The sequence below is a fragment of the Andrographis paniculata genome, unplaced genomic scaffold (assembly GCF_009805555.1).
Source record: "Andrographis paniculata isolate CXL003 unplaced genomic scaffold, ASM980555v1 Contig56END, whole genome shotgun sequence".
In the NCBI taxonomy this organism is placed as follows: Eukaryota; Viridiplantae; Streptophyta; class Magnoliopsida; order Lamiales; family Acanthaceae; genus Andrographis; species Andrographis paniculata.
This window is the reverse complement of record NW_026137591.1, coordinates 719,660-777,519: the sequence shown is the minus strand read 5'-3', so window position 1 is coordinate 777,519 and position 57,860 is coordinate 719,660. Positions and strand designations below refer to the sequence as shown.

Sequence of the window (57,860 nt, the reverse complement as noted above, 5' to 3'; positions counted from 1 at the left end):
ATAAGGATCGTCGAGGGGGTTAGATGCAGTGTTTATGAAATCACGAGGGAGTTTGACGCATTTTTAAAAATATTGGGAATTTGGCGTAATTTCGTGAAACCACATGTGAATTTTGTGTAATTTAGCCTACTTAAGCTCGCAAGTATGAATTAGTGGTGTAAGAATGGATTCATGATCGCGAAGTTATTGATTCAAATTTTCGACCCTTATGGATCTATCACGACCTATTTCACACCCTAACCACCCCTAATAAAAATAAATAGATATATACAAAATGAGATTATTATTATTACAAACATTTCCTCAAAAGTTGCTTTCACAATCAGTATCGATGAGCACATGCTATGCTCTTGAAAGCACAACTAAACAAATTTCTGTACTCAAAGCTTTCCGCAGCCAAACAAAATAAGCTTCAGATTTAATTAATGTATGTCACCCCCACCACCATCATTCCCACAAACCCTCATCCAAAAGTTTATTTTAAATAAAATAATAAAAATTGTTGCCTATTTAATTTGAGGAGTATTATTTCTGGCATTATAAATCCATGGCTACCCATTTCTTCTTTATTCGATGATCTGTTTGCTTCTTACAGACTTACTCCATTCAGGTATGCATCTTCATCCATGGCTTTTTTATTTTTATTTTTCATTTTTCTCGAAGAAATTAAGGTTGACTTCTTCTTTCTTACATTTCAATCATGGGACATAATCGAAAATTAAACAGATGAAGTTAATGTAAGAGTTATCCATATGGGCAAGAAAAGGAGGTGGCTTAGTTATGTGAAAAGGCTGTTCTTCATTCCCAAGTCGAAGACGAATTCTGATGAGGTAGATTTAATCGAAAAATTATCGTCAATTGTGTTGCCTTTAAAATATTATATAGGTTTGGTTGGATACCAATATTAAAAATTAATGATATTTTAATATTAAAATGAAATAGGTAAAAAGTAACTGTATGGATTGAATGATATTTTATTTCAGCACTTACCCTTGATTAGTTAAAAATTTAATTATCTTAATTATATTAATAATATAATTAAATGAGATAAACCTAATGGATAGCCAAAAAGTACAAAAGAGATATTATTGGAAATTTATTAAATAATTATAAAATAGTGGGATAAATAAAAAATATAGTGATAAATTGATTATTATTTGTTAGAAATAAAAATAGTGAAATCGTGGACAGATAAAATTGCATGGAATTAAGTACTAAGTTTAGAGGACGATAAAAAAAAATTTAATTACATAATTTTGGCTAATGATCAAAATAAATAGTTACATAATTTTTGCTAACGATAGAGAGAGAGTAATTTTGTTATTTATGATTTAAATAGTAATTCAGATGTGATATATGTTTTTGCGAATAAATAATTTTTTTATAAAACTCATAGTAGTTGCATAGTAAAAAAATTGAAATCAAACTCTAAATGAACGCAGCCGATTCATATTTCATTTCGGGTACATTTATAAGGATTTATGTAAGCTTTTTGCATCCTAGGAATCCAAAAAATGGACATGGTTTTTCGAAAGATTCAAATTCGGAGAGTACCGGGTGATCGAGCCGCCTCAAAAGGCCATAGACGAAGCGACAGATGAGCAGAGGAAGCGCTCGTTGGCTGTCGCCATTGCAACAGCAGCTGCTGCAGAAGCTGCCGTGGCGGCTGCCAATGCAGCGGCCGAGGTTGTCCGTCTGACGAATGCGCCATATGAACTCGACAGGAAAAATCATCGCGCTGCTGTCAAAATTCAATCTTCTTACCGAAGACATCTTGTGAGTCTCTCTTAAGCATCGTAAAGTTGCGCCCAAATGTCTGAGTTTTGAATAATAAAAAAATTTTAGTTGGAATATTTTTTATATGATATACATAAATGTCATGTGATATTTCAAATAACAAATTAATTTTTAATAAAATTTAAAAATATTAAAAATAATTCTAACAGAACACGTAAGAGAAATAAATAATTTTCAATGATTTTTTTAAGTGATTTTGTTTTTTAAATAAAAATTACTTATGAATTTCAAACAATACAAAAATGAATATTGCAATATTTAGTTGATGCTAATGTAGTTTGTTATTTTGTATTTCAAAAATTTTAAAAATCAGCCTCCCATTTCATCATATCCTAGTTCCGCCATTGTGTGCAAGAATTGTCTATTTTGATCGAAATTTTGTATGCTAAAATTGAAGGAAAGAAAAAATTATATGCGATAAATGATGATAATTGCGAATTTTCGTACAAATGTGAGGACTTGTTTTGTCAATATTATTGCGCAATAGTACCTCTTGTTATTTTAGGACAAAAAAATGCGTCCGAATGTAGTTTAAACTTCGGGTTGGAAATTTGTAGGCGAAGAAAGCGTTGAATGCGTTGAAGGGAGTGGTGAAGCTTCAAGCGGTGGTTAGAGGGGAGCTAGTGAGGCGTAGGGTTGTCGACTCGTCGCCATTAAAGTCATTATTTTTTTTGACGGCTCAACACGAAAGAAGAGTTCCTACATTGCTCGATTACCTTAGCCACGGCAAGAAAATTCGAAGTCTCGGCCAAAAGGGAGGGAGCAAATCCGGAGAATTACACGTGAGTAATGAGAATGCATTTTGTTCATCCTCGCCGTGTTTCGGATGGTCTTAACATTTTTCTATTTTTTTTTGGTGACGATTGGATTTGTTATTTTACATTTTTATTTGTAGAGAATTTGGGATCCGAGCTTGGTTTCGAAAGAAGAAATGGAGGCTTTGTATCTTCAAAAACAAGAAGCAATCGCTAAACGCGAGCGTATGAAGCAATATTCGTTCTCCCATCGGGTAAATTAACAAATTAAAATTTCTAGTCGAAAGTAGAACTATTAATCGAGTCGAGTATCTCATTTTCGAACTCGACTATGAGTTTTTATCGAGTTGAGGTTGTTAAGAATCTTATATGGATTGAGTGCAATTTCGAACTCAAGTATATTTACTCTATCTGTCTCACCTGTATCGTCTCAATTTTTTTTTAGTACATTAAAAAAAAATAGTATAATGGTAACTGAGTTTGTGTAAGATGAAAATATTTAAAAATACCTTTGAATTTAACAAGTTTAAGGTGTAATGATATTTTGGTAAATAGAAGTAAGAATGCAATGGTAATTGAGTGGTGACCATCCATCCTCATTCAAAGTACCTTTTTGTTTTCTTTAATAAATTAAAAAATAATAGTATTTTATTAATCAATGAAACTTTGAAAGATAGTTTTAACTTTTTTGTCATTGTAATTACAAATGAAATGAATACTTTTTGTAAAATTTAAAAGTATTTTTGATATTTATATATGAATTACTTTTATTATAATAGAAAAAAATGATACTTTTGAGTGTAATAGACGAAAGTGATAAAAAAATACTTTGAATTGGACAGAGGAAGTAATGTCCTAATCAAAGGGCCTATTTGATGTTGCTTAGTAAATTTGAAGATAATAGTATTTTATTAGTTAATGAAAGTGTATAAGAGTTTTTGATATTTTTGCTGTTTGACTTTACGTATAAAGTAATTGTAGGTGTAATGATATATTTGTAATTTAAGTAAAAGTTATTAGCATTTTGGTACTAGTATATGATTAATTTTTCTAAAATAGAAAATTGATACTTTGAAATGGGACAACCGACAATGATAAAAATGATACTTTAAATTGAGATAGACGGAGTATAAATTTATTATCTTATCGAGATTATTCAACTCGATAATTTTCCGACCTCAAGCCAAGCTCGATCTTTAAAGAGCCAAATTCTTCAGTAGTTCAGCTCGTTTAACAACTCTAGTCGAGAGCAAACTTTATTTATGCTGTATCCTATGTTCGCTAGGAAATAAGAAGGCAACACGAGCTCGACGCAAATCCGAAGGACGATGGCGACGAGAAGTCGAGGCCGCTATCTCATCGGCTATCGGAGCTAAGGTTGCGGACTAACCGCGGGCGCGACCTAACGGAGGAAGTGAAGTCGCCGTACTCGCAGCCGAGAAGATCGTTATGTCACGTGAAGCATAAGTCGATCGGCGACGAGGAAATATCTTCACCTAATTCTCCGGTTCTCCCGACTTACATGGCTGCGACGAAATCTGCGGCGGCGAAATGTCGATCGCTGAGCACGCCAAGACAAAGGCTGAGGCTATGCGACACGTACTCGGGCGAGCATTCTTTGCGTGACTTTCGGCTCTCGTCGTCGTGGAGTTTAATCGACGGCGGTGAGATGAGTTTCGGGGGCCGGAACAGTGTTTCAAGGCTTTCGACTTTCGGGTCGACGCTACGCTGAGGTCGATACGGCTCGGATCAGCCCCATTTTTTAATTTTCTTTTTTCCGGGATGCGCCGTCGCCGTCGCCGTCGCCGTCAAAATTCCGGGGTTATTTTTGGCTGTTGCAAGAAGGTTTTCTACTTTGTCTGTTCGAGTTTGTTTGTAGGATGATGTATTTGTGCAGATGATCTTTATCTGTCTTTGTTTTGTGAAATTGTTGGAATTTTTTTTTTTTTTGTGAGGTATAGAAAATATAAAAATATTACTTTTTTTTTAAAAAAACATGTGGAAAAAATACATAGAAAGAACAAAATCACATTTTGCTGAGATTTCCATAAGGGTTTTTATCCATTGTTCTTCTGAAAATTGATTTTGATATATCATTTGTATGTACTGAGGTTGTCCATATTTAATAGCGCCGACAACAGCGGTGTTTTAGTGAACTCGTAAATGTGAGGACATAGATTTAAACGTTGAAATTTAATATTTTTAAAAAGAAAAACTAATTGATTAATAAAAAAATCTTAAAAATTCTAATACAATATAGGTAAATATACGTGATCTCTATTTAAGTAAAAAATAAAATTATATATATTCATATGTTAGTGTTAAAAATATTCTTTAATTTTATTATAAATTATAGATTTATTATTGTTTCGTACATAAATTAACAACAAATTTGTCAATTATTATTTGTTTTACACATTTTATTTTATTTTTGAATATGTGCAATTTTGGGTAATTTTGACAGCACACCAAACATATACAAACAATGCATAGAATATCAATTAATATTCTCTCTGTCCTCTACAATGTCCCAGTACAAAAATTCAAGAAGGTATAATTAATAAATATTTAATAATATATTAGTAAAAATAATTATCGTATAATAAAAATAATTTTAAATTAAAATTAAAATAACTCATTAATCTAATTAAAATTTAAAAATGAGATTAAAGTGTATAATAGTATATATTTTCTCCGTCCACCTCTAATGGTTAGATTTAACTTTTGAATCATTGTACTTCATATTAAAAATATCCTTATATTTGTATAATTATTTTATACAAATATTATTATATTAGTATTACAAGATATTAATAGAAATATTTTTGCGATTTTTTTTTGATTTGTACTGTACTTTTTATAATAATTAATATTAAAAAATCAAAACAGCAAAAATAATTGTAGCCCTTATACATAACCGAGAAAATATTTTATTTACTAAACAAAAAAACATTTAATACAAATATATATATATATATATTATTTTATATTAATAATATAATTTTTCATACCTAAATATAAAAAAAAGCACATACATTTAAAAACACAAAGGGAACATAAATTTTAGTCAATCTTTCTACAATACAAGCATTCATAAAGTATTTTAAATACACATTTTGGATAATAGTTCTAGACATTATAAAAACGTCAAATTTTGCGTTATTTTTTGGTGTTGCTACAGTGCAACGTCAATTTTAGTGTTGCACTGTAACAATGCCAAAAAATGACGTTGCTTTATTATTATTATTTTTTAAATTTTTTAAAATTTTAAAATTATAAATTTGACTTTTAAATTTAATTTTAATTTTTTAAAATTTTTATTTTAAATCATAAAAATAAAAAGTTGTTTAAAATAATAAGAAAAATTAAATATTTGAAGGATACACATTTTACAAAATATAACTGCTAGCATATAATTTCAGATTAAAATAAATTAATATTTTATTGATATATAATGTAATAAAATAATATAATGTTTATTTTTTTTTTGAAAAAATAATTTAAAAAAGTAAAAAATAATGGTATTTTGATATTTAGTTGATTTTTTTTTTCTTTTAAAAAATAAGAATTTTGTATTTGAACAAACTAAATAATAAATAAAAAGTTTACTAGTTGAGAGAGTGAATATATAGTATTAATTACTCGTTCAGTCTCTTGTAAAATATTAAGTTAAAATTTGTAAAATTTATAGTTAATTCGTTGTTTAATTGAAATAAAAAAATTTAAATTATAAAATTTAAAATATAATTAAATTTATACTTATGTTTTTATATCTAAAACAGATCAAAATAAAAATATTGATACTTGTCTTTATGTAGGATTGGAGGAGCAATATTGTCTTATTAAATTTAATTTAAAATAAATTAATACGCACTGCTATAAAACAAATATATATATATATATATAACTTGCATATTGAGTAAAATAATTAGCAGCGTAATAAAAACCATCAAATCAAAAAATTGAATTTTATTGTCTGGGGAAACAAACACGCCGCTAGTCAGCAACGTTCAAATCAATCTTCGTTTTTTTGAAAAGGAATAGTTCAAGAACCCACCAAAACCTAAAATCCCAATCGTCGATAATTTGGTGGAAAGGTTGTCTTAAGCGAATCAACGACCAATCTCGGACCACATTCCTCTGTCTCCTCCTTCGATTTCGCACATCGTAATTGCTTTGCTGAGAGGACGACGACTGATATCATATAAATCGTTGCCTAGCTAAGAACCCTAATTTCTTCGATTGATCATCCTTCGCAAATGGCACCCTCGATGTCCAGTTCGCATCCCGCGTCTGAAACCCCTAAATTCGATTTTCCCTCCAATTTAAAATCTTCCGAGAGCTTCAGATTTTCTCCGGGCTCAATTAACGGCGCTGGATTTCACTGGTCGAAAGCAGGTCCGGAGAAGTCAAATCCGCCGAGCCGATCCAAGCCGAGGCTGACGAAGATCAGGAGGAAGCAAGCGGCGGCTCGTGAAGTCGGGGAGTCGGTTGCAACTGATTTGGGGTTGAGCGTCTCACGCGACGAAGTTAAGCTCGATTGTAACTTTGGGGATTCGGCTGCGGGTGAAAGTAAGAGTGCAGGATTCAATTGGAGTGCAAACAATGGGGCTTGGGATGGATTAGGGTTCGTGCTTGGTAAGCGTTTGGATTTGAATTTGGAAAGTGAGCCTTGTTCAGATTCTGGTGTTGATAAGAATGAATCACTTTTGAATTTAAATTTTAGTCGGCAAGAGATTAAAGCTGAAAAATCTAGCGATATCAAATTTACATTAGAGCAAGAAGTTTTGAATAATGATGGGGGGTTTCGATTTCGATTTCCTTTTGATCAGTGTAGGGAAGATAGTAGCAATAGTTTTATATTTGGTTCTACTAAGAATGAATCTACAGGAAGTAGCTCGGGTTCAAAGATTGAAAAGAATGCTTCTGTTAAAGATGGTGGAAATGCTGATACTGATACTAACTGTGTAGAAAATAATCAGAAATTTATGTTTGGTTCTGGTAAAAGTGATGTAAAATCGGGTGTGGATTCTGAGGATAATCCAACCAGTACATATAAGGACATGTTTAATTTCGCAAGCGGTGGTAAAGAAGATGATAAGTTTCCAAATGCTCGTCGAGATGGTGTTTTTGTTTTTGGAGGATTGAATGAGAAAGGGGGATTCAATTCTTGTGGTGATAATGGTTTTGGGCAGCATATAAACAATTCTGTTTCGGATAGTAGCTTTAAATTTCAGAGCAGTGGCACTTCTGGTCGAGTATTTGAGGAAAACAGTTCGTTTTGTATATCAAATGAGATGAACAAGTTGAATATTGATGAAACTAGCAGGCGAGGAAGTTTTTTTCCGGTGAAGGGTGGCGTGTTTGTGTTTGGAAGCAACCTAAGTAATCCTGAATCAAGTGGAAATTCATCGTCTTTCTCCACAGATGGTGGATTCGGAATCCTAAAAAATGGTAGCTCCATGAATAAAGATGATACTGATGGAAAATTTTCTGGAGCCGATCAATCAGATATGAAATTTGCATTTCCAAGCTTCAGTTTTACTCTCGGCAGGGATAATGAAAATGCAGAACCACAGGTGAAGAAAAGATCGAAGAAGAAGAATGGAAAGACAAGACCAAAAACCATAGTTGAACAGTTGTTAGGTGGAAATAAGGTTCAGCAAAATCAAAATTCTTGTGATGTTGGTTCGCCGATGGATTTTTCGCCTTATCAAGATGCTAATGACGGCACTAAAGTAACGGGAGAATATGTTGCAGGCGAAACAGATGCTGTGGAGACCAATTCAAATTTGTCTCCTTCGGTACCATCACAAGATGGTCTGTCGTCTGTGAGAAATGTTTATAAAAAGAAGTATAAGTTAAAAGTCGGCTCGAATCGCAAGGTCCAATGTAATGATTCCGACAAAGAAAATGCAGAACAGGAACCTAGAGGGACTACACCTCATGAAGTGTGTGAGCATTGGCGAATAAGGTACATTTGTATCACTTATTCTTTTTACGAACAAAATTCTATTGCAACCATTTACTTAACAAAATTCTACAAACATTCGATTTGATTTAGGGGAAATGAGGCTTACCACGCCGGAAAACTTTCTAAAGCCGAGGAGTTCTACACGATGGGAATTAATTCGGTGGCGCATGTTAGTACCTTAGGGTATTCCATGAAGCCGCTTTTACTCTGCTATAGCAACCGTGCTGCCACACGAATGTCACTTGGGAGGATGGTGGAGGCCATTGGAGATTGTACAAAAGCAGCGGCGCTAGAGCCGAATTTTCTGAAAGTTATATTAAGAGCTGGAAAGTGAGTATTTTTCATCCATATTTCAAAAACAGTTATGTTTATGGTTCTTTTATGTTGACTTTGATCGCTTGGATTAATATAATTGGCAGTTGTTACCTGGTGTTGGGAGAAATTGAAGAGGCAATTCAGTGTTTCGGTAAGTGCTTGAATTCAGGGTCCGACTTTTGCTTGGACAGGAGATTTACGATTGAAGCTGCAGAGGGACTGCAAAAGGCAAAGGTGAGATAGGAGACTTATCATGAATTTTTTGTGCTTAATAATCGCTTGTAGAGCTGTTAAACGAGCCTAGCGAGCTCGAGTATTTGTTGTTCGAGCTTGAATCGAATTTGTTAATAGTACAGGTTTGGCTTGGTTTGTTAAGAATTCGAGCTAAAATAGTGGCTTGAGCTCGGCTCATTAAGAATTTGAGCCAAAATAGTGGCTCTAACTTGCCTCGTTTGGCTCAAATTTAGGCTCAAGCTCGGCTTGAATTTTATACATATCTTATAGATTTTTTAATATATAAATTAAATATTTTTGTTAATAGTATAGGTTTGGCTTGGTTTATTAAGAATTCGAGCCAAAATAGTGGCTCTAGCTCGGCTCATTAAGAATTTAAGCCAAAATAGTGGCTCGAATTTGGCTCATTTGGCTCAAATTTAGGCTCAAGCTCGGCTTGAATTTTATACATATCTTATAGATTTAATTTTATACATATCTTATAGATTTATTAATATATAAATTAAATATATTTAATTTTATTCATAATTTATTATAATAAAATATTGAAATCTTATTAATAAATACATTTTGTATATATTATATTATATAATATATAAATGATATAAACGTATTATCATTAACGAGTTCAATTGAGCTAACCGTGAGCTGAGAAAAATTTTCGAACTCAAGCCCGAGTCGAGCTGTTAATGAACCAGGTTGGGCTTGGCTCGCGAGCTACTCGATTTGTTTAAGAACTTTAATTGCTCGTATATTATTTGATATTTTGTAGATCGTTGTCTGATTAATTCTAGTGACAAAAGATTGTTGTTGTTCCTTCGTGTATTTTCATGTGATGAATATTTTTTGATTGACAGAAAGTTGCCGAGCACATGCGCGAATCCACGAAGCTCTTGCAAGAAGGAACTCCCGATGCCGCAAGCAGTGCTCTTGAAAATATTGACGCAGCTTTGTCGATAAGCCGTTACTCGGAGAGGTTATTTGAGTTGAAAGCAGAGGCTTTATGCAATGTATGTGCAAAATCTCATTCATACATTCTATTCGTTGAGATCTTTTATATAGTTGACTTTTATAGTTATGTGAGTTAAGTACTTTAACGATGTTGTTGATTCAGATGCGGATGTATATTGAAGCAATTAACTTCTGTGAGCAAACTCTTGATGTTACCAAAAAGAATTATGATCCGGATCATTCAGATAATCCCAACTACAAGAATCCTCGTGTTAAATCATGGAGGCGGAACCTGCAGATTAAGTCATATTATCATCTTGGGAAGCTTGAATTGGCGCTTGAATTGATTGAAAAGCAAGAAAAGTTGGGTGTCAGCGATTCCAAGTAAACTTCTTTAACTCTAGTCTGAATTTCATTGTATTTACATGTATTTGTGATGTTAATTTCATTTTTTTTGATGCATAGTTCGGAAAGCTCGATTCAGGATTTGCCAATTTCTTTTGCTGCTACTGTACGGGATCTTTTATGTTTAAAGGTATGTTGAGTGCTAATACATAAAGCTTTGTACATAAATTCATAAATTTTTCGTGTAAAAGCAATACGTTTAAATTTCCATTTTATACTTGCTGCAGAAATCAGGAAACGAAGCCTTTACTGCTGGACGGTATGCAGAAGCAATAGAGTTTTATACCTCTGCAATATCGAAAAGTTTTGAGTCGCGCCCTTTTATGGCCGTATGCTTTTGTAATCGTGCTGCTGCGTACCAATCACTCAACCAAATCGTAGATGCCATTGCAGATTGCAGTATAGCAATTGCCCTTGATGAAAATTACCAAAAGGTTAGTTACTATATAGTAAACATAAATGTTGTTAACTTGCCCCAGTCCACTATTGCCGATCATCTGCTTACCAAGAGCATCCCTATTCTTTTCTGCCTATAACGCATATTGATTAGGACATCGATAACAAATTTCACCCAGTTGTTTTAGAAGACAAAAATTCATTTTTCTAGTGAAAAGAATTAGTGGTAGTTTATTTCATTCGAGAGAGAGTTAACATTAGGGATTGGGAGTGAAAATGAAAATGAGAAGAACATGAATTTGAAGAGCGACATCGATATAGTATGGGGGTTGTTTGCTCGGCTTTATTGTCAATTGTGCTTGTTGAATTATATGTTTATATATATTTATATGTAGGCAATATCCCGGAGAGCTACCTTGTATGAGATGATAAGAGATTATAAGCAAGCAGCAATTGATCTTCAGAGTCTGGTCGAACTTCTTGCGAGGAAATCTCAAGCCAAGAATCAACAAAATGATTCTCAAAGTAGATCGAGTGGAGGAGGCAGTGTGAGGGATTTAAGAAAAGCTCGTCGTCGTCTTTCCTCAGTTGAAGAGAAGGCTAAAGAGGAGATTTCCCTCGATCATTACCTCATTTTGTAAGTCCAATCACTATACATACAAACATACATACATACATATATATATACATACATAATTTTAACTCAAGCATATTTTAAATCGTGATTTTGATTTTGATTTTAAATATTGCTTGGTAGAGGAATCAAATCATCAGACACAGAATCTGAGATCAAGAAGGCATATCGAAAGGCGGCTCTCAAGCATCATCCGGACAAGGTATTGTGGCCTTATTCTTACATGGTTTTCAATTATCCGAAAATCTTGTCTTGACACACTTGTTTATCCTCTGCAGGCCAGCCAGGCCTTGGCGAGAAGTGACCATGGGGATGGTGGTACTCTCTGGAAGGAAGTTGGTGAGAAAATCCACGAGGATGCTGACAAGCTATTCAAAATAATCGGGGCAGCATATGCTGAACTTTCAGATCCATCCAAGGTACAATCAAAGCCCTTATATATAATCATGAGAAAGAAGCTAACTATCAGAATAACTAGGGGTGAAAACGGTTCGGGTATTTTGCAAATATACAGATATATGATATTCGAATCGAACCGAATAAATACTTGAAACTGCGAACTGTATCCGAACCGAACCGAACTGAATTTTCAGTTAACCGAAAATATTTGCAAATAATTTGAACCAAATTGAACCGAATGTTTGGTTAACCGAAAATATTTGCAATATTTGCAAATAATTCGAACCAAACCGAATTTTTAATTAACTGAAAATATTTGCAATATTTGCAAATAATTCGAACTGAACCGAAATTAAAAAAATACATTAAAAATAATTAAAATTTTAATTAAATAAAAATATTTGTAAATATTCCGACCGCCGAACTGAATATAATTATTAATATATATTTTAAGATATAATAGTATAAATATATTCGGTTCGGATAAATATAAAAAATCAAAATCGAATAGAATCAAACAAATATTAAATATACAGTATTTGTATTCGAACGGGATTTGCTCGGTTAATAAAAAAATTCGGTTCGATTCAACGGTTTAGCGATTCGGTTCGATTTTTTCGCCCACCCCTAAGATTAACGATTATATTACACTTTGTACATCTCATTTCTGTTCCAATATTGTGCGTCGATTGTTTTGCAGCGATCCAAATACAATATACAAGAGGAGTTTAGGAATTCTTACAAGGACAGCAACAGAAATAGCAATTCAGGTCAACCATCGACATCTTATAGTTCTCCATACGAACGGGAAAGTAATGTGTATGGAAGACATTCCGGATTCGGCACTTCATTTCACAGAAACAACAGCCGGCGACATGGTTTTGACTCAAGAACTTACGGATCTTCCTATTCCCGATGGTAGATCAAGCAAATTCACTTGGAAATACACAGAAAGTTCTTATAATCGAATAGGATTGCAGATTACGGGCTCTTCCCGGAAGGTAATTCAAGATATCCATCCTTGAATGATTTTCTATATATCTTCGACATTTTTTGGACGTGCGGTTGATTATCCCGTTGCATTGATTTTTGAGCTATGTTGAAGATGCTGGAAGATGTTTCGAATATTTGAAGGGGAAACATCTCTTGCAGCTTGAGAAATATACATGTCTTTGTTTATTAATTTGTTCGAATGTTATATGAAGAAACTTCGATTGTTGAATTGGTTGTCGTGGTGGGATCGTCCATTGTGAAGTGTAATAATTCTTGAGAGTTGGGGCAATTTGTCGAGATTAATGTTGTACTATTTGGTAGATTTTGATGTTTTTCTGAGATCACATGAAATTTGTTCGAACCAAATACTTATGGCTTGTGAATTTGCGATGAAATTACCTCATTTTTCCGACAAGAATGAATTTGTTGTAGATTTCTTGCGATTTGTTTGTGGGTTTGGGTTTAGATTTTTAAATAGTAAAAAGTTGAATTTGAATAATTGTTTGATGTGATATAAATAGACAATAATGTGATATTTTGAATATAAAATAAATTTGTAGTATAATAAAAAAAATAAAGTAATTATTTGATTTGATATTTTTGGAAAAAAGAATCTGAATAGTAAAAATTGTCTAAAAAATTCACAAAAGGACACAACTTAAAGGTTTTGTTTAGATATCTTTTGGGAGATGTTTAGAGTTTTGGAACTTACAGGGAACAATATAAAAATTATACGCTAAATTGTACAAAATTATCTGTAATTTTATGAAATTATGTCAAATCTTATATATTTGTAAATCTGTGTTAAACTCTTTCGTAATTTCATAAACTCTGCGTTTAAGCTCTACGGCAGTATTTATTTAACGGTAGTTGACCTAAGTGCGCCTAAATTGCGAATAAATTTTAGAATTTTAATTTGTAAACCCCTATCCATTGTGAAAATATATTCAGGGTGTATTTGGTTTGCACTTAAATTTTAATTTTATGTTTGTATTTTAATTGTTTAACCGGTTGTTAAGTCTATTTTGTTAGCTTTATATTTACTAGCAGAATATATATAATATATGTCACGGTTGACATTTCTTCCCCAGGTTCTCAGCTTATATTCCAGGCGTATTGGGCACAGAAGAGAAGACGACTGGTCTAAGCCTCAGTCCAAGTGTGACTTAGGCGTCGGGCGTGTCAGCTTCCGGGCATATATATATATATATACTTTATATTCTCACAAGGATAACGATACCATACAAAATATTATTTTTTTATATTATTAAAATTATTTCTTATACATAATATAAAAAATATGAAAATACACAATGAACACACTAAAGTTTGTGAATATGATCTCCACATACTAATAGAACACTCTTATTTTTACTTAAAATTTCGATCGTACCATTCCTCATCAGTTATACTATCGGAGACATTTTCGTCACTACACTCTTATACACTATTCACTATACATAAAATAAAACTTTTTTTTTCCTTTTAATTACATTCGATATATATATATATATATTACGAAAAAAAACAATGTATTCTTATAAAAAATCATAAAAAGAAATTGAAAAGAACTCTAAAATACAATGATTATAAATAATGACCACTTGTCTACAAATGGTACATCAACATATAGAGGCCCTTCGTCTACCTCTGTTAGGAAAATTCATCATTAATGGCCTCCTCTTCTGCCGTCACCGCCGCCACCATAGAAGTGGAGGTGTCCGGCGAACGGCGCAAACATGTCCAAGAAATGTCCGAAGACGGCGACGAGGTTCCCCAAGGATATGTGTGGAAAGACAAAAGTAGACATGGACCCATAGAACTTGTTGTCCCTTTGGCTGAGGATTTCCCCGTCATTGATCTCAGTCGCCTCTTGTCACCGTCGACTGCCATTGATGCCGCCGCGGAGCTCGCCAGCCTCCGCTCCGCTCTTCGCTCGTGGGGCTGTTTCAAGGTTTTTTTCTTTTTTTTTTTATTTTTAAATTTGTCTTTCCCGTCTTCTAAGGAAAAATAAAGACTCTGTTTACTTGAAATTTCGTTTTAATTTTGGTACGATTCAATTTACAGTAGATATAAGATGAAATGCATATTTTTATTTGAAGAATTTACGACCCAAAACATAACACAATTACATCTACAATAGTATCTATATTGACGTTCTAAAAGTATCAATTTTATATTCAAATCATCGGATCATATTAGATCAAATCACATACAAGAATTTTATAATGCAAAACAAAACACATACAAATCATAATTTGAGTTCGAATTAGAGTTTCTTTACTTTGTGGTTTGAAATTGCTTTGAAATGAGGTGCCGATTTGAATTTTTGTTTCAATAGTATTTTGATATGATGTTTTACGAGAAAAAATATTGTATTTTTATACATAGCAAATATTTTTCATTTCAATTTAAAATTACAAAAGATAAAAAGCTTAAGTGTGTCGAAATATTCTTCTTTCTTTGTACATATGAGAATGTTACTAAATTTGAGGGAGTTTTTGTTTTTGTTTTTCTGTTTTAAGAAAGAACTAAAACTATAATTGCTGTGATAATTTTTATATATATATATATATATATATATTTTTTTTTTAATTTTTTTTTCTTTAACAAGAAAAAAATATCACAGGTATCGAATTTTTTTTTTTTCAATTGACTTTGTGAATATTTTGGTTGTTTTTGATTAATCTGGATGTGAAATTTTTTGATGAATATACTATACATTTTTAATGCGATACATTAAATTAAAAATTATTTTGAATATTTTATTTCAAATAGAAAAAAAAATATAAATGATTTCAAAAAAAATATTTTATTACAATTTGCATGCCAATCATGGAAGATCGTGCTTATCCTTCGATTAATTTATTCATATTACAAGTCAACATTTTCAGCTATCCATTTATCATTATTATGTTTAAATATTGGTATATATAAAATAAGAAGTATATAATTTATTTTACATTTTATCTTCACGTTACTCAAGGGAGATGTTGGCGTGTTAATATGATGCATTGTTAGGACATATTTTTTGTATCGAAATAAATGATTTTATATACTCCGTGGACAATTATTATATTGTATTTGTATTATATTTATATAAATTATGTGATGGCTGTTATTATTTTGGTAACGATCTGTTATTTATTGATGTACTTATTAGCACCGTGCTGAATTAAAAAATTCAGTAAAGTAATTGTCGACTTATTTAAACTATGCAGTTCATATATATATATATATATAATCTTGAAAAGATAGGAATTATGAAGACTTTTATATTTTTCAATGTTTATTATTTTTCGAAAATTAATTATCACTACAAAAAAAGAAATATATATGTAACAGAATTCCGTCCCTAAAGTTCACGTAGCTAACGTAATTTTATTCCTAATTCCGTCTCTAATGTCATTAGTAACAGAAAAAGTAAATTTAGAGAAAAATATTTTGTTACAAAAATGATTTTTTCTTATAGTGTATGAAAAAATATTTATATTAATATTTCATATATACATTGTAAAATAAATTAGCGGGTATATGTTTATATTCAAAATCTTAATATAGAATAGCGATTTAAAGTATTCGTCGCATTACTAATGATCATGGATGGACTTTTATGCCTTAATGTGTATATTATTGTAGGCAATCAACCATGGGATCGACATTTCTTTACTAGAAAATCTACGCCAATTTAGTCGAGAATTTTTTCACCTACCAATGGCCGAGAAGCAAAAATATGCCCGAGGAGCTGCTGGCAATGATGGATATGGCACCGATCCGATGCTATTTAAAAACCAACCTCTCGATTGGACAGATAGACTATTCCTCACCGTTACCCCGCGATCCCATCAAAATCTCCAATATTGGCCCGAAAACCTCAGGTAAATCAAATCGGAAAATAACACCCCGGGAATAATATATGATATATATATGTATGTCTTTTTTAATATAAAAACGTGAGGGATAATTTTTTTTTTCTTTTTAGTCTCGCATATGACATACTTTATATATAAATTTGATCTTTTGTTCTTGCATAAAAATAGTTTAATATTTCTTTCATCGTTGAAAATATACTTTTTGATTTAATTTTGTATATGTATTTAAAAACTTAAGTCCATATTAACATTTTATATTAGAAATTGCCACATCGTTAGTCTATATTATTTCCGATGGTACCATGTCAACATACATGACATTATTCCAGTATTAGTAGACTTTTTCAACTATTACAAATTAGATACAAGTCTTTCTACACAGATTTTTCTTAAAGATCAAAATGATCGATACTTTATACAAAATTTATTGCACAATTTATTTTTGTATTAAAAAAGACGTAGGTAGAATTTCTATTCTCACGATTTTTTTTCATACAAATATAGGATTTCTACGTACAACTATAATTTATTTTTAATTTTAAGTGAATATAATTGATCGTTTGAGCTTTGTTCTTTTTATGTTTTCTTTCCGTACATTTTTCCAAAAAAAATTAATACACTAAACACATTTATTATTTTATATTCCCTACACAATTTGCTATACTTCACATAATTTTTTTTTCTTTTCAACAAATCTCTCAAAACAAACACACCCTTGTCGTAGGGACATATTGAATGAATATGCGGATAAGGTGGGCAAGATCCAAGTCGAGCTTCTTAAAGCCATGGCAAGGTCATCAAACTTACCTGAGGATCGATTTCTAAAGCAATATGGCGAACAACCATATATGGTTGCAAGATTCAATTTCTACCCTCCTTGCAAAAGGCCGGATTTAGTTCTTGGGCTTAAGCCACATTCGGATGGGTCAGCATTGACGTTTCTGCTGCAAGACGACGAGGTTAAAGGCCTACAGTTGCTCAAGGACGATAACTGGTTCGAAATTCCTACAATGCCCCATGCGTTGCTTGTCAATGTCGGAGATCAGCTCGAGGTAAGCTACATAAAATACCCTTTAGGTAAAATCACACGAGCGAAATAAAATAGGGAGTGTTAAGCGTGCGCACATACACATATATATCTGGTCGTGAACTCAATAATAATATATAGAAAACTAAAAGTAGAATCAGAAGCAATAGTTGAAATTCTTTTGAGTATTGAATTATCTGATAGCAAATTATTTTGCTTATACAGAATCAATAAAAAACTAATTAAATATGCGGCTAATTTCGTGTAGATAATGAGCAACGGAGTATAGTTTTTTGGTTGTAAAGTCACTAATAATAATAATAAATTAAAAGTAGAATTAGTTAAAAACAATAGTTGAAATTCTTCTGAGTATTGAATTATTTGATAGCAAATTATTTTGTTTACACAAAATCAATATAAAACCTAAATGTGAGACTAATTTTGTATAGAGAATGAGCAATGGAATATATATATATATTTGTTCGTAAACTCTAGAATTAGAAGTAACAATTGAAATTCTTTTGAGTATTGAATTGTTTGATACAAAATTATTATTTTGCTTCACAAAATCAGTGAAAGGCTAAATATATGACTAATTTTGAATAGATAATGAGCAATGGAGTAATATATATATATATATATATATATTCATAAACTCAATAATAATAAAAAACTAAAATAAGAATTAGAAGCAATAGTCGAAATTCTTCGAAGTATTGAACTATTTGATAGAAAATTATTTTGTCTACACACAATCAATAAAATGCTAACTATGCGACTAATTTCTCGTAGATAATGAGCAATGGAGAGTTTAAAAGCCCCGTGCACAAAGTGATTATAAACTCGGAAAGGGAAAGAAACACATTGGCTTTGTTTTGCTCTCCGGATGTTTCAATGGAGATTGGGCCGGTGGAGGAGTTAGTCGATGGCGCGCGGCCTAGGTTGTTCAAGAATATACAAAATTATATTCCAACCTATTTCCACTACTTTCAGCAGGGGGAAATGCCTATTGACGCGATGAGAATTTAATTCTATGTTGTCATTATAGGTGTTGTAAGAGCTTCACGGCGACCAAAAGCGAATCGAGTGATATTGTTTATATTCTTGGGGTTTCTACGGTTTGAATAAGATTTTGGAACGTCGATTTAATTATACGAGGCTTCTACATTGAAATATGACAATGACTTGAAAAACATCGAAATTGTTTTTAAGAGCTTAGGGTACTATGTTGTCACAAGGTACAAATGTTTATTTGAACAAATTAAAGAACGCTCGCACACATTCAACTTTTTTGCAAATTAAGATGCAAAAAGTTAATAATTTAAAATAAAATATTATTTTTTTTTATATTATTAACATAATTGTTTTAAAAAAGTAAATTTATCCAAAAACATAATATGAACAAACCAAATATTGATTCGTTTATATAGTTGAATTAATCTTTAATTTAAACATCAATATTCAATTGATGATATATATATAAAATTATATATTATACACTAATTTTTTTATTTTTTTTATTATTATTATAATGTACTCTCAATCATTGGAATCTCTTCTTATTCTCTTTGTAAAATACAAAAACAAAAAAAAAAAAAACATATGGAACATATTTCAATGATGAAAGTAGTATACAAATACCACTTCAATATATTTAGTCATCAATATATATTAACATTCTTCTAACATACATTGATAAAATAATTCGATCATACTTTATCAACAATATATATATATATTCCACTGGTATGTGGTAGACTCGTGATCGTAAGATAATAATTTCAAACCCCTGAAGCCTCAAGTCTTATTATAAAAAAAAATTTATGTATATACACACGACTAGAATCGGACGAGAGAGTATAAATTTACTAAATTAATTCAATTTCCCATCAATAATTTGGGCCATGTATGTTTATGGCCGTACAGGCCCGTCTAGGCCCATTTTGTTTCCCAAATAATATATAAATAAATATATATATATATATTAAAAGTTAAAAAATATATCAACATATTGTAATATCTATTATGTAATATTAAAGAGTATTTAGAATTATAGAAGATTAGGATTGAATAATAATAATAAAAAAAATAACATATAATATATGTGAATATTATTTTATTTATTAATATTGAATCATTGATAAATGAAAAGGTAATTTTCAATTAAAAGAGTCTCAAATGATTTTATAACATAATTTTAAATAACCAATTGAAATTTTTTAACTTATTAAAGTTATAAATTTATATACGAATTTTTCACTTATTTATCATATTTTAGTAACATATATGAGTAATATATGAATTTTAATATTATAAGAATATTTAAGTATTATCTATAATTTATTTTATTTTAAAATTATTTATATTAATAATATTTAAATATTTAATATTATTTTTTGTTTACTTTATTAAATTATTTACTTTTTGTGAGTGGATAAAATATATATTATATAAATATGTGTATATTGTATTTTTTTTAATATATAATATTTATATAAAATTGTTCCATCTAAAAACATTGTAAACATGAAAATTTATATTTTATAATATAAATATAATGTTAATTATATTTTTTTAAATAAAAAATTTAAAATACTATAATAACTGAATTTAATTTCTTTTTATTAAATATACTACATTAAATTTTATTTTCACGATAATTAATCAATTATTTTATAGCCATTTCAATCATAAAATTCATCTAAGCAGCATCTCAACTATCTTAATCTAATCATAAATTTCTCACTTTTTGTATGAGTATTTGATTTTGTTTTGTTTTTTCTATTTTTATTTTTTAACTTTTTAATTTTTAATTTTTTTTGGTATTGTTTATTACTTCATCCGTCGCAACTAATTTGTTTTCTTTAGTTTAAACACGAACTTTTAGGTATTGTGAAATTAATAAATAATTAAGAAATGTATTAGTGAGAAATAAATATAATTTAATAAATATAATTATAGATTAAAATTAACCTGACTAAATAGTTTAATGAAAATAAAAAAAATTATGAATTATAAATTTTAAAATGTGATTAAAGTGTAAATTATATTTCTAGAAAAGAAAAAAAGATATTTTATGTGAAACAAACGAAAATAGAAAAAGTTAATAAATTAAATGCGACAGAGGAATTGTTATTTTTGAGAAATTGCAACTGTGAAATAGCGTTGGAAGAATATAAGGTATTTTTATTAAAACTTGATGTAGATAAATGATATTGATTTGAATTTGAGATGATAAAAATAAATTGTTTTTTAAAATTATAATATGTTAATATAATTGTAACATTATTTTTTTGCTCTTCTCAATATGGATGGAATAATGAAAGTGGAATAGAAAAAAATACGAGGACCTGAAGTTGCTGTCCATGTTTTACGCTACACACTTTTACTCATTTAATACTATTTATTTTATAAAAAAAATCGCATCAACTATAATTTTTTTCTCACAAAATATCACATAAAATACTAACTTTTTATTTTTTCTAAACTTTCAAAATTCAAAAAACTTTCCAAAAACTCCTATCTAAACAAAGCCGAAATTTTTGTTTATATAAATATAGCTTTTATAGCTTGATGAATGAGGTCAATGTTCCCTCCATTCAATTCCAGTCAATTCGCTCCGTCTCTCGGCCTTTTTTTTTTTGTTTTTTCAGACACTTTTACTCATATTTTAATTATCACCGTTACATCATACATCCATTTACATAAATATATATAAATATAAGTAGGGATGTCAAATCTGCGGGTTCGAGTCTAAAAAATTTGGTTTGAGACAAATTATAGATTTTGAGTTTTAGATTCGGCTGGGTTCGGGGTGGGTTACGGATTTTACTATAAACCCGCCCCACTCTAGACTTGGACCCGAATCCGGATATTTTAATAATTATTATAATTTATTTATACTTTTATACCATATAAATTATATTATTTATTTATTTAAAAAAAATTAAATATACCATAGAACATTAATTTTGCATTAAATTTATCTTCGCATTTGTTTCTCTTACAAATTCTCTTTATAGTCGCGATTACTGCTGACCGTCATCACTATGGATTATCGTCAATATTTGATTGTTCTTATTTTTAAAACTATAATTTTTTGGTACTTTGACGCATGTTTCTTTTTGTATTAGATTATTTTTTAAAATTTTTATTTTATTCTTTTTTTGAAAAAAAAAAACGAGTTTATTAGGTTGGCCCTGAATCCGGAGGGTTCGGGACGGGACAAGTCCTGGGGACGGGTTAAAGTGGGGCGGGGCGGGTTGGGTCTTGGATCCCAATATTTTTTAATGGGACGGATCCCATATCTCTCCTAAAAGTTGGTTAGCTACCAGACCTGTAAAATCCGTCCCAAACCCGCTCCGTTGACATACCTAAATATAAGACTCACACCACACATAACATACATATGACGTATATACACATCAAATATATATTATATTATATTATATATATAAAATAGTGATTAACTATAATTAATTTACGGCACTCTAAAGAATACATTTTGAATTTTTAATTTGGGAAATACTTACTCAAATAAGTGGGTCACAACTAATACTATACTCCAGAGTCCACGAAATTTATGCTAATTTAAATTAGATACGAATTTTCATAAATATAATACTTAATTGTGGTATAAATTAATGATATTTTTATAAATATATGAATTAATAGAAAGTTTTTGATAAATTGAGAATATTATATTTGTTAATAAATATAGTATTAAATTATATAAATCATATATAGTGTGCAATGTTTGGTATATAAAAAAGCATATATATATATATTTTGAACAGAAAAGAAAAAATAAATAAACTTGAACAGAAAAGAAAAATAAATAAACTTAGGGTGTGTTTGTTTGGGGGTTTGGATTTTGAGTTCGGATTTGGATAGTAAAAATTTTGAATTTGAATAGTTGTATGATGTGATATAAACAGGTGTTGACGTGATGTTTTGAATGTAAAATTGATTTTTAGTATAATATAAAAAATAAAAAATAAGTGTTTGATTTGATTCTTTTGGAGGAAAAAAATTGGATGAATAATGTAAATCCAATCCAATCCCCAAACAAACACACCCTTAGTGGACGGAGTAAGTATTTAATAGCCCATTCGACTGTCAAAATTATATCATTATTTTTTTTAATGTCCGCTAAAGCACATTGTATTTATAATAAAATATTTCTGCCAATTTTTTTTTTTTTTTTTTAATTATACGACTAATTAAATACATTATCTAATTATGGTTCTAAAACGAGACTCACATATAAAACTAAATAAATAAAACTAAATAAATAGGTTTCCCTGTATATGATTACATTTGCATTAATATATTTATAAAATCAAATTTAATTTATTTTTCTATCAAATTTATTAAATCAGTATTTTATATCTATGTTATCAATTATATGATTGATTATATAAACATTACAATAAAACTTACACAATTTTTTTTTTTTAATCTAAACACATCTTAAACTCTAATACCATATTTTAAATTATTATTATTATTATTATTATTATTATTATTATTATTATTATTATTATTATTTTCAAATTCAAAACTTTACAAACCAAATTAACTTCCAAAACTTTTGTCTGAATGCAACTATTATTTTTTCTTCCCTTCATCTTTATTTGATACTCTCAGGGTTGGCTAGTGCTAGGTCAACTCAGGGATGAATCAGTGCTAAGTTATTCAATATTGAATATAGTTTAAATGGATTGAATAAATCACTTATATCATTTTTCTTTTTCGAGAGTTCTACTAAACGAACTCTAGAGTTAACGTGGCCTAAAGTAATTTGAGATGGGTCACAGGATGCGCGTGAGTGATGACAAAACACGATGACAGAACTTATGTTGACTTATGAGGCCAATTTACGATCTCAACACACCCGATTTTGCGTAGCTTGTGGGCCGGGATGTTCCATTTGAGTTTTGATTTAATTAGACGAATGAATGTAACATTTTATTATATAAAATAATATATGTATATATATATCATTTAAAATCGTATGAACTATATGACAAACAATTGAAAAAAAAATCTTCGTAGGGTTGGTATCCTATGCTGAAACCTAATATTTAGTATTATGTTGATCCATTAATAGCCTTTGGATTATAAAAGTTAATCTAAAGGCTTATATTAATCTAGGGATATAAAAATAATTTACTTACAAATAATTTATGTAATTGTCTTTTATTTTCTAATTCTTTCCTCTGTTGCTATTTCTTTTTCCCCTTTTGTAATTTCAACACCGCACAAAAAAAGAGCATAATCTTTCAACAAAATTTTGAATAAAATCGATAAAGACGAGCAAAATCTATTTGCCATTATTCCAACCTCAATAAATTCCTCAAAAAGCAACAGAGATATCAAATAACTAAAAATTTCAAATATTTCATCTCCTTCGCTCAACAACGTGATTATTACATAATTTTTCAAAATTTGTAGAACAACCAAATATTAAAATCTCGTTTGCATGATTGCAGCTATTAAAAATTTGAATAATATATATTAGCGATTGTTATTATATCAAAATATATAGATTACTGCTAATTAAAATAAATTAGCATCTTGAATTTAACATTTACGTATGCATAGGAAGCATTCCATACTATATTATATAACTCGATACAAAACTCGGCATTCTTTAAAATGTGTGACAACATTTTAATACTCAATAGAGAGTATATTGTTTGACATTTTTCAGCATCTGATATAAACATGATCAATTGATTGACATATAGCGAAATTAACAAAATTTTATAATTTTTATTATGAGTATTCACATAATAGGAGTTTGTAGTATGGATTAAAATCCAAAAAAAAATTCAGCGTTCATTATTATATAAAAATACTTATATTATTGTTAATTAAAAAAATTTAGCATCTCGTTCAATTGAGTTTAGCATTTGCGTGTGCATGAGAGAACATTTCATATTATGTTATATACTACTTCATACAACAATGAACATTTTCTAAAATGTGTGACAACATTTTATTATTCAATAGACAACATATTGTTTGATATTTTTCAGCATCTAATATAAATAGGGTTCATTGATTGACATACAATGAAATTAACAAAACCAGATGTTGCTTACAATTTATAGTGTATGTATGCATATAATAGAGGTTTGTAGTTAAGTTTAAGATGCATAAAAAAATTCAACATTTATTTTTGCATAAAAATACTCAGATTATTGTTAATTAAAGTAAATCAGCATTTTGTTTAATTGATTTAAGCAATTATGTGTACAGGAAATAGCGTTTTATACCATACTATTCAGCACGACATCAATTGTTGACACATACTTTTTCAATATTCTTATCACTATCCTTCTTCCACCATCGCCACCACCATCCGCTCAATCCTCCCATACTACTTGAACGCATTTTACCACTCACTATCGCATCGCTCAACACTAACGATCCATCATCTACCACCGATGACTTTCCACCTATCAACTAAGCCCACACACACTCCCGGAGAATAGAGATCACCGTCAGGACAACGGCGATGGCAGCGGCAATGACAACGTAGACGATACCAGCGGCAGTGGCGTCGGCATAGACGATAACAGTAGCAACAGAAAATAATCATAAATAATTACCCTAAAAAATCAATTTTATCCTTATTTAATCTACACTATTAATTTTATATCAAATTTGATTAATTGATGAAATTAAATCAGCACTATGCTGATGACACTCCCATCAGCAGGGGATCCACATCCATCTTCATAGGGTGTGTTTGATTTGTATTTTTGTTTGAAGGAAGTTTTGTAACGTGAAGTACAGAGAATTTTGTAGATAATACCATTTTTTAGGAAATGTGTAAGAAAATTTTTAAAAAAGAAACAAACCATTACTATTTAATTACATAAAAGTTTTTAGAATTTTACAAATTGAAAATTTTAAAATAATAATAATAAAAAAAAACGTGAAGTTTGTGCGAAAAAAAAATTTAAAATAATATACTCTCTCCGGCTCATAAGTAAGTATTCATTTGTTTTTTGCACGTAGTTTTAGAAATATTAACATTATATTGAGATATAATAAGAATAAAGTAGAAATGACTAAAATAAATTTATTAGTATGTGTGATATAAAGGTAATGACATTTGTGTAATATATCGTAAGTTGTAAGTGTATTTGTAATGTTAGGTAGATAGTACAATTACTTAAAAAAGAAAATGGATACTTTGTCATGAGACGGACTAAAATATAAAAAATGGATACTTTGTTATGGGACAGAGGGAGGGAGTATAGTTTTTGAAAAATTCATTATTGATAAATAGGGTCAAAATTTTAAAAAAATATTTACGTAAACCTAATAAGAAGTCCCAAACCACTGAACTGCTTGGAAGACCTGACTTCTATTTCTTCGTATATATATCTCATTAAATACCAAAATAATGCTAACACGGTATTGTCGTACGCCATTTTTGAATAAGATTATTAAAAAAATTAGTGCTTTCAATCAATATTTTAAGCCACACATATATAGGTTTGAAAATTGCAAATCCAATAAATAAATAAATAAGGCAACGTGGAATTATAGAAATCACATGAAACTACAAATAAATAATTTCGAAATTTGTTTGAGTAGCATCTGTTTACTTTAGAGCCGTCAAAAACTAACTCGACACAAGAATTCGATACGAGATAATTGAATTTAATTGAGTAGCATCTGTTTATTTTAGAGCCATAAAAAACTAACTTAGACACGAGAATTCGATGCGAGATAATTGAATTTGGATTAATTAAGAATTTTGATCCAATTAAATATGTATACGAATCAATACGAACCAACATGATAATAAACATGTTAGATTATGATTTATGCCCTCAACTTGAATCCGACACAACAATCCGATTATAATATATTAGTATTAATTAATTAATTAAATACACTATTATATATGTCAAAATAATTCTAATATGACGGTTACCCATATATTAATTTAAATTTAATTCAACCTTAAATAATTCATCTTAATTCACTAAACACAGTACGTTAATATGACACGACAATTCAATACAAAATAATTGGAATTAAGTTAAGGATTACGACCCAATTATGTATATGAATCAATACGAACTAGACACGATAATAAATAAGTCGAACTAAAATTGAGTTATTTTACCAATTTAGAATATTCAACCCGATACGAATCGATGCATTATCAGATCTTGTTTATTTGGAGTGGGATTTAATCAAGTACTATTCATCAATTTTTTTTTCTCTTTAAAATTATTAAATTACATATTTATTTATTTAAAATATAATAAAAATAATAATTATTTTATATTAAATCAAAGATTCACTACAAGAAAAAATTATTTTTGTAACAAAACTTTTTTGTCGCTAAATCAACTTTTTCTGTTACTAATGACATTATAGACGGAATTAGGAATGAAATTATGTTAGCTACGTGAATTTTAGAGACGGAATTCCGTTACAAATATATTATTTTTTTCTTAGCGAATATTTCAATTTAAAATATAATTTTTTTTTTTTGACCTAATAGTCTTTAAGGATGAAGCACGTGCATATTCAAGGTTGAACTCGATTACTATTTGAGTATTTAGTCGTTTTTTCATCATTGACTTTGATTATAATAATCTTTTCTATCTTTTTATAAAAATGGACAAATTATATTTGAGTTTTTAGTCATTTCTCATCATTGACTTTGATTATAATACTCTCTCCCTTTCGTCCCATTTTTCTTTTTAATTTATCAATGAACCTCTTTCTATTTTTATTTTTATTATTTTTTATATTTTATAATTTTAAACATATTTAATAAATATAAATTAATTTAATTAAATTTCAAAAATATATTCTTCCACAATTTTTATTATCGACACTATATCTAATATATATACAATATATTATATTTTATCATCTCACAAAAAATAATATTCAATATAAAATATTATTTTTTATATTACCTACACAATTCTCTATATTTTACCTATATAAAAAAAAACATCAAACCAAAACAACTAAATAAACAGCCACAAACCTCTTACATATCTTTATTTCAATATTTCTTCCTAATAAATAAATATTTTTTTCATCTATATTTAAAACTCAATATTTTTTATAGAGTTAGTTTATGTTCACTATAGATAAATAAATATATATATATATGTTTATTCATTTGTGTATAAAATTTTATTCTCTTGCGGAATGATATGATATGTATATTATTGAGATGCAACGTTTAGAATGTTTAAAGACTTATTTTAATTATATATATTAATTTTTATTTTAAAAACAATAACAACACCTTTATATAAAAAAAATAATATTATAACTACTATAATTAATTTGTTAAATTAGATTGCTTAAAATATTATGTTTCTAACCAAATATGTCATCTTTCCTATGACAAAGTGAAAACATTTTTTTCTATCTTCTATAGAAGTTAATTTCTCTATTTTTATTAGACCCGAACCCAAATAAATATATCAGATCCGAGTCGGGTCTTGGGTCTACCCGAACCATTGTCATCCCTACTTGACAATATCCGTGAATATATTTATATCTACAATTAATAAATAAATCAATATACTCACAAATAAATATATCTACAAAATATGAGATGAATTAACTATAGATATAATGTAAATGAATGCCAGTCTTAGCTTGTTATATTATACTATTTTGGTGTGTTTATTTTGTACGATTAGGGTGTATAATATTTCATATAATTTAATCATGAGTTTACTATGCATTATTATAATCCGAGAAGGTAAAACCTGACATAATAATATTATAATCAAATATGATTAATTCTTTTCTTATAGGTGATATTAAATAATATTAAGGTAAAAAAAACTATTTTATCTTTCATTGATACCTAACTAACTATTAATTAAGGATATTTTAGACATAACTAATAATCTTATACAATAATCAATTCTAGTAAATATTAGATTAATTTATCATATTATATCATATAATTCATTGGAATAATACATGTATTATAGTCATGTGCTTTCTTTTCTTTTTTGGATGACGTCGGAACCTCCAGCCAAACCATGTGTGACAGATGAACGGTCACAAGTCCAACCCCCTACACCACCAAGTCATCCTTTACGGGACAAAATCACGTGCTTTCTGTTTATACTTGAAGTCGACATAAGTATATTATGCCCTAGAATCACTAGTAGCATATGTTTTCCTAGACTGTATCATGTAATATTAATTCATGTGATATATTTATATTATATAAATATAAATAATGTATTATCGAAAATTATATTATGTGACCTCTGTTAGTATACTATGTCTTGTTAGTCTTGTTCTGAGTTAACAACCACCCTTACTATAATTAATTAATCTTTTGCATAGAATATTTATATTGAGGTCTGGCAAACATGATTTGGTCTGAGAGTTTACTTATTGATTAGGGTATATATATATATATATATTTATTTTCTTTGTTATACTAAAAACTATTTTTATATTTAAAATATTATATTAAAATATATGTACATCACATCATACAATTATTTTAATTCAAAATTTTTATTATTTATATTTCAAATTCAAAATCTAAGGCGTTCTCCATAGCAAGGCCAATTATGGCGTTACAGCTCCATATTTGGAGATATGCTTCTCCAACGCAACTCCATTCTCATCCCCATTTTTGGTGTTCCACTTTAGCAACGCTAATTATGGTGCTTTTTTTTTTTTTTTTTTTTTTAATTTTACAAATTGTAAATTGGTCCCTGGACCAATCTGTAATTTTTTATATTTTAATTGTGTATATTTGAATTTTTTAATATAAAAAATTGTTTAAAATAATATATAAAATAGAATATTTAGAGAATATTTTTTTTGAGTTGAAAATAGAATTGTCTGGTTGGAGATGCCTAAATCTCCAAACAAATGTATGCAACTTACTCTAAAAGTAACAGCTACGATTTTTTATTTTATATAGGAAAAAAGAAGATAAACTGCAATTTATTGAACGACTCTTAGTGTAGTAGTGGGGCTGATTTAATTTCCACGCTAATACTAATTTAAATTAGTTTTGGATCAACTTTTGACTATATTACATGTTCACGTAATCACATATTACGTAACAATATACTGAAATAAAATCTTTCTAAACGCACACATCTCTCTCTCTCTCTCTCTCTCTCTCTATATATATATATATATATTTGGATAAGTTTTTTTTTTAGGTCCACCAAGTTAGCTTTATCACTTTAGTTATAGGATTAATCTCACAATTTGAAAATTATAATAGAATTAGTTTTTCGGTGTCGGAATTGCATGGATTACAGACACTACCATAAAAATATCAATTTATCTAAAAATTTTGTCTAGTTAAAAAATAATAATAATTATTATTTTTTACCTAAAATGGTCATTTGGTGCCGAATTCGTCGCGTTGGCCCGCCGTTACTAACGTGGCGCTGACGCGGCTGACAGATCATCGCCGTTATAATCCAGAGGAAGTTCACTAATCGAGTTTGTGACAACATAAGCCTGTTCTTAATCAACACTGATTAGTGAATTTCTCCTGAATTGGTATCCCCGAATATAGGATTGTTTATATTCAAACCGGGTAAACAAACCCTTGTCTCATTTACTGCTTTGTATTTCTGTATGCATTCAGTTGGCAGTAGGGTGTTGTAACTGTGATATAACTACGCTTAGAGAGTTACCATTGAATAGGTGTTCGAAGGAGTTTTTGGTGCAACACCTATTCTCCCAACATTTTTTTTTTCTTTAGAAAATGTCTTTGGTAAACAATTTTCTTAGTCCCATATATATGATCCATTTTTATCATTTTTAAAACTTTAAATAGATTATGTCTGAAAATAGTCATACAAGTAAATTTTTTTTTTGCTAAAATGGTCTTCCAATGTGGCATCTACGTGACAATGACATATTTGCTGCGTCAACGCCATGTCAGCAACGGTGGGCCAGTGTGGCGAATCCGATACCGGATGACCATTCACGCAAAAAATTTTTACTTACGAGACTAAAACAATAGTTTACCCTATATTTTAGAGGAGAAAATTTTATACAGTTACGTTAAAATATATGTACATTAGATATATTTTACCTCTATTGTGTGAAAATTCTTGTACTTATAAAATGTTAATAAAAAGGCTAAAAATGCGCGTAGAAAATGAGCGATAGAGAATTCAAACGATTTATGAATGAAGTGACGAAAGGAAAAGGAACACGATTGGCGTGTTTTGCTCTCCGGTTGCTACGATGGAGTTCAGGCAAGCGGAGGAGGTAGTCGATGCACACGGCCTAGGTTGTTCAAGAATACATCTAATTATATGCTGGCTTATTATTTCGCTACTTTCAAAAGGCGAATTATTGAACTAAGAATAAAATTTTATGATGCCATTATCGGTACCATAGGGGTTTAATAAAATATTTTAGCGCGGATTAAGGCGCTAATACAAATTTGCTTTTTTAGTTGTTGGGTTCCGAATTCCGCTGCTATAACAATTGTCCCCACCAAATGGCAGCGGATTAAAGCCGCGACAATCATCGCGCCATTTTTTAAAATTGTCACAGTTCTGGTACGATTTTTTCCATGCCAATCTCATTTTCTTTTTTTTTTTCCTAGTAGCGTTCGTTAAATTTTTATTTTTTTTTTAAAAAAGTATCAAATTGAATATTTATATATATATATATATAATTATTTTTATATTATATTAAAAATTAATTTTAAATTCAAAATATTATATTAAATAACTATTTGAATTAAAAAAAATTACCTATTCCCAGTTCTAAATCCAATTCTCTGATTGGACAACAAACAGTTGAAGGTTACAAAATAATCTAAACTGAGTTGTTAACTGTGTGTTTAGTCAAGGGTTTGTTTGGTTGTAATGGTTTTAGGTTTTCACTATTAAAAAAACATTTCATTAAGAAAATATCAAATTAAATATATATATATTTATATAATTATAATACATTTTAATTTTATTTTATACTCAAAATATTATACTAATACATATTTATATTCTATTAAACAATTCTTTTATTTTTAAAAAATACTCCATCCGTCCCATAACTACGTATCCGTTTACTTTTTGCACGGAGTTTTAGAAATATTAGTTTTATATTGGAATGTAGCAAGAATAAGTTAGAAATGACTAAAATAACCTTATTAGTATTTTGTAGTATAAAGGTAATGACATTTGTGTAATATATTGTAAGTTGTAAAGGTATTTGTAATGTTAGGTAGATAGTACAGTTACTAAAAAAAATGAATATTTGTTATGATACGTACTAAAATAAAAAAAAAAGAATATTTTATTATGAGACAGAGGGAGTATTACTATTTAAAACTCAAATCCAGATTCCAACAAACAAATTAACCCACCATGGTGACTTTTTTAGGTAAATTATATAATACCTTTTATGTTTTAATAACAATATACAAAATACCTTATATGTTATTTATTGCGTAAAACCAGTGTAAAATTAAAATATGTACAAAACAATCACTTTGTCCAAAATTGATGTTTTGTGTAAACGCCCATATAATTATGCAAGTTTTATACAAATAAAAATTTTTAAATAATATTTTATTGAATAAAATAAATAACTAAATAATATATCAACATTCATTTATTAGTTTTTTTAGACGAACTGCTATATATAATTTTACGATAACTATAAAATAAAAAATTGATCAATTATTTATTTATTTGTATTATTCAAATAAGACTTCTATTTTAACACTTTTATTTGTATAAAACTTACGTAATTAAATCCGTATTTACAATCAAACATCAGCTTTGGACGAAAATGATATTTTTTATACTTTAGTTCAATATAAAAGAGTTTCATATTATAAATAAAATACAAATTGTTTTATGTATTTTTATTAAACACACGGATTATTATAAATTTACTATTTTTTTTTTTTGAATTTTAAAATTTTGTTTTTGAATATAAAATTTTATAAGAAAAAATAATACTTCCTCCGTCTTATGTTAATGTATATATCATTTTATTTTTATTTTTTGTCTTGCATTAACATATACATTTTATTTTTAATAACTATAAACTCCATTTTTTTAACAGATATTTTTACTTTACCATCATATCATTACTTTTATATTAAAAAGTAAAGACAAAATAGTCTTATACTACTTTTAACTATTAACTGTAATTAAAATGTTATTATTTTTTAAATTCTGTACCAGAATAAATATATATCTTAAACCGAGACGGAAATTTTATATCTTTATATGGATTAATCCTAAAGGCTGAATCATTAAAAATAAAATAAAAATAATTTTAAAGTGAAGAAATGGACATGAAATTTATCCTTGACAATATATGATGACTATGTCTATGACTATGACAATGGTGAAAAGTAATGGACATTTGGTTATTATATATAGGTATTTTAAATTTCTAATTTGTTTGATTCTATAGTCCTAAGAAAAATGTTTCATTAATAAAATAATCATCTAAATATTAAAATGTGTATCCTCTCATAAGACTCGATTATATGTGTTTGTTCGGGAGTTTGTTGAATTTGAATTTTAAATAGTAAAATATTAAATTTGAATGTAATATATAAATAAGTACTGATACGATATTTTCAATGTAAAATTAGATTTATATTATACTTATAAAAGAATAAAAATATGTATTTAATTTAATATTATTAAAGAAAAAAATTCATTAATAATAAAAAATTTGTAAAAAAACCCCAACAAACACAACCTATATATAGGTGTGTTTCCATATGAATATTATTTAAACAAATACAACATATATAAATATAATTATATACAATATATAATATATTTCTATTTACAAAAAATAGTCGACATAAAAAATTTATTCATCCAAAAATATAAAATAAACACACCCAGCTTGTTTACTGGGTTTCAATTTTTTGTTTGGACTTTAAATGATAAATTTTAAATTAAAATAGTTATTTGATATAATATAAATATACTTATATTAATGTGAAAGATGTCAATTTTATACAATTTTGTAGACTATACTTCACAAAATTAATTATTTATCATAGACTTAATTATTCATAATCCATGTGCTATTATTGATATTTTAAATTCACACTATATACTATTTTTGAAATTTATCCTTTGATATATTTTTTAATTTTTTTTTTCAAATTGAAACCAACTTAGACTTGTATATTTCTATTTATTTTCTAAATAAGTAAATAATGAATATTCTATAAAATTAATTTATATTAATCATATTAATATATATTTCATGTATATGCATTATATAAAAACTTATTAGGACATGTTTTAAATTTATTTTAATTAAAAATATTATATTATATAAAAAAATTCATTAAAACACAATTTTATTTTAAAAAGTAAAAAAAAAAAAAAAAAAAACACTTCCAAAGTTCAAAAATAAAATTCATAACCAATCGAAAACAAACCTTTCATTACTAAAACTGGATATTCTTATTTATTATATTAACACTTTTTTTTATTTGAACAAGTCATGTATTCAACGAGTTTGAAATAGAAAATTATTATTATTATTATTATTATTATTATTATTATTACTATTATTATTATTATTATTATTATTATTATTACTTTCCAATAATTCAATTTCAAAGTAAACAATGTCAATATAAAGAAATTAATTTAACAGAATGCTTAGGGTTGTGTTTGTTTGCATCTTTTTAAAATTTTCTATTACTCATTAAAAATTTTCCTAAAAAATATCTTATCAAATACATATTTTTCTATAATTTATATTTTACTAAGAATTAATTTTAGATTTAAAACATCGTATCAATACTTATTTATAATAACTTTAATTCAAAATTTTACTATTTAAAATCTAAACCCCGAAACAAACACACCCCCAAGTTTTGGCTGTTTCTTTGTGATATTATTTTGGTCTAAAAATTTGAATTTTAATTTAAACAGTATTTGATTTATTATTTCACAAGAGAACCCGAATACTAAATAGTAAATAAAACTAAACCTAAAAGAAAACAATCTTACTCTTTTTTCCTCTTTATAAGATAATAATGTATCACAATTTTACTTTATATTTAATATATTACATTTCAAAATATTTTATTTTTTCAGTCAAAATACTTTATTAAATATATTTTATACGGCATCAAATAATTATTTTAATTTAAAATTTTTCCAGTCCTCAAAATATGACCAAAACAACCAAACACAAAGTTGTGATAACTATAAATAAGGGCAATTATCTTCTTATGATGCATTAACATAAACACTAAGACTTCAACCTCTAGTACCAAAAGATAATATTCGAAGCATATATGGCCGCCGTCGCCGCCACCACCGCCGCTGCAAAAGAGGCGCGGCAGAAGCATGCCCAAGAAATGGCTGAAAATGGCGACGAGGTTCCCCAAGGATACGTGTGGAAAGACAAAATTAGATATGGACCTATCGAACTTTCTCCCCCCTTGGCTGAGGAGCTCCCTATCATTGATCTTAGTCGCCTCTTTTCGGCATCATCCGCCATTGATGCTGCCGAGGAGCTCGCCAATCTCCGCTCGGCTCTCCGTATATGGGGTTGTTTTCAGGTTTTTTTTTTGGTCTTTCGAGTAAAAATAAAAAAGATTTTATTATAGCATGTAAGTTCTGATTACATAATATTTTAGAACTTTTGACACAATTTATCAATAGTATTTTGTTTTTTAAAAAATTAATTCCATCAAATACAAGTCTCACTACAAAAGAATAAGTATATTTGTAATATAATTCTGTCCCTAAAATTTAGGTAGCTAACGTAATTTCATCCATAATTCCGTTTGTAATATCATTAGTAACGAAAAAAAGCAGATTTAAGAACAAAAAAACTTAGTTACAAAAATGATATTTTCTTACAGTGTCACGAAATCATTTTTTTTAAAACTTTAGAACTTCAAAAGTTATTGCCTAAGTATTTTCAATTTTTGTATTATATTCAATCTACATTTTTTTTTTTTTTTGTTAGGTGATCAACCACGGTATCGACATTTCCTTACTAGAAAATATGCGCCAACTTAGCCGAGAATTTTTTCATCTCCCTATGGATGAGAAGCTAAAATATGCTCGAGGAGCTGATGGCATTGATGGTTATGGAACTGATCCGAAGCTCCATGTGAACCAACCTCTCGACTGGACAGATAGACTATATCTCACCATCAAACCGGATGATCTTCGAAACCTCCAATATTGGCCCGAAAACCCCATTTCTTTCAGGTAATAATATATGGAAAATCTCTAGTGAAACATGCATGTATAATAAGTATTCTATCCGTCCCGATTTATTTGATATTATTTCTATTTTAAAATATCCTAAAATGTTTGGAACTTTCTTCACTATATACTCAATTTTTATTATTTTTTTCTTTTACCCTTATCAAATATAGTTTTCAGAAAAATCACAAACAAAAAAGAAAAAAATTAGTAAAACACACACAAAAAAAATCTTTTAGAAATTATACTCCCTCATTCCCTAACTCAATGTATTTTTTACTATTTTCATTCGTACTTAAAAGTATCGATTTATATCTATATTTTTTTTTTTGTGCTTACAAAGACAAAAATCTCTATTTCTTAAAAACTTTGTACATATTCAAGGATTATATGCATCATTTGGTTGATACGAGAGTAAACTACATGGTAATATTTCATACATTCATATTAAAATATAAGTATTTTAAATATATTTTATCGTTAATTTAAATTGTGTCGTAGGGACGTATTGAACAAGTACACAGATCTGGTGGTCAAGATCCACGACGAGCTTCTTAAAGCCATGGCGAGGTCATTGAACTTGCCGGAGAATCGGTTTCTAAAGCAATATGGGGAAAACTCAAGTGTGATCGCCAGATTCAATTACTATCCTACTTGCACAAGGCCGGATTTAGTTCTCGGGCTGAAGCCACATTCAGATGGCTCGGCATTGACGTTTCTGCTGCAAGATAATGAGGTTAAAGGCCTACAATTGCTCAAGGATGATAAAAACTGGTTTGATGTTCCTATAATACCCAATGCTTTGGTTGTTAATGCTGGAGATCAACTTGAGGTATATACACGATATAAAATACCCTTTAATTATATATAGCATGGACACGGTTATATTAGTTAACAATCCAATAGAGAAATATGATTAAAAAAATTTAAGTTAATCCGAGATTATATTGAAATAGGGAGGATTAGCAAAGTTTTCATAAATTGAGTGTATTCTTTGGAAGTTTGATTTATGATTTGAATAGTAATTTACATTTGATGTTTTATGAGAGAACACTATCAGAATATTGAGCTAAAATTGTGGTAAAAAAATTTACGATTTTAATCAAATTGGTGACTGTTTATTAAAAAATTAAGAAATTTTTTTCAAAATTTTGTGAAGTTTCGTTAATGACTTTTTCTAAATTGATGACATTTATGTGATAATAAGTTAAAAAATAATATCATGAGACGTTCGTGACTTCATACAACAACAATAAAGAATCTGAAACAAAACTTCAAAAGTACATATTGAATTCATTATAAGAAACTATAAGTAGAATTATAAGGAAAAAAATGGAATACTTATTGTTTTCTTGTATGATAGCGAATTATTTTACTTACGAAAAATCAATAAAAGGCTAACTATGCGACTAATTTGGTGTAGATAATGAGCAATGGAGAATTCAAAAGCATTGTGCACAAAGTGACTACAAACTCGGAAAAGGAGAGGAACACATTAGGTATTTTTTTCTCTCCAGATGCCGCAATGGAGATTGGGCCGGTGGAGGAACTAGTCGATGCCACACGGCCTAAGTTGTTCAAGACTATAACTAATTATGCGCCGACTTATTTTCACTACTTTCAGTTGGGACAACGACCTCTTGATATGTTACGACTTTAATTCTATGTTGATATTATAGGTGTCGTAAGAGTTTCGTGGTTATATTAACAATTACTTATAATGTCGAGCATTGTTATTGATTCAATAAGAACTCGTAATGTCGAGCTTTGTAATGTTCTACTTTGTAATTGTAATAAAGGTCTTGAATAACTTCGATGTTACTTTCAAGATCCTAATTTAGGTTACCATGGGCGTATTTACTTGTATTTTATAAAATATATTTTACTATTCAATCTATCGTTTCAATATTTATTTTTTTTATTCATAAAAAAAAGTTATATTCAAGAACCAATTACACAAACTCTATGGTGTCATTAAGTGTAGTAATGTTTTTTTAACACACAAAAAAAAAATAAAAAAATTATTCAATAGTTACAATTTCTTATAAAAAAAATTTAATATTTTCTATGTCAAAACAACACACCAAATCACTGCTCAAACCAAAAGCTAAAATCAAAATTAAAAAAAAAAAAAAAAATCACCACCTTAAAATACAATGTGTTTGATTCGGATTTCAGATTTTTATGTTTGCTTATTTTCTGTTTTATTTACGGCTCAACCAGACATGAATACAACACCAACATGAAAAGAAACCCTATTTGTTTAGAGGCGTATTGAATTTTATTTTATTTATTTTTGGATTTTGTAGGACTTTTGGTCTTGATTTTTTTTCTTTGAAATGAATGGGTGAGATGACATTTAATTTTGATGTATTTTAGAACATATATAATGTATTTGATAAAAAAATGAATTTTAAATACTTATTAAATCATCTTTAAAATTTATAATTAAATAAAATATAGTACTACTCCGTCCGCCTAAGAGTCCTATTTACTTAGCTGATTTTTAAATATTAATTATTATATAAAAATATATATAAATTAGGGAAACAATGCAAAAATATTTCTATTAGTTTCTTATAATACTATTATAATGACACTTAGTATAAAAATTATACAAATATAATAATGCAAAAACTAAATTGAATCCTTAGAGTCGGACGGATAAAATATTTAATATACATATCATTTTATAGATAATAATATTAAAGTTAAAATATATATCAAGGTTTCCCTTCTTTTTAACCTTCGTCGTTTAAGTGAACAAGAGAGAGAGAGAGCGCTTCGTTTAATTGTGTTTTTATTTCTATTTTTTCGAATCGAATCTACAATGTCATTCTATTTTCCTTAAAAAAAAAATAATTATTTTAAATTCAAACATCAGATACAATCATACATTTTTCACCTAATTTCTTTTTCAACCCAAAACAAAACAAAAAGACATTTAATTTATTTGAGTTTGGATTATAATTTACAATTGAAACAAGAATATCGTTTGAATGTATTAAAACTTATTACGTGTCGATTAACCATGTTGAAAATTATAAATATTGTTCTCTAGCTTATGAAATTGTTTAATTGTGTTTTGGTATTTTTATTTGTATCGAGAATGGCAAAATTTTGAATAGAAATAATTACTATAGTAGTAATATACACGAGTACTTGAAGCGGTATTTTGATAATTTTTTTTAATGTATTAAAAATTGAAAAATAAATATTTAGTATGATATATATTTCTTTAGAGAGAAAATAAATTATCGTCAATAAATGTTGATGTTTAAAAGTACAAACATCACATACATATTTTTCTTAAAACTAAAAAGGATTTTTTTTTTATTGATAAAAATTTACGTTTTGAATTTTTTTAAAAAATTTTATTTTTCAGTTGACTGAAAATATTGTCGATGTTTCGTAGTAAATTGAGTTTGGACATTTTGTTGCGATGACATTTAATTTTAAGATTAAGACAAAAATATATTATGTATAATATTTTAAATAGACAAATATTCTTGGAAAATGAATTTGTGGACTTGGAAATCACATTAAATTTATTATTATTATTATTATTATTATTATTATTATTATTATTATTATTATTTTATTTTTCAATTGACTGTGAATATTTCAATGTTTCGTAGTAAATTGGGTTTGGAAGTTTTTATACAATGACATTTTTAAGATTAAGACATAAATTTATTATTTATAATATTTTAAATAGAAAAATATTCTTAGAAAATGAATTTCTGGACTTTTGGAAATCACATTAATTTAATTTAATTTAAATTTTTTTTTTTTTTTTTAACGCCTCTTAGATTTGTTTTAGTTGAAAAAACAAATGTTTTAGTGATGAAAGGTATTTCATTTATGCAAACCTTGTAGCTAATAGTTTTTGAGTATTTATAATAGGTGTATCGACTCTTTTTTCTTTTTTTTCGATGTACGTATTTTTATATTATGCACGGATAATGGGTGGATAAAGTATATATATATATATATATATATTATATTATAGTTTTGGTAATATTGATCGAGAATCATGTTATTATTGAGCAAACAAATTCAATTAATTTTTCTTAAAAAATAGATAAATTATTTCCCCGGGTCATTCAAGTTTATTAGTACTTTCTTTTTGGTATATTTTCTCAATGGATAAAATATGTATATATTATATATATATTATATGAATGTATATAGTGTGTCAAATTTTTTTTTTTTTGGTTAGTTACTCATTTAGAAGTAACCTATTTTAAAAACTCAATAAAAAATTGCTTATATTCTTCTTTTATATTTTTTTAATAAAATATACTCCCATCGTTCCTGCATGAGAATTTAAATGAATAGAATAAAGTGAAAATTAAGTGATGTAATAAAAAAAATGTACATATATATTTAAGTGATGTGATAGAATAACGTATATTAATTATTTTTTAATTTAAAATTAATATTGCAAATATTTGCAGAATATGTAAGATATACCAAAATATAAAATGTTGCCTGGTACGAAGAGGGAGTACTATTTTCTCTACTTAATAATTAAGTAATGATAAAATTATTTTACTTAAACGATATCACCATATTTTAGATAAAACTCAAACCCAAATTTATCTTATTTGTTGTTTTCAATTTTACATTTATTATTATTATTATTATTATTATTATTATTATTATTATTATTATTTTAGAATTACAACTCATAGCTTGTTTGTTAAACCTTACACTTGCAATGAAAAACATTAGAATATATAAGACAGTACATGTGTGTGAATATTATTATCACTTTTCTGCATATGCATTGCCTTTGCTGAATATTGCAAGTTTCATTCTCTATATTACGTGAATTATCACATGTTTTTTTTTTTTTTTTTAATGGATTTGAATTTATTTTTTTACTATATAACTCTTATGGTTCACAATGAAATAATAATAATAATAACAATAATAATAATAATAATAATAATAATAATAATAATAATAATAATAATAATAATAATAATAATTTCTTGTTTACTATATATCAAATCGAAATACGGCTTGAATCAAAACCTAAATAAAAAACTTAAATAGACACACAAACCGATTGTTTTATAACAATTTGACGTGGCCGTATTTCAATCTACTAACTCAAATAAAATAACTTTCAAATATAATTTTTTTAGAAGAAGATATTTTAATAAATTGTACTACTTAGAAGATGAAGTTTTATAAATAGAAGAATAAATTTTATAAAATAGTTTATATATATATATAAATTTTCAAGGTATAAAACTAATTTGAATTTCTTTTTTAAAATATAAGACTAAATTGCTTGACTTGTGGTTTAAAAAGTTTGCATTATATTACCTTATGGTTTAAAAATTACATGAGACTATCTCGTATTTTAATAAATATTGTGTAAAATTTCCTAAAAATTGTATGAATCCTCTTGTGTTTTCAAATATATTGTATATAATCCCATAAAAAAGAAATTTTGTACAATATTTGAAAAACATAAGGAAGCTTTATGCGATTTTTGAATTATAAAGAAAAATAGTGCATATTTTTCAAATCATAGAGAGAGTTCATGGATTGAACACTAGTAGTAGCCGCAAGAGCCACATCGTGGGTAAAAGTAAAAAAAGCATATTAAGAGTAGAATTTGCGATACAAGTATGGTCAAAAGATGGAAGTGTGCCATGTGTAGGACTCGAAGGAATAATCGTATTAGAAAAGGGACCAAGAGAGACAAATGTGAAAATTATTGAATTGGAGTTAAAAGAGTGGCGAAACTTAAGAAAATAGTCTATGCACTCGAAAAGTGACATAACAAGAAATATAGAGACAATTATAAATGAGATCTACGCATGATGCCGCATGTGATAAACCCCGAACCTAAAAAAGCAACAAAGCCGAGCACAATGCTCTAACTTTGCTCATTGTTGTGACGGATTAATATTAATAATCAAATAATAAACATAAACGTAAAGAAGACACATATTTACATGGTTCACTAATAACGTGTTGACTACGTCCACGAACAGAAACGAAGAACAGATTATTGAGGACGACTACATTACAGATTACAAATTTCACATCTTTTAAGTCTATTCAAATAAACCAAGAGAATATATCAGATGGACTCAGCCCAATATTAGTTTTTAAAGTCCAATATTGTATACCGTCGGGCCGGAGCTACTCTGCGCCCCAAGACCCTAGGCAAAGGGGACTTTCCCTTATCAGCGAGACTTTCATAAAAACTCAGGGGAGTGACAAATTAGATTTAAAACATATCAATACTCGCTTACGAAGTAGCAACAATACAAAGTTAACATGACCGAAAGGATTAAGTGATGAGTAATGACAAAACTGAAGACTTAGAATGCAACTTATCGAATGGAAAAAAATCTTGAAGAATAGAGGAAGTGAAACGTTTTATAATATAAATGGTAGTTTCCTCCTTGTACTTCCCAACAAAACTTTGATATCATATCGGAATATAAAATTAAATTCTCTGATTTCATTAATGAAATAATGTATATATTTGTATTGAGGTGCAAAATTTTAAATTATGATTAAAATTTACATATTTTCTAAATATGACTACCATCAATGCTACAAAGATATACAAGATGTATACAATTACCATATATATATATTAATCTATTTATGGTAATAATTATATAGTAACAAGAATTAATCTAAGTTTAAATTTAATGTACAAACCTAAATAGTTCAATGGTTAAAGGACTTATGGAATTTCACTATGGCTTTTGTGTAGTATATAAATGATTGCATTGTGATATTTTTTGCTCACACAAAACTAAATCCATTTCTTCTCCCATAAAAATTGCTTACTTTACCTTCACAAAAAGATTGTGTTTGGAATGGGTTTCGATAAGATTAGTTTTACTCTCATCTTCTTCGATTGTCTTCTTCTAACAGCGTTCCACTTTAGCGCAAAGGCAAATGACAAACTTCGAGAAGGTACGATATTAAAGATATATCATTGAGTATACCGCGATATATATCTATATGTGTGTTCATTTCTCATCATATAAATGCTCTTGCTCCTTTTAGCCAAAAAAATAAAAAAAAAACCCATAGAAATACGTTGTACTTTGTCTTCGACATCACAAAAAAGGTTACTACTACTATTTATTCTATATGTAAAAGTGCTAAGGAAATATGTTTCTAGACAATATGAATAAATATGTTAGAAACACATTGGAATAGAAAATATATTTTCATTTCATTGCAAGAGCAAGATTTGTGAATTTTTGAAGAATATATATATGTGTGTGTTCATTTCAAGATTGGTATTCATTTTTATAATCATCTTTTGGGAGACAAGGTATTGTTAAATTTGACGATAATGATGGTGCTGTAGGACTTCGTATAAAAGCAGACTATTCATCGTACTCGTATGATTTTAAATCTGAAGATGGACCAAACAATTGGGGCAACCTAAATCCACAATGGAAAAATTGTAAAACCGGAGAAAAACAATCTCCGATTGCTATAAGTCATCGTCATGTATCGTTATCCGTTTTACATGGAGATTTGAAGATCAAATACAAGCCAGCTAAAGCTGTAATTAAAAAGGGAAGCCATCTAGTTGAGGTGAGAATTTTAACCTAATATGTTTTTAGCTGTTGAAACTCGGGTATCTTATATCGTTGTCTTCTTTTGTGTTTTTTTATATTCATTCTTTTATTTTTTTTCTGTAAAAATATTACATTCAATAATTATTTTTCTAACAAAACTTCACATCAATCCACTATTATCACTTACAAAATTTTTAAAACAAAACCCTAAAAGAACACACCCTTAATTTATTGATAGTGTAATATTATACATATGTTATTTTTACATCGATTGCTTTGAATTGTTTGTATATGGTTTTGGGATCATATATTTATAGACATTCTTGGGATGTTTATATTATTTAGAAATGTTGATATCAGATGAAATTTAATTATATGTATATATATGTGTGCATTATTCCATGATTTCAATGTATATACACTTGAACTAATTTGTTTATAGATATTACTAAACTAGCATTAGTGTTTTAAATTGGATTTATTATTATTATTATTTATTTTGAATATATATATATATATATCTATACATATTTACGGCTTTAAATATATTTGAATGTGATGATTGTTAGCTAAAAATATTTTAATACATAATGTAAAAAAATAAAAAACACCTATGAATTTATTATGAAGGCACAGTTTTGTTTGCTGTCAAATAATAAGGGCTGGCCCAAGGCCCAAATATTTTGGGCCCTTTGTTATAAAAAAAGGAAATAATTCAATATTATATAAGACATGCATAAAATTAAAGAATATACTAAATTCAATTATACAACATTTTTCATTCTATTTAAAAAATATATATATAAGATAACTATTTAAAAATATCTTCTTTTAGTTACTTACATAAAAATAATTAAGGGTCACCCATCTCGAACTCAAGAATGGCCTTGCAAATAGCAAAAGAAAACTTGTTTATTTAGTGTTTTGATTTGAATATATATATATATATAAGTTATAGAGTATTGTGATAAAGAATTGTTGAATATTGATTTTTTATGAGACGATAAAATATTATAATATATTAAAAAAAATGGTTGAAAGAATAAAAAGGTTTAGTTTTGTGTTTAGGGTCTAGTATTGTTTTTATGCTAAGATTTTAGCTCATTCGACTTGATTTTTAGGTCTTTACAAGAAATCTCCTTTTTTCGTCGAAATTGTTTTATGTTCTGCTTCAAAAATTTCTTCCAAGTACTTTACTTTATTTTGATGTCTTATATGAAGATTAAATTTGTTTTTACCAGGTCGAATGGAAGGGAGATGCAGGCGGCATCGTAATAAATGGTATCAAGTATAAATTGGTACAATGCCATTGGCATACTCCCTCCGAACATACTGTCAATCGATTTAGGTTTGTATCGATCCACATTCATTCTCTTACATTTTTTTTTTCTTTCATTGTCGACAAAAAACTCTTATCAGTGTCAATTATGCAGAGGTGCTGCAGAGTTGCATGTTGTTCATAAAAATGATGCAGGAGATGCGGCTGTTATCGCCATTTTGTACGCAATAGGACCACCCGATCCTTTTCTCGGATTGGTAAATAATCTTTTACTCGTTATTTCATTCTCAGTTTTTTATTTTTTACTTACTCAATCTTTTTAGAAAGAAACTATGGTTGTGAATTGCATCGTTTATGATAAAAAAAATTCTTCTTTTGTCCCGCATAAGCGTCTGCATTTTTTCATTTTCGTCCCTATCGCATTAATGTATATTTTTTCATTTTTTAGTAATTATAGACCCAATTTTTTCTACAAATACTTATATTTTACCATTACATAATTACTTTTACAAAAAAAATAAAAATAAAATTGTATTTACCCTGCTTTTAACTATCCATTAAAATGAAAATGCTCTCTCTGTCCCATAAAAGACTACAATTTTCTATTTATGTGCATCCCAAAATAAGGGTTTTGTTTCATAATTTAATAATGGTACTATCTACTCTAACATAATAAAATATCCTTATAACTTACAATATATTATTTTTATATTACATAATACTAATACAAACATTTTTGTCTTTTTTTATTACAAACTATTATAATATTAATATTAAATTATTATGTGCAAAAAATAAATGATATTCTTTTTATGAACAGAGGAAGCACTATTATTTTTTAAACTCTAAAAAAAAAAAAAAAAAACACACCTTAGCGTAGGACGGGATGAAGGGAGTATTATGTTTTTTTTACAATACTATTACATCAAAAAATTATTTAAATAAAACTAAAAATAATTCAAATCCAAACACCAACCAAACAATCTTCCTCCAATTTCTTCATTGCAATTTTGTTAGGACAAGTAGACTCTTGGAGATGGTAGATAAATTATTTTATCCATCCTAAATGCATGATTGTCTTGATGAATTAAATCTTGTAATTATCTTTAAACCATAATTAATATAAATTTATATAATTATATATATTCCATCAAATAGGTTTTATAATTCCATCGTTACGGTTCGATAATTTAAAAATTGTGTATATTTTCGACAAATTAGTTACAACATTTCTATCTCTTACAGGTTTTACCACACCTAGCATCGAATGCGAGTGCGCCCGATTTAGGGGTTCTAAATCCATTTTGGATCAACTTAAGAGATAGATTATATTACAGATATATCGGCTCTTTTACAACTCCTCCATGCTCGGAAAATGTCACTTGGACTGTATTTAAATTTGTAAGTTATATATATATATATATATACATATATACACACTATATATTTCTTTTTTTTATTGTCATACAAATGTATTCTTCATTTTCTTTCTTAATAATCAACCATATTTGCTACTTGGTCTTATTTATTTGTTAATGTAAAAGATACTTCTTCCATCCCCTAAAATTATACTCTCTTCGTCCCAAAAGATTTGTCTTGTTTTTCCATTTTCGTCCGTCCCAAAACAATTGTCTTGTTTCCTTATTTAGTAGCTGTGGTCCTAACTTTATAACAAAATTATTCCTACTTTTTCATATTACCCCTAATTATTACTCTATCGTACTCTTTAAAATCCTTCAAAAAGCAATGATATTTTAGTCATTTACATTCTAGTTTATACTCACTTTCAATTAAATACTATTATTTCTTAATTCACTTGCCAACTCTCAATAAGACACTTCTTTTGGGACGGAGGGAGTAAAACTATTCTTCCTTCTTCGTCCCCAAAAGCTAATTGATCTTATTTATTTATTCCTTTTCTTTCATTTTATCTACTTATTTGATCATTTTTATCAACTTTTTAAATAATTTCTTCTATAATAATTTTATTTTACTTTTTAATTATTTTATTTTAATATAAAAAAATTATTATTTCTTATTTTTTGTGTCCAAAATAATTTACATAATTTTTCCGGACGAAAGGATTAAAATACATTATTAGTCATCTATACATATCAAAATTTTGTGTCTAAAAGTATGATAATATATTTTGATGATGGAAATAATAGTATTTATCCTCTTCAATAATATTGGGAATTTCATTTATTTATTTTTTTTAAATGATGATATTAGGTTAAATTTTCTTCAAAACTTGTTTACTTTCGTATAGGTGAGGACAATCTCCCGGCAGCAAATATACGCGCTCCGGACATCTGTTAAGGATGTAAGTATGTATATGGTTCATAGTATCTTATTTACGAACAAAAAAATAAATAAATAAAAAAATCTATATAACTTTAATTGGTACTTTGTCCAATTATTATTTTCGATTTTAACTTTCTTTTCATCTTATTTTGATCTTATGTTTTAATTTTTTGCGATTTAATATTCCCAACTATTTACATGAATGTAACAATGTATTGTCTCATATGGTATTCATGTGATCAATTAGGGCTTAAATAGCAAACAATTGAAAATTCTATAGAAAAAATTACAACGGTAATATATATATATATGTATATATATACAATATGAAATTAATAATTAAGTACACTAGACAATTATGTAATTGTTCCTATTAATTAATTATGACAAAAAAAAATTACTATAAATAAGCATAAGTAGGTGAATAATTTAGGGCATTCACTTGTGTTTTTATTATGTTTTGCATTTTATTTATTTTTTTCACATGAAAATCTGCCGTCGACCACACCAATTCGGATATCTTTTACGGGACTATATTTTTATTTGGTTTTTTTTGGTAAATTAATATGGTTATTTGATGTAGTATTTTTAAAAATTAAGTGTTATTGAATATTAGTATTTTTGAAAATAAATAAAAAAATTGCATAATAATGATCATAACAATAGTAATAATAAAACAAATGAACATGCCCTTAATGACTAGCATATGATTTATTATTATGTTTTATTTATTTTTTTAAAAAATTATAATGCAAATGTAGTTTTAAATAAATTTGAATCGTATCTAACTAAACATTGAATTTTCAAAAATATCCAGGGAAAATTAGGAACTGCGAGGCCAATACAAGCAATGAATGGAAGAACTGTGTATTACATTTTTGACGAACCTCGACCCTCTATTTAATGTAATAATATTCCAAAAATAATAAGCGGCGATTTATGAATTAATAATAACTTTTGTTCGTGTGTTGTGTTAAGTTTGAGAAGCATGTTGTATCAATAAACTTTGTGTAATAAAGAAGACAAAGGGTAGTGTGCCAATCTTTTTTTGTATTTATGCATTATATATGCATATGTGTTTGAATTGTATCATCAAGAACATATAAATAGGTTATGTAACACCCTGGCCCCTCTCGACCGGGCATGTTATATGATTTTAAACTAGTCTCACGGATTAAAACAAGTGATTTATTCGATCAAATAAATGATAACTTCCATTATAATTGATAAATGATACTCCTCCGGTTCGTTATCTTTAGATATATAAAGTATTTGTTAATATTTGCGGAAAGAGTCACACTCATCTTTGTTACTTTTAAATCGCACTTTTACTAAAATTGTATGTCATGTAATTATTATTATTATTATTATTATTATTATTATTATTATTATTATTATTATTATTATTATCAATAACTATTCATCATTCTCTATATCTTCATATTTTATTGTTAATCAATTATTTATTGATTGATTGTTGAAAATTTAATTTATGTAAATTAAATTTGTCTTTCTCAAACCAAAGAAATAAATGAATGAGAGATAAGTGTGTTTCTTTTACTAAATTTCTTCAAATTTTACTATTTAGACTCTACGTTTTTCGAAAAATATATATTTTATTTTTTTCTCACGAAATATCCCATCAAATATTATTTTAATACCAAACTCAAACTAATTTTCTTCAAACGCAACCAAAAGAAAGACACTAATCTAACATTATATAAATCATATATTGGGCTAAGACTTGAGCTTAAAATGTTGGTTTTTGGTTTTAATTATCATTATTCTCACTTTTAAAATTATGTGGATTACATATATAAATATTGACAAAAAAAAAAAAAAAAAGAACAGTTGGTAAAATTCACATGCATGTCTTTTGTTCCTAACTATGTGAATATTTACAACCTATCAGAAAGGGTAATCTATGTTATAAATAATAAATGTATTTTTATATTAATATAGAAAATACTGACATAAATATTATTACATGTGTACATATATACACTACAAAAAAATATCAATTTTGTAACGAGATTTTTTCGTTCTTAAATCCACTTTTTCCGTTACTAATGATATTAGAAACAGAATTAGTAATGGAATTATGTTAGCTATGTTAGGAACGGAATTCCGTTACAAATATACTATTTTTTTGTAGTGATAATTATAACATGTATAACCAATTTACATTTTTTACATGCATAAATACCTAATTAAACACATAAAATTCCTATATTATTATACAAATAACTAAATAAATAAACAAACCAGCCAACAAATGAAACCGGAATCATTTTTCATGGTTTTGTATTGGTTTCAATATTATGAAAACCGTGAACTGTTGGTTTAAGTTCGAATTGGCCGCGCTATTTTATTTATTTATTTGTAATATATATATATATATATATATATATACACACAAAGCTAGTTCATTTTCACCGGATTGACGTTGTCTTCTTTGATTTTTCTTAATTGTTTGAAAACTTACTTCTATAGAGTAGCATTGTGAAAAATAAAAAATGAAAAGGAAGAATCAAAGAATGAGAAAGGAAAACCGAAAATGATGGGAAATAAAAGAAACAAGAGAAAAAAAAAAAATTATAATATTATTAATTTAAAATAAGAAAAATTATTTTTGATATATTTAATATAATAATTTGTTTTTTAAATTTTGAGAATTGGCAAAATTTCCTAGCAGAGATTATGCACAGTGTCATATTGTCAACATTTTTACAAAATAATCAAACAAAATTCATAAATTATTATAGTTAATAGATTATGGAATAGTGAAATGTTTTTAAAGACTTTTTAAAAATACTTTGAGAGTCTTAAAGAATTTTAAAAATCCAAATTAAATACCTAAGGATTTTTTCAGAATTGTAAAAATTTAAATTGCATACATACATTGTACAAACGTTTTTAAAAGAGTGTTAATTTAAATACAGAGACACCATAGAGCCTCGAGCTTTGAAATTTTTATTATAGAAATGGTAGAAATTATTATTACTATTACTATTATTATTATTATTGAATATGAACATGTATCATTTAATATGGTCATGTTCGTCGACATATTTGATGAGTTAGCATAAATATTTGAAGTGAAGATAATGAATACATAAGCAATGTCTATATACTTTCTTCGCTACGTAAAAAATTATGCTTATTTAATTTAGATAGGAATTTTAATATAATGCGCATCTTTTGCCTTTTATGATAAAAAATAGGTAAAAAGGAAAAAAATAAATCTTTTGCTAAAAAGTCAATGAATATGTTTTTTTTACGGCAGATAAATAAGAAAAATGAACGTATTCTTTATGACATGGAAGTATTATTTAATGTTGAAATCAAATATGATATGATTTTTATTAATGCATTACAAAAATTAGATAATAAAATTAAAAAGTATTACTGCGGCTCAGTTATAAATTTTTTCGCCTTTCATTATTTATATATTTTGGCAACACATTAACAACACGTGCGTATATATTTCTTTGTATCAATTGAACAATAATTATAAATGCAAGCTACTTGACAATTGAGTAATACAAACAAGTACATGCCATAAAGGGTGGCATTCAACAAATTGATGAGTGTATGAAAATAGGGGTCCATCAAACCATTAGCATAAGTTGATACGGCGACGATTAGAGTGATGATTGGATCAAATCAGTATAGTTACCACATTAATTTGAAGTAATTAGTATTTTATTAACTAATAAGTAAAATAAATATTTTAATAATACGTTCATAATTTATGATAACTAACAACAAAAAATTTAAACCCTTAAAAAGAAACGTATTTTTTATTCAATATATATGTTAATCCAACCCTTTTATATATATATATATATATTAAAATATCGCGTTCAATACATATTATTTTTTTTGAACATTTACTACTTTCTAAAGTAAACGTATTAAAATACATTACAAACACACCTAAACAAATATTTCGCTATCCTACAATATTGGTGCTCCTAACATGACAAAATTAGGGAATTTCTTTTTGGTTTTGTATTTCGTTTAATTTTATTTAAAATGATTGGTTCTTTTTTATTATTATTATTGGCAACGCATGCTATACAAATATATAGCTCTTTTTGTTATGACGGATTAGGGTTAATGATCGAATAATAAATAAAAAATATAAAGAAACACAGATTTACGTGGTTCAACAACAACGTGTTTGCTACATCCACGGATAGAAACGGAGAACAGATTTAAGACATATCAACATTTTTCATTATAATAAAAATTTATATATGTATAGCAAACTAGTCGAAAATTTTCATAAAGTAGTGGAACAAGTTATTATCATGCGTGCTCGAGGTATGGACCACGCTTATACACACATGTCAAATAGCAATATTTATGAAATGAAATAATTATCTAACATATTATTTTTTCTAGTAAAATTAAAGATTCACTAATATGTATATACATGCAAAGTGATTTGTTTTTTTCTTTTTTAATGCTTGTAAATTTCGATTATACAATTTTTGGGGCTATATATATGTTGGTTATTTGTGTGGATGCTACACAAGAAACAATTTAGATCCCTTAAGAATAACACAAAATCATGGGCTTCAAGAATAATAGCCTCGTTCTTCGTTCGATAAAATTTTTCATCGTATTAATACCATCTTTGTTTATGGTGAACGTTATCACGAGTCTTGAAGTAGGTAAGAGCATCGATAATTTTTCCACTTGCACGTCAATACATATTTATATTTATATGTATACACACATATATATATATATTTCTCCCATCTAATAATTTGCAGTTTATATTAGTTCCTTACATGATATATATTGCTTGTTATAAATCTAGATTTGAATACTTTGCGCGAACTATTAATGTGAGAATTCGAGTTCACCTTGACAAAAGGATCAAATTGCATTTGCTTTGATTTTATGTATGAGAGTATCAATATTTGAGTAGTAAGAAATTATATTGATTATTGAAATGTTTGCAAAAATAAGAAACTTAAACCATGCACAATGAAAAAAAAAAAAAAAAAATTGAATCCTCGATATTAAAACTGATATTTGAGAGGGGAAAAAAGTGTTTGATTTGCATTTTATATTTAAATAATGGTGGTATGTAATGTACTTTGTGAAATGTTTTTATAAAAAATTATGGATCGCATAATAAAAAAATTGAAAAAAAAAAAAAAAAAAACTCGACGAGATTAAAACCCTAACAATTGTAACCATACCAGAGGATGAATTTTCCTACGATGTAAATGCTCCTAATGGACCACAAAATTGGGGTAACCTCAATCCGGATTGGATTCTTTGTGGGACGGGAAGAAGCCAGTCTCCGATTAATATTATCTCCCGGCAAGCCGTGGTTCAGCCTTCTCTTGGAGAGTTGAATCAACATTATAGGCCGGCTCCGGCTGTACTAAAAAATACAGGGCATGATATGGAGGTACTATTTCTTATATTAATTATGGATTACATGGGATTTGTTTACTTGGGTGTGTTCTTTTAACAAAATATATATATATATTTCTAAAAATATTAATATATCATAAGCATTTACTATTTTTATATCACATAAAAAAAAAAAAAAAAAAAAAAAAAAATAATCTCCTTTAAATAATTATCTCATAAAACAAACACACCCCTTTGTATTTTTTTGTTTCAATAGTAATTGAAATGTTATGGTTTATGAGATCATATAGGATATTTTTACATAGAATTAAGACGATGACATAGTTTTTTTTTTAAAAAAATTAAACTTTAGTCTTTGTTGAACACTTGTATCTCTAAGGTTTGGATTTGAATTTTAAGTTTGGGAAGCTTAAAATATTGAATTGAACTAGTATTTAAGATGTAATAGATAGATTTCGATACGATACTTTAAATGGAAAAATATATATATATATATATTTACTTTTTTTATTAGACTAAGTGGAAATTAAAGTTTGATTGGATTATTTTGGAGAAAATATTTGATAAATTGTGTAAGACTAAAAATCCAAATCTAAAAGAACAGAGCCATAGAACTTCATAATTCATTACACATCTCTTATATATCGAAATTTAGTTACTCATTAAATATGTATTCTTAGCAAAAATGAAAGCCTCTCCATCGTTTTGATATGAATTCAACTTCAAATATACTCCATGCTTCTATGTTCTATTGTTCTGCCACACTTGAATATTATTTTATCCAAATTTAATAGGAATTTATTTCGAATTTTGGGGTCTTATAGGTTGAATGGAGTGAATATGCCGGGGGCGTAGTAATAGGTGGAACTTTTTTCCTGTTGGTTCAATGTCATTGGCATATATCTTCCGAACATGCAATCGATGGCGAGAGGTGTGTTTATATCCATTAACTTGGTAGAGATCGATGCAAGGTTTTTTTTTTTTTTTTTTAATTTTTCGCGAATATCATATTTGAATTAAAATAAGTGTTGCATGTAGTTTTTTAAAGAACTTGAGAAATCAAATTGTATTGTGTAAGCGGGAAAAAAAAAAGTTACATGTAAACATATCGATATATAACATATATTGTCTTTATAGGAAACCCTTGGAGTTGCATATAGTTCATAAGAGCTCTGAAGGATATACTGCTGTTGTCGCCTTCCGTTACAACTTAGGAGAGCGCGATCATTTTCTCGAACAGGTGGGTTATTTTGATGCATTGTAATGTTTAAATTTGTTAGGTGTATAACAAAATCTGAGATCTAACAAATCCGACATTACTGATCTAAAATTCTAAAATCGAATATCATAATAGAAATCGAATCCGAGCCCCATCAATCGCCCCCAGGATAAAATGAATTAAACTGAATAACGAATTCCGCAGACTGAATCAGAAGGTAAGAATATTAGAGAGATTTCGCAGAATAATTTTTTAGAAAAAAAATTTAGAGTAGAGAAAGTACGTATGAAAAAATTTTCAAATTATAAAGAAATTAATCGGAGATGGATCTCGTTTTAGTAGAATTGTTGGATACATATTGTAAAATTGGAGAGGAAAATGCAAAATTAGTTGCAACATGTTAATTTGACATATTCTAATCAAATTTTACAAAATCAAAATTAATTTAAAATTGGATTTAAAGTTATTGTGCTTAGCGCACATGGATCATGAGCCCCTACGGCCCAAGGCCCATCTTTGATATATATATATATATATATATTCCAAATCAAAGTCCAAGCTCAAGCATGGGCTCAATTCAATTCATGCCTCAAATTATTTTTATTATTAATTATAGGGTCTATTATAATATATGTATGTGGAATTTGTTCGACAAAATTTTTTTCATCTTCTCCCTCCTCTTCTTTCACCAATACACCCAACAAAATTTACATTATCAAGCCTAGGATAGTCACGTCGAACAAGCTAAAAATAAATATATTTACACTGTTTCTACTATATGATTTTTCTTTTGGGCATGCTAATAAATATTACTATATATTTTTCAATTCAAAGTATCATTTTTAACATTTTGTTTGTCACACTAAAAAATATTATTTTTCTATTTTAGTAAAAATAATCATATACTAATTGTCAATATACCTTAAACTTTTACTTAAATTACAATATATTATATTATTATACACGCAATTACTTTATACATAAAGTCAATCAGCAAAAATATAAAAACTTCTTACACACTTCTGCTAACCAATAAAATATTATTATTTATTAATCTACTACAAAACCTCAAAATGGTACATTCAAGTGGAACAAATGAAGTATCATTTTTATGTGATTAAAGTATCCAAGGCATGGTTACTCGTGTGTTTGATTAGATTTGTTGATTTAATCACTATGCGATAATTAATAAACAAAAACACCCCTTAACTTGTCAAATACTTCCTCCGTCCCATATTTATATATTCATTTGTTTTTTTGCACGAAATTTTAGAAATATTAGTATTGTATTGGGATAAAGTATAAATAAAGGTAAAAAAACTAAATTAACCGTATTAGTATTGTATGATATAAAGGTAATGAAATTTGTGTAATATATTGTAAATTGGATGGTTACAATTACTAAAAATAAAAATGGATACTTTGTCGTGAGACGGACCAAAATGGAAAAATAGATAATTTATTAAGAGACGGGAGGAGTACATTATTTTTATTGAATTTAGAATAACTCAAAAAAGTTAGGCATAAGAACAACTTATTCGATTGATGGCTCTTGATTGATTATATTCATTAATTTCACATTGAAAATAATTAACTATGTTGGATCTCTTTCGTAGTTTATTCCGTATCTACAATTCGCCACTCAAGAAGGAGTTAACGTGGGAGTTGTTAATCCATCCGACATCGGGTTTTCCCATGAGGAATATTATCGATATAATGGTTCGCTCACAACTCCTCCATGCTCCGAAAATGTTACTTGGACAGTATTTACGTCGGTGAGTTCCATTAAATTCATATATATATATATTTATACGATGGATTCTACTTATTTATATATACCCTTTTTTTTTTTTTTTTACTGAGAATAGTTTTCAAACATAAAAATTTCTTTCATCGTTTATGTCGCAGTTTTATTGAAATTTTCTTGCATTCATGTATATATATATGTCATAATCAATTTATTCATCTTTTGCCTTTTCTTCAGGAAAAGACAGTCTCACTTGAGCAAATACAGGCATTGAATGATGCTGCTGGTAATGTAAGTATTTTTCTGTTGAAATATAAAATTCAAATTATTTATTTCAATAGAAATTGTTTTTTATTTATAATCACATATAAATCATCTAAATAAGTTACAAATCTTATTAAATTGTTTTTAATAAAAATACACAAAATATATATATTTTTTTAAATATAGTGAATAAAATTATATTTGTATATGCATTTTTACTACCGGTAAATAATTATAACATAAATAAAATAATTTTAATAAATATTTATAAATGAATTAGTCTCATCTAAATAAGCTATATTATAAATAAAATAATTTTAATAAATATTTTGTAATCGATATACAAATATAAATGAATTAGTCTCATCTAAATAAGCTAAAATGCATATAATTTTATTTCGTAATCTAAAATAATTTTACTCCCTTGTGTTAAGTTAAAATTTGCACAAAGTACCCTCATTGTCCAAAGTTGGTGTTTTGTTATAAATAAAAACTTAAATTAAGCAAATTTTATATAAATAAAAGACGTAAAATATTTTAATAATTTTTTATGATTAAAATAAATAATTTATCAATGATAGATAACAATTTGTCTTCAAAAAACTATAAAACGAAGTATTAATTAATTATTTATTTATTTATTTTATTCAAAAAAAAAATTTAAAATATTTTATCTATTTTATCCGTATAAAACATGCATTATTGGTTTCTTATTTACAATAAAATATCAGTTTTGGATGAAAAAAATAGTGTTTCGTGCAAACTTTATATTAGCACATGAGAGTTTTATACAAGAAATAAAATAAGTGATCAATACATTTTTACTAAAACACAATAGGATGGTAAAACTTCCATTGCAACTAATCAGCTCAAAATAAATAAATAAATAAAATAAAATAAAATAAAATAAACACTAACATGATTTAATTTTTAAAAGAAGAAAAGAAATTAGTAAATTTAATTTCAACATTCAACGATCAATACTAACTCAAATTTTATCGATATATTGTATCAATTCTCATGAAAAAATTTTATGTGACAATATCAGGGAGAAATAGGAAATGCAAGGCCAAATCAACCGATAAATGGAAGAACCATTTACATATATCGACTACACGCTGCACTGAGTGCTATTTGATTGTGGAAATCGTCTATCTTTAACAAGAAGAACCGATTATATATATATATAAGAAGAATAATGTGTAGACATGAAGCACGCCGAGATGTTACTTGGAATGTATGAAGTTGATCTATCCAAGAGTAAGCTTTAAAAATGCGCGTATGCTTATGAAGCAAGAGAAAAATATCACTAAGTATCGCAAATTTGGCTTTGTACGCATGTATTATTATCATTTTTACTTTAAATGTTAATTTGGCCATGTTTGATTACTCTATAGATTTTGTGGTATTTGTTGCAATTCATGAATAGAAACTTAAAATTTTGTAAAGTATCATGCATGTTAGGAAACACTCGAAGTGTTTTGGGACTATAATTCCAAACACACCATAACAACTCGAGCACAATACCAAAGTACAAGGAAATGAAGTCGAGCAATGTATGATATATGCGGATATAAATGGAGCTATTGGGCATGTATATAGATGCATTAATGCTGAGAGATCTTGTCACCAAATCAAGACACGACCATTGGACCAACATTGTAGAGAAGAAAATTTTCGGGGTTTTTGTGTTCTCTCATCATTTTCTCCCATGGAAATGAACTTATAGAGCTTTTGAGGTATCCCAAAAGGCTTATTTCACTGAGGATGCGATGTTTTCTAAATCGATTTAAAATTTCAACAAATAAGGGTTCAAATTCTTAGCTAGAGAGTGTGTCTGTTGATGTTGTTACTGTAATAAAATGACTCGTTTCTTCAATACGATGCATGCTAGGAAAGCTAGGAAATAGGTAATGTGATGCTTATATTTTATTGACATTGAGATCGTTAATAAAATTTCGAGAGGCGTATTACTTGATAAAATATGGATTATAATCCCCCAAACATAGGTTTTTTAACTTAAGTGGACATTTAAGTTTTGTATATTCTTTCCGGATCAAAACTAAGACACTGTATTGA

The 57,860-nt window shown here is 27.6% G+C and overlaps 6 protein-coding genes across 9 annotated transcripts; all 6 read left to right on the top strand.

Annotated features, from left to right (window-relative positions):
* Positions 1-456: 456 nt before the first annotated feature.
* On the top strand, positions 457-4,488 carry LOC127256694 (protein IQ-DOMAIN 12-like). Its single transcript, XM_051282831.1, has 6 exons — positions 457-610; positions 727-830; positions 1,504-1,776; positions 2,355-2,579; positions 2,693-2,806; positions 3,838-4,488. Exons 1-6 carry the CDS (start codon positions 574-576, stop codon positions 4,282-4,284), a joined length of 1,200 nt encoding a protein of 399 aa, XP_051138788.1. The 5' UTR covers positions 457-573; the 3' UTR covers positions 4,285-4,488.
* Positions 4,489-6,534: 2,046 nt separating this feature from the next.
* LOC127256668 (TPR repeat-containing thioredoxin TTL4) lies at positions 6,535-14,076 on the top strand. Of its 4 annotated transcripts, none has more exons than XR_007839889.1 (12): positions 6,537-8,526; positions 8,617-8,856; positions 8,946-9,075; positions 9,933-10,085; positions 10,190-10,410; positions 10,492-10,561; positions 10,659-10,865; positions 11,223-11,464; positions 11,585-11,663; positions 11,740-11,880; positions 12,561-12,861; positions 13,945-14,076. XR_007839889.1 is itself a non-coding variant. In XM_051282790.1 (11 exons), exons 1-11 carry the CDS (start codon positions 6,812-6,814, stop codon positions 12,780-12,782), a joined length of 3,420 nt encoding a protein of 1,139 aa, XP_051138747.1. In that variant the 5' UTR covers positions 6,537-6,811; the 3' UTR covers positions 12,783-13,275. The 4 variants fall into 4 exon arrangements, 2 of the variants coding, with proteins under 2 accessions (XP_051138748.1, XP_051138747.1); XR_007839888.1 differs by lacking the exon at positions 13,945-14,076 and adding an exon at positions 12,966-13,275; XM_051282790.1 differs by lacking the exon at positions 13,945-14,076 and having other exon boundaries at positions 12,561-13,275.
* Positions 14,077-14,471: 395 nt separating this feature from the next.
* On the top strand, positions 14,472-18,815 carry LOC127256670 (jasmonate-induced oxygenase 2-like). The gene is made up of 4 exons (XM_051282794.1): positions 14,472-14,807; positions 16,493-16,731; positions 17,450-17,777; positions 18,545-18,815. Exons 1-4 carry the CDS (start codon positions 14,526-14,528, stop codon positions 18,779-18,781), a joined length of 1,086 nt encoding a protein of 361 aa, XP_051138751.1. The 5' UTR covers positions 14,472-14,525; the 3' UTR covers positions 18,782-18,815.
* Positions 18,816-35,008: 16,193 nt separating this feature from the next.
* LOC127256673 (jasmonate-induced oxygenase 2-like) lies at positions 35,009-37,833 on the top strand. Its single transcript, XM_051282798.1, has 4 exons — positions 35,009-35,330; positions 35,744-35,991; positions 36,490-36,820; positions 37,412-37,833. Exons 1-4 carry the CDS (start codon positions 35,064-35,066, stop codon positions 37,646-37,648), a joined length of 1,083 nt encoding a protein of 360 aa, XP_051138755.1. The 5' UTR covers positions 35,009-35,063; the 3' UTR covers positions 37,649-37,833.
* A 5,015-nt stretch (positions 37,834-42,848) lies between these two features.
* On the top strand, positions 42,849-48,055 carry LOC127256604 (alpha carbonic anhydrase 4-like). The gene is made up of 7 exons (XM_051282715.1): positions 42,849-42,948; positions 43,352-43,584; positions 44,810-44,916; positions 45,002-45,104; positions 46,093-46,248; positions 47,117-47,170; positions 47,969-48,055. The coding sequence occupies exons 1-7, from the start codon at positions 42,849-42,851 to the stop codon at positions 48,053-48,055; spliced, it is 840 nt and encodes a 279-aa protein (XP_051138672.1).
* Positions 48,056-51,666: 3,611 nt separating this feature from the next.
* LOC127256545 (alpha carbonic anhydrase 4-like) lies at positions 51,667-57,177 on the top strand. Its single transcript, XM_051282596.1, has 7 exons — positions 51,667-51,833; positions 52,374-52,585; positions 53,376-53,482; positions 53,689-53,791; positions 55,387-55,545; positions 55,755-55,808; positions 56,830-57,177. The coding sequence occupies exons 1-7, from the start codon at positions 51,731-51,733 to the stop codon at positions 56,917-56,919; spliced, it is 828 nt and encodes a 275-aa protein (XP_051138553.1). The 5' UTR covers positions 51,667-51,730; the 3' UTR covers positions 56,920-57,177.
* Positions 57,178-57,860: the final 683 nt, after the last annotated feature.

Coding starts and splice junctions, on each gene's coding strand:
- LOC127256694 (XM_051282831.1), top strand. CDS start 574: ATGATCTGTTTGCTTCTTACAGACTTACTCCATTCAG. Junction 611..726: donor TACAGACTTACTCCATTCAG/GTATGCATCTTC, acceptor AAAATTAAACAG/ATGAAGTTAATGTAAGAGTT. Junction 831..1,503: donor CGAAGACGAATTCTGATGAG/GTAGATTTAATC, acceptor TTTGCATCCTAG/GAATCCAAAAAATGGACATG.
- LOC127256668 (XM_051282790.1), top strand. CDS start 6,812: ATGGCACCCTCGATGTCCAGTTCGCATCCCGCGTCTGAAACCCCTAAA. Junction 8,857..8,945: donor GTTATATTAAGAGCTGGAAA/GTGAGTATTTTT, acceptor TATAATTGGCAG/TTGTTACCTGGTGTTGGGAG. Junction 9,076..9,932: donor AGGGACTGCAAAAGGCAAAG/GTGAGATAGGAG, acceptor TTTGATTGACAG/AAAGTTGCCGAGCACATGCG.
- LOC127256670 (XM_051282794.1), top strand. CDS start 14,526: ATGGCCTCCTCTTCTGCCGTCACCGCCGCCACCATAGAAGTGGAGGTG. Junction 14,808..16,492: donor GCTCGTGGGGCTGTTTCAAG/GTTTTTTTCTTT, acceptor ATATTATTGTAG/GCAATCAACCATGGGATCGA. Junction 16,732..17,449: donor TATTGGCCCGAAAACCTCAG/GTAAATCAAATC, acceptor CCCTTGTCGTAG/GGACATATTGAATGAATATG.
- LOC127256673 (XM_051282798.1), top strand. CDS start 35,064: ATGGCCGCCGTCGCCGCCACCACCGCCGCTGCAAAAGAGGCGCGGCAG. Junction 35,331..35,743: donor GTATATGGGGTTGTTTTCAG/GTTTTTTTTTTG, acceptor TTTTTTTGTTAG/GTGATCAACCACGGTATCGA. Junction 35,992..36,489: donor GAAAACCCCATTTCTTTCAG/GTAATAATATAT, acceptor ATTGTGTCGTAG/GGACGTATTGAACAAGTACA.
- LOC127256604 (XM_051282715.1), top strand. CDS start 42,849: ATGGGTTTCGATAAGATTAGTTTTACTCTCATCTTCTTCGATTGTCTT. Junction 42,949..43,351: donor AAATGACAAACTTCGAGAAG/GTACGATATTAA, acceptor ATGGTGCTGTAG/GACTTCGTATAAAAGCAGAC. Junction 43,585..44,809: donor AGGGAAGCCATCTAGTTGAG/GTGAGAATTTTA, acceptor TGTTTTTACCAG/GTCGAATGGAAGGGAGATGC.
- LOC127256545 (XM_051282596.1), top strand. CDS start 51,731: ATGGGCTTCAAGAATAATAGCCTCGTTCTTCGTTCGATAAAATTTTTC. Junction 53,483..53,688: donor CATGCAATCGATGGCGAGAG/GTGTGTTTATAT, acceptor TTGTCTTTATAG/GAAACCCTTGGAGTTGCATA. Junction 55,809..56,829: donor TGAATGATGCTGCTGGTAAT/GTAAGTATTTTT, acceptor TGACAATATCAG/GGAGAAATAGGAAATGCAAG.